Here is a 72089-nt window from a genome sequence, read left to right as displayed (position 1 = left end):
CTCGTCTCTCCTTAGGCCCTCTTGTATCTCTTTCCAAGCCACATGAATGAATCACTCACCATTGTACTTATACTTTTCCAAAGGGTGCAATACCATGGGTCATCATAATACCATGGTTCCCTGAGTGAAAAGCCCCATCACTTTGCTCCACACATGAGAATACTCCTAATACTACCCAAAACATTGACACTCCCTCTTAGCGAGGGATTTATTCTGACAATGCCACCTGGAAGTGGCTCTGCCTTTGAATTTGGAACACATTTCCACCCTTAATCTTCTACCATAGTTGCTCCATATGACACAAGCAATTCCCATTTTATGATAGGTACCCTTCTTCAAAGGCACCCTGCTCCTAGAAGCCTCATGTTCCCGAGTATCTTGCATGACCATAATGTACCGTGATTTCCTGAACTTGAAGCTTGAATTCCTTTGAGTTGTTGACTCCCTATGAGACTGTTAAATCCCTCTAAAGACTAAATCCCTCTTCATCCTACTCACTCCCTTTAAAGTCTGACTCCCTCTGACTCTCGATCATAGGACTTCTCAACCCTTAAGGTATCTTCTTGACCTTCACTCCAAGTTTCTCTTTAGATATCCAATGGATATCTAAACCTCAGACTATCTTGGTCCTGCCTTCTCGACCCCTTTCCTATCACAGGAACAATTCTATTCCTTACTTGCCCCATCCAAGCTCATATCTCTTCACAAGGCCTTCACACATGGATCATAATGAATCTATCATTCTCTTGTGTTGATATCCTCTCAAGATCCTAGCAAATTTGATGAATGAATCTCTAATACACTTCTCTATGTCCATGCACCAGATTGCAATTGTCTATAAATCCTTGTGGGAACAATTTTCTCCATGTCTTTTCCATATTTAGCCAACACTCTTGGCAATGGTATTCAAAACACTATTTCCAAGAGTTGTCACTCACTCTTAGAGATGTCACCTGTGCAAATCTCATATCCAACTACCTTTTTCAGAGACCATGCTTTGATACCATGTTAAATTTCATGGGCACTAGACTCGTGCACACATACACACACACTCACGATCTTGTAACAATCTAAAATTAACTAATTAACTGAAACACACTTATGTGCCTAACTAGAAGCAAATTTTGCATAGCAAAAATTATAAAACTAGCAATCATATCATGCATATCAACATATCATATACAAGCTTTTCCCAATCAACAATTCATTAAATTCTTCTTAGAAGCTACTTGGGCTCCCTTGCTGAGATGATTTCCCTCAAGGAAATTACATATGCAACAATTTCCGTGGACATGATCCAACAGATTAAGCCCTAGATCCATCCTCGATCTAGCTGACAATATCTTTTTTGTTGCTCTGTGTTTTTTTCATAAGACTCAATGCTCATGGGTATCTCACTCACAACCAACTTGCAATATTAATCATGCAGATCACTTAACATAGTTACTGATCAAATGAGAACTATTGCCTCAAAACAGGCACTCTAGCCCAAAAACCCCCAAAAACCCCCAAAAAACATGAAAAAACAAGCTGAAACGAAAAGTGTTGAGGTTGGAATAACAAATTTGATTTTGGGTACATTTTCAACATTTTTTAAAAATGGCAGTAAAAACCAAATTTATTTATTTATTTTTATTTTTAGGGTTAATTTTCAACATTTCTTAATAATGACGTTCAAAATAAAATATAATGACTTTGAAAATCTTTAAATTTCCAACAATTTTCAAGCATGAACTTGAGAAAAAAACACTTGTCACTGTTTTCAACGATAACATTAAAGAGAAAATATTCATGACTTAGAAAAACATTAAAATATTGACAAATTTTCAACCATGAAATTAAAACCAAAGATTATGACTACAAAAAAAATTAAGTTTTCAAAATATTTCAAACATGACATTATGGAAAAAAAAATGACTAAAAAAAAACTAAAATAAATAAAAAATAAAAAAATATCAAATATTAAAAAAAAAAATAATAATACAAGAAAACAAATTTTCAAATATTGCAAAAAATAAAAACAATAAAAATAAAACACAAAATTTAAAAAATAATAATAATAAGTAATAAAACATAAAATAAAAATTAAAAAACATAACAAAAAATATCAAATATATAAAATAAAGAAAAAAACCTATAAATGTAAAAGAGAAATCAAAATTTACTGGTAAAATTTAAAATTTTAAACAAAAACAAAAAATTTAAAAAATAGAAAATATTTCAAAAATTTAACATAATTAAAGAAAAAAATTAACAAAACCAAATAATTTTTTTTTTGGGAAGTTAAAAAGAAAAATAGAAACAAATGAATTAAAAAAATGAAAATGAATACAAAAACAATAACAAAATTAAAATATAAAAAATAAAATAAAATAAAACATTAAACAAAAATAAAAATAAACATAAAAAATTGAAAAAAAAAACGAAAAAAAAACTTGGGAATCAGCTTCTGCCACCCCAGGGCTCGATTCAAAAAGAAGAAAGAAAAAACCTTGTGGTGGCAGGCTTGATTTAAAAAAAAAAATTTGAAAAAAAACTTGAAAAAAATGCCCAGGGTGACAGGGGCTGATTTCGGGAATTGGCCCCTGCCGCACAGGGCTTGATTTAAAAAAAAATAAAATAAAAAAAATAAATAAATAAAAAACCGAAAAAGGCCCTTGTGTGGTAGGGGCCGATTCTCGAAATCGGCCCCTTCTACCCTAGGCCCGATTAAAAAAAATAACAAATCGTAAAAACCAAAAAAAGGCCCTGGGGTGGCAGGGGCCGATTTCTAGGAATCAACCCCTGCTACCACGGGGCCTTTTTTTTTGTTTTTTGAATATTTTTTATTTTAATGTTTAATTTTTTATTTTAATATTATTATTTTTTTTCTTTTTAATTTTAATTTTATTATTATTTTTTTCATTTTCATTTTAATTATTTATTATTTTATTTTATTTTTACATCTTCCAATTTTTTTGTTTTGTTAATTTTTATTTTTATTTTTTCTTAAATTGTGTTGTATTTTTTAAATATTTTCCATTTTTATTTTTATTTTTTTGGTTTAAATTTTACGACTAATTTTTTTTTAGTTTTTTTTTGCCATATTTTTTAGTTTATGTTTTATTACTTGTATTATTTTTTGTGTTTTTCTATTTTTTATTTTTGAATATTTGTTTTCTTTTGCATTATTTTTTGTGTTTTTTTTTTAAAATTATTTTTTTTGAATATTTGAGTTTTTGATATTTTTTATTGGTTTTTTTTACAAGTTAATTTTGTTTTTTTAATATATATATATATATATATATATATAAACATGAAAGTCACGAACATTAAAAAAAATATCTACACTTAACACATTAGAAAATTTAAACTGTCAAAAATAAGTCCTCTAAACAAAAAGAGTTGATATTGTATTAACACTTTTCAAAATCGTGATGTAAATCACTAAAAAAAATGTTCATACTAGATACATAAAAAAAATTTTAAAGTGTCAAAAATAAGCCCTCTAAAAAATTTACACTTTTCAAAATCAACATGAAAATCACTAACTAAAAAAAAATGTTCACACTAGATACATAAAAAAATTTAAAGTGTCAAAAATAAGCCCTCTTAAAAAAATTGTGTTCACGCTGCATCAACACTTTTCAAAATCAGCATGAAAATCACAAACATTTAAAAAAAAATGTTCATACTTGATACATAAGAAAATTTAAAGTGCCAAAAATATGCTAAAAAAAATGTTTATTTTGAGTCACCACTTTTCAAAATCAAGTGATTTTTTGCCACCTCAAAAAAACGGGTACTAGGTCATTTTCTCGTTTGATCTGTAACTATGTTGCTTGCATACTTGAGAGAATCTCTCTCTCAATATCTCATGCCCATGCACGTATATGTGCTATGCTCGATCCTCTTGGCTCTCTTGCCAAGCCACACGAATGAATCACACACCCTTGTACTTATATTTTTCCAAAGGTTTCAATACCATGGGCCTATAACATGGGTTATCAAAATACCATGGGTCATCAAAATACCATGAATCTATGGGTGCAAAGCCCCATCAGTTATCCCACTTGCTACACATGTGATAATACTCCTAATGGTACCCAAAATATCAACAAAATGAGATCAAAGATGAGTTGGAGGAGTTATTATGGGACTATCATGCCTATATATTAGAATAAGTTTGCAACAAAAAACTGAAACCAACAAAACAATGTAACAAATAATTTTAGATATGTCATATAAGTAATTGAATTTGATGTAGAAAAAATATAGTAACTATCTATGGAGTTATTTTTTAGTTTGGGTTACTGATGAGAGGTGTTGCAAAGAAAATAAGCTTGTGGCCATGTAACTGAAGACTACAAAATTTATAGTAAATTGTAGAGACAACAAATTGTTTTACTTAGACATACCACCTAATAAGTGTTAGAACACTCCTAATGATATAGAGACATTTCACTTTGTAAATCACGCAATGAGTGCCCGAGCACTCCTAATGAGCTAGGGGTGGGGAGAATAGAAGTTGAAATATTGGGTAAATTATAATTATAATAATAATTTACCCAATATTCCAACCCCACCCCCATCTTTATGATAATTTATCCAATATTCCCCTACACCCCCATTCTTATTATAATTTATTCAATATTCTCCCTCATTATAATTATAATGAGGGTGAGGGTGGAAGAAAGTATTAATAACAATTTATCCAATATTTGTTTCCATCACCACCTTCATTATAATTAATATTTCCATTGAGTTTAGGGGTTGGGAGAAAATATTAATTATAATTTATTCAGTATCATAATTAATATTTCCACTAGGGTTAGGGTGGGGGTAGGAGAAAATATTAATAATAATTCATCTAATATTTATCCCTTCTCCCACTTTCATTATAATTATAGGGGTGGGGGTCGAGGTGAGAGGAAATATTAATAGTAATTATTGAATAAATTATTATTAATATTTCCTTCCACCTCCACTTTCATTAGTATAATTATAATGAAGGTGGGCATGAGGGGGAATATTGAGTAAATTATTCTTATAATTATAATTTACCTACCCCAACATCATTATAATTATATTAAAGAGGGAAGGAGTGGGTAAATTATAATTATAATGAGGTTGGTGGGAATATTGGGTAAATAATTAATAATGAGAATGGGGGAATATATGAGGTAAACTTTGGAGGGCATAAGGATAGAAAATATTTGCCTTCCACCCTCATTAGGGTCAATACTAATTCACCTAATTTCCCCCACTCTAATTATAATTTACCTATTATTTCCCCTCACATTACCCTTATTTATAATGAAAATGGGGATATGGGTAAATTATTATTATAGTGAGGGTGAAAGTGTGGAGAAATATTGTGTAAATTATTATTATAATGAGGGTGATATTTTCCCCTACTCCATATAAGTTTTAACCTTGTACAATTAATTGTTGCAAAGAGATTATTAATAAAAACAAAAAGGATACAATGAAACACACACAAATTTACACTAAGGTTTTATCCCAGAAACCCAAAAACAAGAAAACCAACAAGCTTTTTTCCTCGATGAGCCTAGAGGCTCATTATACAACATGTCTGTGTTCAACTTGGAGTTACACATGTCTCTTCAAAGAAACTTATTTAAATTAAAAAAACATCAACAATCTCACTAAAGATAAGTGGTAAGAATATTTCAATCACTCTCAACCATAAATACAATATTTCACGTCGGATATAAAAAAATGAATATACTTGTTTAGTTTGTTTAATTAAAAGTATAATAAAACATTAATAATCTCACTCGCCCGTACTTTCGACATCCATATAAAGAAAATGAATATACTTGTTTAGTTTGTTTAATTAAAAGTATAATAAAACATTAATATTCTCACTCGCCCATACTTTCAATGTCCATATGAAACAACATAATTTTATATCAACTTTGTAGAGAAATAAAATAGTTAAAAGTTAAGAAAGTACTATATATATATTACATAACGCAATTGAAAAGAAAAATAGTCAAAACATTTTAAGCAGTCTCACGATTTTATTTCCAAGTAAATTTTTATCTATTTTATACATTAAAAAATGTAACATAAATAATGAAAAATTATTATATATATTCAGAGGATCTGCAAACATTTTATTCAAAATTTTCACTCTAAAAGAAGTTTTCACCAGAGATTTGATCCCTATAGACTAAGATTAGTGGCCAAGATGGATCTATAATGGTTATGTTTTCTGTACAGTATATTACAATACAATATACATCCTATGTAATATAAATTGTTAATCGAACTGTTGTTTTGTAACTGAAACTACAAAAACATGGGAAAAATCACCATGCACCACAAAACCACTTCTAGCAAAACCATTGGCTAAAAAATGCCAAAAAATGGACACAAAAAAATTCTTTAGAGGTGTTACCCTAAACCCTACATAGGGGTGTGCGCCCCCCTTCATGCCCCCCAACCAATGGAGGTTAAAAAACATCCCCTTGAACCCCAATTTGTTAGTGGTGAGCATAAGTCGTGTAAAGAATATAAATTATACCCAACACCCCCGCCCTCATTATAATGAATATGAGGTGGTCAGAAATATTTTGTTCCATCTCATTATAATAAGGGTGGAAGTAGGGGAAATATTGGGTAGATTATGGGGGTGTTGACGGTGCTGGACCCACCAACATGTCAGGGGATCTTGCAGGTAAGAAGTCCCAACTAGACCTCAGACCATTTGGAGTAGGAGTCCCAGGAGTGGGTAGTATGGTATTGCCTTAACTGTGGTTGCGCGCATAATTAAGTAATATGTCCTTGTTAGAAGCAAGGGTGTGACCTTGTAGTAAGTCAGGGAAGGTGCATGAAAGGCTCTAACACATGGAAAGGGAGAAGAGTGTGTACGTTAGAAGCCTGTGATAGCATGCAGCTTGAAAGGGAACACATGAGCTGAAAGACATCACGAGATGGAAAGAAGAATAGTCAACAATCCAAAGTGATGAGTTATACCAACAACACACTTTGATAAGATTCATACAAACACATACAAAATAGTCCATACATACATGCATAATTATAGCTACATACATTGTTAGAGTAACCAGAATAGTCGAACCGCAATAAAAATATATGAATGAAATGTGTTGGCTCTGTTATATTAAACGAGTGAAAGATCCAATCATACATTAAACCATGACAACCACTAGCCCCAATAGTGGAACGTTACAGTCGCTGCTGCTTGCTCCTCCAAAGAGATGTGCTCGCTCTGCACTATGGAGAAGCCAAGGCTCATTATAATACACTCCTAGCTTTTTCTAAGTTATACCTATCAGAAGCTTGGATCTCAAAAGCTTGTTCAATGAGTTATGAAGTTCTATATATAGCAAAGGGTGGGGTGAACCTTGACATCCCCCCTTTGTAACTCTTGAGCTACCCTCATGAATATTCAACTTACACATGACTATTTACATTCTACTATTGACACTTGGTCTTTCACTTTACAACATGTTTATAATACAATATGCACATGTACCCATGTGAGACAAAAATGCACTTGAGTATGCCATACAAGGCATCACTGGGACTCAGACAACTGTGGGAAGACTAACTCGTGGACATCCTCTTGGTGATCGATGGTGATGAACTGATGCCAAGCTTGGTAGTCTGTTATGGTGTCCTCGTACTCCGTGGTGACATCTGGATGAAAGTAACACATGTAGAGCCTTCTTCACTCTGTACATTCAGATGAAGGTGCCAAGGGGTGATGCATACCAATCTGCTATATTAATCAATGCCTCCATCGCTTCCTGTGACATGCAAGGTGGATCCTGCTCAAAGATAATCTTGTACACCGGGGTGGCGAAGTAGTCTGGTAGTTGTAGTATAACTCCACATAGGTTTCCATGCTCAACCCAAGCTAGGGAACTGTTGACTGACACATATTACATCAAGAATGTATGTGGAAATGAAGAGATTTTCTAGCTGACCCCTGGGTGGATGTCAGGCTTTTGTTACTTTCCCCTTCAACTAGAGAGCAAACATGTCGGACCAATTGAAAGGTCTTCCTTCATTTGCCATCTGATCCAACACAATCACCCAACTCTACGGGAAGGTTTCTATATTCTCTTGGCCATATAAGTGGCATGTGAAGATGACCAAGAACTGATAAGACTTCCGCTGATCCGGATTTAAACAGGAACGCAACAAATTATAGAGATAACCATATACACAAAGATGCAGCGGAAATAATACTTCATTTCATTAATGGAAAATACTGAAATATGCTTACAATCAGAAATGGAAATAAACAAGCTAGGGCGATGGTAGCTTATCTCTGAGAAGAGATGTGGTGGCTACATGCCTCTGAACTGTGTTACAATGAGGCTCGAAGGCCTATTTATTGTTGAGAAACAATGGAAAACCCTTAACATTCCAAAACCTAACCCTAGGAGATGAAACACCAAACTATGGGCCCCGTTTGGGGGTAAGTTGGTACATCAACTTCCCGGGGTCGTACCCATACTCGTTCAAAGAAGAGTTTAGCAGTGGCTTCTGCTGTGATATTCTTCTTGCAGGCCATCATAATGGCCATCTTCGAGAACCTGTCGACGACCACAAAAACACAGTCATTTCCATGCTTAGTGGAAGGAAGGCCTGACATGTAATCCATGGAGATGGATTCCCAAGGTCGACTAGGGGTAGGCAACGGGGTATAGAGGCCGTGCTTCTTAATGGTCGGTTTGGCAATGGCACAGGTAGTACATGATCGGATGTACTTCCCAACATCCTGTCGAAGATTCGGCCAATAGAAATAATTTTGCAGTACTGCCACTGTTTTCTCGACCCCGAAATGCCCAGCAGCCCGACTGTAGTGTGCTTCCCAAATCATCTTGGCACGCTCGTTTGAAGGAACACAAAGGTGCCCGAGGTGGCATAATAGGGCGTCCTGGAGGTGAAAATCTGCAACCTGCCTACCCTCCAAGAGTGTCTGGTATGTGTGGCCGAATTCTGGGTCACTTTTGTAGAGAAGTGGCCAATCAGCAGTCTCGTGCCCACAAGAGTTGAGCACGGTGGTTAGCGCCATGATCGGTGGCCGACTGAGGCAATCTGCAACATTATTGGTGCTACCCTTTTTATACTTGATATTCAAGTGAAATTGTTGCAGGTATGTAGACCACTTCTGATGGCGATCATTCTGCAATTTCCCTTGGGTCTGTATGAACTGCAGAGGTCGGTGGTCTGTGTGGATGACCGTTTCCTTCCCCAAAATGTAATGCTTCCATTGTCGGCAGGCCTGTACAATGGAATACATTTCTTTATCATAAGTGGGGTACTTCCGGACTGTGTCTGAAAGTGTTTCACTGTGATATGCCACTGGATGTCCATGTTGAGTAAGGACTGCCCCAATAGCATAGTCAGAGGCATCTGTCTCAACCTCAAATGGTTGTTGTAAATCTGGTAACACGAGCACTGGTGCTGTGCAGAGGCGATCCTTCAATTCCCTGAATGCCTTCTGTTGAGATTCAGACCAAAAGAATTTTGCTTTCGCCCCGCCCTTGGTGACTTGACTCAAGGGCCAAGAAATATGAGAAAACCCCAACACAAACCTGCGGTAGAAGTTGGCAAGACCTAGAAAGCTGCGGAGCTCTGTTAGAGTGGTTGGAGAGGGCCAATCCCGAATGACTTGGATCTTGGCCGGATCGACATGTACCCCCTTGTTCATCAATGATGTATCCCAGATACTGAACCTGGGTCATGCCAAAAGTGCATTTCTCCAAATTGGCACATAGCTTGTGTTGCCGCAGTGTTTGGAGAACCTGTCGGATGTGGTGGAGCTGCTCTTCCCAACTCTGGCTGAAGATCAGAATATCATCCAAGTATACTACTACAAAGGAGTTGGTGAATGGCCGCAAGATGTCATCCATTAGCCTCATAAAGGTTGCAGGAGCATTCGTCAATCCGAAAGGCATGACCAACCATTCGAAGAGGCCCTCCTTGGATTTGAAGGCAGTCTTCCACACATCGGAGGGTTCGATTGGTACCTGGTGATATCTTGACTTCAGATCGATCTTGCTGAAATATTTCGCCCCCTTTAGTTGGTCTAGGAGGTCATCAATCCGCGGGATCGGGTACCTATTACGGACAGTGATCTTGTTCAGCACCCGATAGTCAATACAGAGTCTCCACGTCCCATCCTTCTTCTGTACCAACACGATCGGGCTCCCACAGGGCGATGAACTCGGACGGATGTGACCTTTCTGCAGGAGCTCCTGAATCTGCCTCTTGATTTCATCGTTCTCCAGAACAGAGCGTCGATAAATTGGTCCATTGGGTAGCGGCGCACTTGGGGTCAGATCGATGGAGTGCTTGACTTGACAGTGCAGAGGAACCCCTGCCGGGGAGGTGAAGATGTCCTCGTACTCCTCCACAACCTTTTCCATCTGTAGTTGTCGTGCAGAGGGGCCCCGTTTGGAGGCCACGGCCACTGTCTTCTTCTTTCCTTGAGGGCGTATCATCAGGAAAACAAATTTCCTGGTTTTGGAAATGATCTTACTGCATTGTTTTGCAGTAATCAAAGAGATGGCGGCAGGTGGTGCTACCTCTGGTATCCTGAACAACTTATTTCCCAATGTAATAATAACAGCACGGGGCCTTGATTCATACACAACATGTCGCTTCCACAAGTATGGTTGTCCTAGTAATACATCACAAACTTCAAGGGGAGCAATGTCACACAATACCTCATCCGTGAAGGGCTTGATGTTGTATGGAAGGCGACACTGCTGGCTTACGCGAAGATCTCGTCCTTGGTGAAGCCACCCAATGGTGTATGGTTGTGGATGTGCTGTGGTCGGTAAGCCCAACTGCTTCACGACCTCTGCCGAAATGAGGTTCTTTTGACTCCCGCTATCAACAATGAACTGTATCGGGGAGCCCTTTACCCACATCTGGGAGTGGAAGAGACGCTCCTCCTCCTCTGGATCTTCGGGTTCATTTTTCTGGATCTTTGCGGTAGCAACAGTGGCGCTGGGATCCGCATCAATGATCTGCTTCCCTTTTTCATACCCCTTATCGGGTTCTGACTCAGAGTCGGAACATGCATCTGATTCTGAAACCTTTAGCTCAGCCACCAGTGACTGCTTGGCCCGACACTCACTTGTGTTGTGAGTGGAGCTCTTATGGAACTCGCACCATTTTCCAGTGTCCTTTCTCGGCTTCGCGGCGCTGTTCTTTGCTTGCGGCTTCGGCTGGTTGTCTTGGGTTGTCCCGCCTTGGCTTTGTCCTTTTTTCTGTGGTTTAGGGGCACCTTTCCCCTGCTTTGGATTCGCAGATCCAAAGTCTCGCTTCTTTTGTTTAAACTTCTGCTCGACCTTGATGGCATATCGGTATGCTGCGCCGAGCGAGGGGATGTTTAGGAATTGTATTTATTCCTGGATGTACTTGTGCAGGCAGCCACGGTATTTGAGTATCAAATGTTGCTCCGAATCCTTGATACCCAACTTTGTGCGAAGGGTATGGAAAAGATTGGTGAACTCCGGCACGTCTTGGTCCCTTCCCTGCCGCAGCGTGGTCCACTTTATGTATTCATCCTTATAGCTTCCGACAGGGTAGTACTGCTCCTTGATGGCGTCCCGGAACAAATCCCAGGTGGGTGCGGCTGAAAATAGTGTTAGGATATTGCGACACATAGGATATAGTTAAGTTCAACTTGGTCTAGTTTAGAGTTAGGTATAGAGTTAGGTAAAGTGTGTTTCTTTACCGTTGTACATATTGTAACTTACAATCCGACGGTCACGATATGTAGTGATCCGACGGTTCACTCTCACCTCGGTATTATCGACACTTGATCCGTGGCTTGACACCCGATTGGTCCATGAGTTCTATTTAAAGCGCATGGAGGGTCATTGTTCGGGTAATCCGTGCATGAGAGAAGCTTATGTAAATTTTCATTCTTTGATTAATAAATTGTCTGTACCCACGTTGGGACAGGCCGTGGACTGTTTCCCTCCTTGCACTCTGAGGGTTTTAACCACGTCAAAAATACTGGTGTATTGATTTGAGATCTGGTTGTGAGCGGTGTCCTTTTGGTATTCTTTCTGAGGAACTTACCCTGTAAATTCCTACATGGTATCAGAGCTATTTGAGGGCCGCGTCCGTTGGTGATCCAAATCTGAAGCCGGTAGAACTGCATGCGGCTGTCGTTTCCTAGATCTGCTATTTCTGACTACTTTCGGGCCGAGAGGACTGCTCTGTTGCGTTCGGAGCATCTGTTTCAGTGAGGAACCCCTTTCGTTTCACGCGAAAAGGTTTCCGGTAGCCCTAGCTGCGTCATTTTTCAGATCGGGAGGTATACAGTGTTTTTTTTTTGCAGTTTACTGTCATTTTCTCTCTGCTTATTTCGGTTTCGGTTTATTTAGCCTTTTTTTTCCCGGATCTATACCTTTCATTTCTGCGTATGCTCTTTGCCCTGCAACTCTGTGCGATCTGGGCAAATCAGAAACAGAAAGAAAGGATTTTTCTCATGCGTATGCTCTTTTCCCTGCACCTTAGTGTGATCTTGGAAAATCAGAAACATTGAGAAAAATATTTAGTTTTTCGGTTAAAAGCTAACTTTGAGATTTTTTTTAAAAAAAATTCTAGTTTTTTGGCTAAAGCTAACTTTGAGCCGTAAGGTTCGTTTTTCTTTGCATATTCGTGTTGGGTTTTGTGTTTTGTAGGGGAAAAGAGCCTTCCCAAGGCAAGCACGCAAATCGAGGCCCCCCCCCCCTCTCTCTCTCTCTCTCTCTCTCTCTCTCTCAAATATTTTGTATAGATCAATTGGTTCAAAGACTTTTTAAGAGAGTAGAGGTCTTGGGTTCAAGTCTCCATTTTGTGGGGGCGGATTTTTTCATTCCCGCACATTCGCGCACTTTGCCGGCAACGTCAACAATTTTTTTTCAAAAAGCCATAACTTCTTCATCCGGAAGCCTTTTTCAGAGCCGTTTTTTTTAAAACCGCCTATTTTTTCGAGATCTATCCATTGGACCACTTACTTTCAGCATCTTCAGCTTCAGTTTTTTTTTTCAAAAAATGGAAAGTCCATGCCAAGTCATTCTTGACAGCACTAACTACTTCCAATGGGTAGCCTACATGGGAGATTTACTTAGAAGTAAAGGTCTCTTCAGAATAGCCACAGACCAAGAGAAGAAACCCAAAGATGAAGACAAGGCCGAAAAATGGGAAAATAGACAAGATCAAGCACGTGGTTTGATAGGAATGTCTGTTTCTCCTGATCTTAGATTCCACATTGCAGAAATTGAAACTCCTCATGAAGCATTAGAAAAACTTGCTAAAGTTTTTGGGATTAAAAATGAAATTAGAGCCCATCAACTTGAGAATGAGTTGCTTACTTTGGATCCTAATAATTTTTCTTGCATTGAAGATTTCTTGTCCAAATTCAAGACCCTTAGATATCTCTTGGAAGGTGTTAAAGTTAAGAAAGAAGATGGTAACCTTATTTATTCCATCCTTACTAAGTTGGGACCAGCCTACTCTGTATTTGTTTCCACTTTCCATTCTACAAGGGAGGCTTTCATTTGTCAAGGCAAAGACTACAAACCCCCTTCCTTTGACTCCTTTTGTGATTCCTTAATAAGAGAACAAGAAAAACTCTTACACCTTGGTCTTCTTAATCTTGGAAACTCTTCCTCGAAAGCGTTAGCCGCCCAGCAGCAACCAAATTCAAAGAATCCTAAGAAGTCTTATCCTCAAAGGAATGGTCCTAAACCAACTCAGCCTCAAGATGAAAGATCATTTCAGCAAAATGACAAGACCAATAAAAACAAATGGAAGAGGACTGACAGACATTGTAACTTTTGTAATCGAGATGGCCACTTAGAATCTAAATGCTTTAAGAAGATGGAAGCCTTGGAAGCCGCAATGAAGAAACATAACATCCATCTGGAGCCTACTTCAACTTCAACTTCCGGAACGGCACTTTCTGCATGTCATCGTCAATCATCTCAGTCTGGTTATGCATTAAATGTATCTTCTTCTTCTTCTCATTCTCATGAGTGGCTCATTGATTCTGGAGCCTCTTGTCACATGGCCAAAAACCAAGCCATGTTTTCTTCTTTAAATGATTGTAACACCAAAAATATATATGTTGGTGATGATAGATCTCTTAATGTTGTAGGGACTGGAACTGTTCATCTAGACAATGGTCAGTTCAATGATGTATTATGTGTTCCAAACTTATCCTGCAACCTTCTATCTGTCTATCAGATAACTCATTCAGGTGAAGGTAAAATTGTTGAATTTTCACCTCATGATGTTGTAATCAAGGATCTAAAAGATCCTAAACAGATTCTAGCTACTGGTCTTGCTGATGATTCCAAAAGGTTGTATAAGTTTCACAACTTTGGGTCATCCCATCTTCCCTCAGTGTTTGTTGCTCATAATGATGAAGTGAGCAAACTTTGGCATGAGCGGTTTGGTCACTTAAACTATCGCTCCCTTCAGCATCTATGTAAAGAAAATATGGTGACAGGTCTTCCTATGGTATCTTGCAAAGATGGTGTTTGTTCCGGATGTGTACTCGGAAAACATCATCGGGACAGTTTTGACAAACGTGCCTCTTGGCACGCCTCAGCCCCTTTACAGCTTGTGCACAGTGATTTATGTGGTCCTCTTCCTGTTGCTTCATTCTCTGGCTGCAAGTACTTCTTAACTTTCATTGATGATTTCTCTAGACGCACTTGGGTATACTTCTTAAAACTCAAGAGCGAAGTATTTAGCACTTTTTTGGCCTTCAAAGCATTTGTTGAAAAACAATCTGGACATCAAATTCTTAAGCTAAGAACTGATAATGGTGGAGAATATGTTAAAAACGCATTCATCAACTTTTGCACCGAAAATGGAATTCAAATGCAACATACTGTTCCATACACTCCACAACAAAATGGTGTAGCTGAAAGGAAAAATCGCACCTTAAAGGAAATGGCTAATTGTATGCTGCAATCTAAAGGACTCAGTCTTAGTTTTTGGGCCGAAGCAATTAATTGTGCAAATTATATAATCAATCGCACTCCTACTAAGGTTCTAGAGAATATCACTCCAGAAGAAGCTTGGAGTTCCATTAAACCAGATGTAAGTCACTTTCGTGTGTTTGGAAGTGAAGCATGGGCCCATATTCCAGATGAAAAGCATAAAGCTTTAGAACCTAAGAGTGAGAAATGTACTTTTGTTGGATATTCTGAAGATGTAAAAGGTTATAGACTTATTCCATTTAAGTCCAAAAATGTTATCATTAGAAGAGATGTAAAATTTGATGAAAATAAATCGGCCTGCGAGCCTAGTCCGGCGGATGTGCCACCTCTTCCTATCTCTTCTATCTTTGAAAACATTTCTTCTTCTGATGATGAAAGCGAGGATGATAATCCTCCCCCACCTTCTCAGGATCCTCAACTTCCAAGATGGGTCCGTGCTACTCGGGATGCAGCAGGTGATCTTGCCGGTGATCCTACAGATCAGCGACGTACCCGTTCTCAGTTTGAAAGAGCCTCTTCTTTACTGGCTCAAGCTCCAGTAAATCATGATCCTGACACTTTTGCAGAAGCTTCAGGCCATCCACATTGGGAAGCAGCTATGAATGAATAATATCATTCATTGATGACAAATGATACATGGGATCTTGTTCCTCTACCAAAGGGACGCAAACTTGTTAGATGCAAATGGGTTTACAGAACCAAGTATGGACCAGATGGGAAAGTTGATAAACATAAGGCTCGTCTAGTTGCTAAGGGCTTTTCACAGGTTGAAGGCATTGACTACACTGAAACCTTCGCCCCTGTTGCCAAAATGAACTCTATCCGCCTTGTTCTTTCCCTTGCTGCCTCTTTAAAATGGGAAGTCCATCAGATGGATGTTAAATCTGCCTTCTTGCATGGGGACTTGCAGGAAGAAATCTATATGGAACAACCCATTGGCTTCATACAAACAGACTCCAGCCTTGTGTGTCGACTTAAGAAATCCCTTTATGGTCTCAAGCAAGCTCCTCGGGCTTGGTATGCCAAAATGGATAGCTTTCTTTTAGAATCTGGCTTTTCTAGGTGTCATTCTGACAATACTGTCTACACCAAGAAAGTGGGTGACTCTCTTATCATCCTTGTTCTTTATGTTGATGATCTTATCCTTACTGGCAGTGATCCCAACCTTATAAACCATGTGAAGTCTATCCTTAAAAAGAAATTTGAAATGACAGACTTAGGACACTTACACTATTTTCTCGGTCTTCAAGTCTTGCAATCCAAGGAAGGTATTTCCCTTTCCCAGTCCAAGTATGCTTGTGATATTCTTCGTCATTTTCACATGGAAGACTGTAAGCCAGCCCCTTCTCCCTTTCAGTCTGGAGTCAAACTTTCAGTCTCTTGTACTTCTCCTGAAGTTGATGCTACCTTATACCGTCAACTTGTAGGAAAACTCTTGTACTTAACCCATACTCGTCCTGATCTTTCCTTTGCTGTTGGCCTTGTTGCTCGTTTTATGCAAAACCCCCGTGAAAGTCATTGGAAAGCAACCAAAAGAATACTTCGTTATGTTCGAGGTACAGTACAGTTTGGGATTCATTACAGTGCCAAAGCAGCTCCTCTGTTAGTTGGTTTCACTGATTCTGATTGGGCTGGTGACCCTGATGATCGGAAGTCTACTGCCGGTTATGTCTTCACTCTTGGTTCAGGACCAATTACATGGGCTTGTAAGAAACAGGCTGCCATTTCTCTTTCGTCAGCAGAAGCAGAGTATCGTGGTGCCGTGGAAGCTAGTAAGGAAGCCTTGTGGCTTCGTCAGATCCTATCAGAGTTTGGCTTTGAGCAGCAGCATCCAACCACACTTTGGTGTGATAATCAAAGTGCCATTCAGCTATGCAAAGATCCAGTTCAGCATCAGCGCAGCAAACACATCGAACTACACATGCACTTCATCAGAAAGCTCATTCATGACCATGTTCTTGAAGTGCAATATTGTCCAACAGATGATCAGGTTGCAGACATCTTCACAAAGGCTCTCACAGAGGCGAAGTTCACTAAACTTCGATATATGCTTGGAGTTCAGGAAGTTGTCGCTAAGGGGGGATAGGCTCTAGTGCCTCCTTCCTTCTCCTATTGTGTCATATTTGTAAATCCTTCAATCCTATCCCAAGTTGTTCTTAAGGGGGGATGTTAGGATATTCCGACACATAGGATATAGTTAAGTTCAACTTGGTCTAGTTTAGAGTTAGGTATAGAGTTAGGTAAAGTGTGTTTCTTTACCGTTGTACATATTGTAACTTACAATCCGACGGTCACGATATGTAGTGATCCGACGGTTCACTCTCACCTCGGTATTATCGACACTTGATCCGTGGCTTGACACCCGATTGGTCCATGAGTTCTATTTAAAGCGCATGGAGGGTCATTGTTCGGGTAATCCGTGCATGAGAGAAGCTTATGTAAATTTTCATTCTTTGATTAATAAATTGTCTGTACCCACGTTGGGACAGGCCGTGGACTGTTTCCCTCCTTGCACTCTGAGGGTTTTAACCACGTCAAAAATACTGGTGTATTGATTTGAGATCTGGTTGTGAGCGGTGTCCTTTTGGTATTCTTTCTGAGGAACTTACCCTGTAAATTCCTACAAATAGTGAGCCAGTACTTTCATCCTTCTGCTCGCAGTAGGTTTCCCACCAGTCCTTGACGTGGGGGGCTGCTTTGAGAAGAGCAAAAACAACCTTTTCCCGACTCGAAAATTCATGAACAGAAAAATAACCCTCTAGTAGATTTAACCATTTATCTACGGCATCTGCGTCTATCTGACTCTCGAATATGGGGATTTCAAAATTAACTTGTACCTTAAAGGGTGTGGCGTTTCCAGAGTAGCTGCTGGAAGCCGATGCGTTGCTTCTGGGTAGCCGCTGAAGGATCTGGGCAAAGCTGTCCATCATCGCGTTCCGTTGTCGCTCGAGGGCTTCTTCGAGCAAGATTTTGATGGGATCTCCTGCCCCCTCGTCTTTCTTCTCGTCCGCCATGGGAGGCCGTCGGGATTTGCGAGGCTGGTCTTGCAAAGGTTCAACCAGTTCAAGCCCTAACTCCTTATATCCCGACCTTGTTGGGGACATGCAAAGAAAAACAGAGAAAAAGCAGACCGCTCTGATACCACTGATCCGGATTTAAACAGGAACACAACAAATTATAGAGATAACCATATACACAAAGATGCAGCGGAAATAATACTTCATTTCATTAATGGAAAATACTGAAATATGCTTACAATCAGAAATGGAAATAAACCATCTAGGGCGATGGTAGCTTATCTCTGAGAAGAGATGTGGTGGCTACATGCCTCTGAACTGTGTTACAATGAGGCTCGAAGGCCTATTTATTGTTGAGAAACAATGGAAAACCCTTAACATTCCAAAACCTAACCCTAGGAGATGAAACGCCAAACTATGGGCCCCGTTTGGGGGTAAGTTGGTACATCAACTTCCCGGGGTCGTAACTTTGGCATATGATCTCCGTTTGACGCGTACAATAGCTCATTAGAAAGATCTATCCGAGCACTATCATTGTTGGAATGGGCAACATCGATCCATTTCATGGACCCATTTTGCCCCTCGATTCCCCAAAAAACGTTGTTTAGGGCCTCAAAACAGCTCCGGAAGTTCAGGACCCGAAAAACTGCTAAAAATAGTAAGTTGTGCTACAATTAAGGAAACTGAAAATGCTGAGAAAGACAATGGTGGGGGTCCAGGTGGACTTGGCAGGTGGCCACCAATATCCACCTGGATCATCCGCAGTGTATTTGTCTTGTATACTTGGTTGGGTGTTGTCCTGAACTTAGACTAATCTCTTACCAAGCTATTCAAGTGTCTCTTGAGTTTGCGCTGCTGTTGGGATGGGTGAAGATTGCATCCATTTTGTTCACTGACTGTGGAAAGTGGTACATCTCTTGAAATTTCTCTTCACTGAAGGTAGAAAGTTTTGTTCCACTGACACTGCTCAACACCATTGTCTCTGGATCATTGTTCGAGACAATCCAGTGATCATGTCCGCGCATGGAAATGCGGGATACCTACATGCAACCTGGTACAAGCCAGACTTGTGTATGTTGACATAGACTTTGCGGTCCTCCAGATTCTCCTCGAAGGTGCCTAAAAAGATGTCATTGATGTTCTGCAATGTGATCTTGATCTCCTTGTCTATGAACAACTTAGTGTCTTCATAAATGGGCAATCTCATAGACGCTTGCTCGACGCATCTTCAGTTGCGCTCTCAGTGGTGTCCTTTGACCATGCTCTCTTGGAATCCATTATACTTGTACTACTGAGAGACTGATGAAAGCTTGTGATACCTGGAGACAAAGGAACACTCATGGAAAGAAAAATATTAGTTGAAAACCAAAAGCAACTTGAGGACTGACATGTAACACACCTGATTGAATGACTGGCAAATTTGCACAATTTTCTCTAGGAGATGTTGGGAGATTGACTACTAGAACTGCACAAAGCACAATACAAACTTCCAGTGAGATGACAGATTGCTGAAATTGCATAGAGCACAGTCCATATTGGCCCGTTGAGGACTGGAATTGCACAATGCACAGTTTCAGTCAGCATAACTACTACCCGGGAAATTACACTATGCAATCCCAGGGGCCAACTAAGACACTGCCTCTCAAAATTCTGCATAGCACACCCTGGGAGGCCAGTGTGAGGCAAGATCTATGTAATTCCTGGGACCAAGGAAAGGCCTTCCATCCCAGAAATGCGTAGTGCAAGTCGAGCAAGGCAATGTCCAGGTTGAGGCAACTCAGTCCCGCCGACGGGCGAATGAAAACAGTATGGATTGAATGCATGTATGAAGATGGGTGTCGACATGAGTGAATGAACATGCATGCAATCGGGAACTCTAGGATTCAATAATATGGGAAAACAACTAAGTGTGTGAAGTGAGTCACTGCAATGATGACCGTTCGTGGAGAAACAATGCCATGCATGTGACAACAAGGAAATGTAGTGAAAAACTCGAAACAAAGCTTCTACAAGCTAACATGCATTGAAACGACAAAAAGCGTTCAATATAACCAAGTAAACATCAATCACACAAACTGAAATGTAAAAAGCAACAGAAAAACAACAAAAGACATGAAAAACAAACTCATGAGGAAAAATTTGTGTTGAGTGTGTCGAAGGTTCCTAGATGTGTTGGGAATGCCAGAGCTCCAAGATCAAATTGGAGAATTAGCTCTGAAGCGTTGAATAAATCGTTTTGACAAGATTGAGGCTTATGACACGCATGCCACAATTTGATGAAAAAGAAACACTTGGCGGGAGGTTTCTAAAACGACTTTTGCATGTAACCCCCAGCTTCTAAAAATAGATCCCTAAAATCTAGGGATTTCTTTTTCTTTTTGCATTTTGCTTTTTCGGGAAAAAGTTGCCCATGCATGCAAGGAAAGATTGCACAATCATGGAGGGAACTGGTCAACCTGTGAGCACATGCAATAGACAACAAGCCTTGGGATGAATTCTGTGCAGTTTCTAGGACAAGTGGCTCTGGCTGCCCCTCAAGCTCTGCACAATTTATGGATTGAAGCCGAGGCTTCCATCCATGAGTGCACAAATTCTGAGAGCAAGCCCAATGATGAGATGCTCTCTGCAATTTTCTTGGGGAAGGCAACCTGCCTGCTCTGCACAATTCTGGAGAGCAGTGGTGGCTGCCAAGATGCACTACGCAATTCTGGAGAGGAAGGATGATTCCCCTCCAGTTCTGTGCAAGTCTCCAAGTCAGCACAAGAACCGATTGAAGACCAAGTCACAAGAGGTCAGATTGTGGGTGAAAGGCAAACAAGTTAGTGAACACAAGTTGATAAGCCAAAGAAACTCAACTGAAAGCACAAGTACCTGAGTAGTACAAGACATGCTGCTAAGGATGGTTGGTAGGGAGGCAAAAAAATGAAGCTAAGGAAAATTTTTGGAGGATGGTTGTAGTCGCTATAACATTGGTGACACACTGGTAGAATTCTAGCTCTCTGAATGGAACTTGTTTCGTGAAAGCAAGTCTAACTCCTTCGAAAGGATTGTTCGGTGCTTTGATCACCATGGTTTCCACACTAGCTTGAGTGAAAGATGTAGCACCTACCACTCTCTTGATCGGTGGGTACACATTCCAAGCCAAGTCAACTTAGTTGTTTTGATTGGGGATGAGGGGTATTTTGGTCCACAATATGACTGTCAGAGTTTAAGTTTCATCTCTGGTGTTGCTCCGCTGCCAGCAGGCCTAGACAGTACCTCGACGGAGTCAGCAGGAACACAAGCATTGATCCATTTCCAGGGAGAGTGGTCAATACCCTGGCGGGGTTACTTGCATCACCTCTCTATGCAAGAAGCCTTTGTCTTTTGTCGCCTTATTCATCTTTTCAATTTTTTCATATTTTCATATTTTTTTATTTTTCAAAGAATTGTGCATAACGACTTATTTATTTCAGAGGCAGAAGAGGGATCCCAAATTATTGAGGGTAGAAGAGGTTGTTCCTTCAGATAAGTACGTTATATATATATATCTCTGACATACTTGTTAAGGTTACCCCCCCCCCCACCTTACTTTACTTGACTGAGCTGACAAGGGTTAACCCAAAAACAACCGATTAGAGTAGGTGGTACTAGTTAGAGTGCAAGTGTTTTTTTTTCACTAATATTCACTTCGAACATAACATATTTTCCATTGGTGTATCATTGAATGAAGAAAACAAGTTTTGAATAAAGAGAGAGGACAATATATAACCAAGTTTTGATAGTTGTACAAGTCCTCTTGTACTTTACCCTGCTCGTCTTACGAGTCGTACACGGTTTCATGAGAAACTAACCTATAGACAAACAAAAAAACAATAAAGCAAAGGGAAGAATCAAATGCGAAATCAAAGCAAGTAATAAAAGCAGGCAAGAAAGAAAACAAACAAATAAAGTAAGAAGGCAAACATGCATGCAAGCAGACAAGACAAAAGAAAACACTACTCCTACTCCTAAGCTAACGATGCATGGACCTGATCAGGTGAAGTGATATTTCTAATGCAACCACCGACGCATTGGTTGGCCCATGTAGGTGAAGGCATGGTTTGCGAAAAGGACAGTCAAGCGAACCAACAAACATGAAAGATATAACAATGAATACCAACACACTCCGAGTTTAAACGCGTCCACAGAAAAGAAAAGAGTGAATGCACAAGGCAAGAATTCTACGGACTTAACATGGTGTTGTGACACACTACATGCAGATGATAAGCATGCACACTCTCTTAATTGTGATAGACAAGAAAACATGAGAAAGAGAGACAACTTACGTCTTGCAAGTGTGCTTGTTGTGTATGATTCCTCCAATGCATGAGTGATGGGATCATGTGATTCAGGTGGAGGAAGCGAAATCTGTGTATTGGATCGATGTTCAATGCATATAGATGAGTGATGAGGAGCCTTCGGTGGTTCAAAAATTTCCTTATTGGAATTGAAACTAACCTTAGGATAGTGAGGTCCTGACATAAACATCAGCTCTGGCTAAAGTACCTCTATATTCTACGGGGTTTTGACTTCATCGACAAATATATCATCATAAACGAGTGGATTTGAAAGATCAACATCGATTGGATCAACATCATGATCGAATATAGGAGTAAATAGATCACGACAACTATGATCAGATAAATCAATGAGTTCATCGACATCCTCATGATCTGATCAATCATATAGGGGGGTAGATGAGAAGCAAGGGTGTTCACCCTCTGCATTTTCGAAAATAGTAGATGAGATGTTGAGTGTATTCCCAGTGAAAGATTTGTCCTCTCTGTTGTCAAATGATGGATTGACATCAGGTATCTTCTACGAATGATCAGAAGTAGATGTATCCATGGATGGATTTACACAAGGAAAATTAGAGATGATAGAATCACCAAAGATGTCAGGAAAAAGTGGAGGAGGCGCAGACAGAATGAGGTCATCCTTCACCATAGGTTCTTTCTTCGATTCCCAATCATACTCATCGTAAATGAAAATGTAGGTTGGTTGTGCGACATCAACATCATCGATAGCTTTATCCTTATTCACAACAAGTGTAGAGTTCGAAACAAAATAACAAAAGATAGTGAAATTTAGAGGATCAACAGAACGCGGGATAGAGGTTGAGGTAACAAGTGCATATGACAACCCATGGGCTTCCCAACCAAATCTGCGCAGAAATTGAGAGTAGTGAGGGTGGGAGGATGTGACAGTTGAACAAACTTATGTGCACGCTCTCCCACATCACTTTACGAGGGTGGAATTTTTTGTATGAGAGGAAGGTGGAAAATCACTTGTGACAATGACTATGTCCGCTTATGATTGCGCACCTCCATCACCGAAGTATGCTAAGCAGGGTTTGAGATTTTTCTTCACTTTTGGACAGAGGGATTTTATACATACATATTCATATATACCCCAAAGATATTGGAACATCATCGTACTTTTCGGAGCTTCAAAAGAGAGACGACAAAAGCAATCCCAAAATTATGGTAGAGATTCATGCGGGGCCTTCCATTGTTGTAACATTTTTTTATCAAGTGATTCAGGATCAAAATGGTGAAAAATAGATTCTATTAGATCACTGAAATGCTTGAGTGAGTGCATAGAGTTATGAGGCAATATTCTACACCATAACAATGGGTAGTTACGAAGTGTGTGTGTGAGTAGCGTACATACATCTGTTTCATTAAAACCTTCCACATTATCCATGAGTGCATGGAAGTCATCTAAGTGCTTAGGCCAAGCCACTTTGCCTTCACCATCATATGTGATTTCTGACAAGTCATCCCAAAACTCCCTTTCAACTTCAAAGATATGTTTGTTGGACAAACATTTTGGAGGGTGAACTGTAACAAACTCCATGATATATTTGCGAATATTCAAAACAAATTGTGAGGACTCAACTTGTCATTTGGCCCTCCTTCTAGTGCCAAAAATGTTGACGGTGCTAGACCCACCAACATGTCAGGGGATCTCCCCAGTAAGAAGTCCCAAATAGACCTTAGAATGTTTGGAGTAGGAGTCCCAACAGTGGGTAGTATGATATCACCTTGACTGTGGTTGCGCGCAGAGTAAGTAATATGTCCTTGTTGGAAGCAAGGGTGTGACCTTACAGCAAGTCAGGGAAGGTGCATGAAAGGATCTAACACACTGAAGGGGAGAAGAGTGCACCTCTTAGAAGCCTGTGATAGCACGCAGCTTGCAAGGGAACACACGAGCTGAAAGACATCATGCAATGTGAAGTAGAATAGTCGACAATGCAAAGTGATGAGTTATACCAACAAAACGATTTGATAAGATTCATACAAACACATATGGAATAGTCCATACATACATGCGTAAATTATAGCTACATACATCGTTAGAGTAATCAGAATAGTCAAACTACAATAAAAATATATGCCTGAAACGTGTTGGATTTCTTATATTAAAAGAGTGAAATATCCAATCATACATACAACCATGAAAACCACTAGCCCCAATAGTGGAACGTTACAGTCACTGTCACCTGCTCCTCCAAAGAGATGTACTTGCTTTACATTGTGGAGAACCCAAGGCTCATTACAATACACTCCAAGCTTTTTCTAAGTTATACCTGTCAGAAGATCGGCTCCCAAAAGCCTGTTCAATGAGTTATGAGGTTCTATATAGAGAAACGGGTGGGGTGACCCTTGACATTCCCCCTTTGTGACTCTTGAGCTGCCCTCATGACTCTTCAACTTACACATGAATGTTTACATTCTACTATTGACGCTTGGTCTTTCACTTTACATGTTTACAATACAATCTGCACATGTACCCATGTGAGACAAAAACGGGCTTGAGTGAGCCATGCAAGGCATCACTAAGACTTAGACAACTGTGGGAAGACTAACTCATCGACATCATCTTGGTGATTGATGGTGGTGAACTTATGCCAACCTTGGTAGTCTATTATGGTGTCCAAGTACTCCTTGGTGACATCCTTATGAAAGTGAACTCTTGCCTCCATTGCATCTGGGTACACTGATTTGGCACCTATGTCCAACTATCATATAGCATGCACATCATGGTATTGAGTGCAGTCGGACCAACGACGTACTCGTGCATAGTGTCGAAGCTCATCGCAAAATTTGTGCTGGTGGTTATGTGCATCAACTGCTCGAAGTACATGTCCAGCTCTAGTCAGACTTGGTTCTTTGCTTTTGCCTCAGTGAGTGTGCCAATGGATGGGATCGCATGTGTGCACACAATGACATCCATGCTCCTGAACACTCGTGCATGTGAAGCTTGTAAGCTGGTGATGAGCTGTGGGAGTTCCTCATAGTTCTGGATCTAACTCTGGATGCTTGCCTTCAACTCCACTACCTTTGGTTTCATCATCTTGGGAAAGTACAATGGGGCTCCCTTCTACCTCATTGTCCATATCTACATGTGATCGACAATGATGTGTATGTCTGTCAAGATGCATTCTCTCCTAACACAACACTTCTTCCAACCATTAAGATGGACAATCGACTTATGCATAGTGACGAACCTGAAGTACAGCTTCTGCATGACTGTCTCGAGAGACGATACTTCATCAACTATTTCTTTCTTCAAATCTGCTCTGGTAGATGTTGTAGCTTGATTTTCTCCCTGCTTGGCTGCTTGCAACTCCTTATCCATGTGCTCATTCTCAACTATCAAGAATCTCACACTTTATCTGGTGGCTTCGGCATATGCCTTTGTAGCATCGGCCAATGCAGCTGGATGTCTGCACACATCAGACACAATCACTTGTTCTTGAAAATGAGCAGGAGATGCATGGAAATCCAAAGTGGGCACTCTGTGCGACTGCATAACTCTGTGTTGTGACTTGTCAAAGGATATGTTGTGCACATCTACTTCTAGATTGTCCTCAAGGATTTCAGTATCTCTTGATCACTTGGGAATTTCTCTGCTCCTGGATCTGGTGAAGTTGGTGGAGTGACCTCTTGGTCCTTGGGCATGAGGTTTGTATCATGATCCTTCTTTGGCTGAACCACATCCGTGTCCATCTGCTCCAACATCTGTTCAATCTCCTTAGCAAAGTCCTGCTCATGTGATTACTCACATTGTTTGCTATCTGCCAACTGTTCCTGATCAATCAATGTTGGATTGAGGGGGACTGATCCATGTTCGAAGTTAGTTAGCCAAACAAATCCCTACACTATTGGCCCTTTTGGCATTAGCTTGCGGAGCGCGTACTGAAGTCTCACCTGAAGCAGTATGGGGGGATACTGGAACCAAGTTTTCGCACCTTGGAGATGTTTGAGGGGTCGATTTAGTCCAACTGTGAATACCTTCACGCAGGTCACTTCGTGCACTATCTTGACTTGTGATACCTTCACGATCTGTTAGGATCACCTTTTACATAGCCCTAACTAGGCGCTGACATGCTTTCGCGCTGCTAGGGCAACGATCTGTGCTATTTCCCCAATTTAAATTGCGTATCTTACTTATCTTCTTACAATTGTTAGTTAACTTCGCATAAACAGATACCTTATCTCACATTTACTTAATCAACATAATCATATAAGTTCGTGCACCATATAAACAATGAAAATGCAATTCATACCCAATATACTAAAAGCACAGAAACAGTAAATGAATACACAGGAATGGTATAAAACTTCTCTTTATTAATGCTTCAATGGTTACAGACTCGACTCGCCCCTCGCACTCAGCTGCAGGGGTTCGCGCACTCAGCTGTGGACTACTGGGCCTTTACGCACTCAGCTGCAGAGCCTTCTCCTACTCTACGAACCAAAGGCTTGACTCTACAATTATATCTTCCACTATCCTTCTATTCCATCATCATTCTCTTTCTTTCCTCTTCCTATTTCCTTTTACAACTTAGAGCCTCGCTCTATTTATACAATCCCATTATCCGTGGACCATGGGTAGATCTCTAAAGCTGACATTACATTACAAAATTAAGGGCAGATAACCCTATGACTCGCGTACAAACTTCGCGCTTCACGCCCACAAAATTCAGAGTCTTTACATCAGATTTACATCTCTTGACCAAAATCTGGGCTTTAAGCCCCAAAACTTCCCTTGGGGGATCTTGCGCCCAACAGGCCCCCAACACAAACATCGTGACTCACCCTCGAGTCACTCTATCGGTGCGGAGATATTTGCGCGGAGACCTCCCAACTCTGCCTGGACTGTTGCAAGATTGGCAGCGCACTGAGCAACTACCCGTTGCAATTCCTAGACGCGCTGTTTAGAGACTGCTGTAGCTGAGCTGCTGCCTTGCACTTGTTTATAGTCCCGCGCCTCCTTTCAGCTACCTGGAGCGCTAGGACTATGCTTCGGTCGGCTAGTCAGATAGCCGGGCCACCCGTTTATGGCTTCAACCGACTGCCATTCACTTTTCCTGGGAAAGGTTCTCCATTTAACTTTACCAACTGCATTGCGCCTTTGTCTGTGACCTCCTTAATAACACATGGTTCCAGCCAATGCATTCTAAATTTTCCCGGGAATTTATTAAACTTACTATCATACGGTAACACCAAATCGTTCACCTTGAAGGTGCGCAACTTAATCTGTCGATCATGCCAGGCCTTTTTGCGCTGCTTTTGTACTTGTTGGTGAAAGCCAGCCAAAAATCGTTCTTCCTCGAGTTCCTCTGTTGGGCAGCGGATCCCCCCATAGTATGTTTTTGGGGCTTGAAGCCCGGATTTGGTCAAGTGTAATGTATAGACCCCGTGAAATGTGGGTGCGGAGCGCGAGAGTCTAGGGTTGTCTGCCCTAAGATAATGTATCGTAATGTAGATTGTGTCGGCCTACCCATGGTCCGCGGACCATGGGATTATATAATAGAGCGAGGCTCTAAGTGTAAAGTCAGTTTGGGTCTTAAGTCATATATTCTTTTAGATGATGAACTAGCTCTGAGTCTATAAGTCTGAGTCTTGGGTTATAATAGTAGGAAGAGGCTCTGCAGCTGTGTGTGCAAAGTCCTGGTAGAGTCCATAGCTGTGTGCGCGGACCCCTGTAGCTGAGTGCGCAGGGTGGAGTTGGGATTGTATTTGAACAGAGGATTAATAAAAGATAATTTGATTCTGAAATACTGTGTGTTCATGCTTTTGTTATGTTTATGAATCTCTGTACAACTTTATTATTGCACGCACTTCCTATGAATGTTGAATGATTAATGAGAATATTGGGTACATGCAATTAAGTTAAGATCTATAATAATATCACAGTAAGGATAAAGGATCTAGACAACACCTCTTTGCGCTCTTTATAGAGCTGTGTGGAAGCAGTCACACAAGCTGCAAAGGACAAACGACTACGCGGAGTAGCGCAGGCGCGCGGGTTTGGTTCGCGAACTTCCTAGACTTCATCAAGACATCCCTAGGGTGCGGAAACCTGGTTCCAACACCCTCCCATTCTACCTCGGGTGAAACCTCAGTCCGCGCACCGCGGAATGTTGCTGAAAGGGCTAGTAGTTTCAGGATTTGTTTGGCTAAATCACTTCTGAACTTGGGTCAGGCCCCAACAAGCCAACAAATGGTTCTGTTGCTAGGATCGGAATTTGACTACGGTATGTCTGGTGTCGTGCCATTGGAACCCTACAAAGGAGGAAATTGAAGAGTGGTTGGACAAGAAGCTTCACATGTTTGTGACATAGGAAAACATAACTCTGCAGATATCCGAGAAGATGTGGCTGGATCGCTACGTATATCCAGAAATCCACAAGATCTTCTTTGCGTCCTTCCCTTCTAAACTATATGAATGGATCTCGAGGTTAGCAGACAGCCAGGGAAGGTATAAGCTCGATCAACCGATAGTGTGGACTCCAAAATTAGTGCGCAGAATAGAAACATCAGAAGATAAGATCGCATGAGCTATGGACCATTGGCTCGATCAGATAATATGGGGATTTATCACTGAGTTTGTGATAGACATGACCATGAGCTACAGTGAAGCAGAGTGACGTTTTCTCACGGGACCGCGAGGTAGGTACATTAAATCCATGAATACCTGGATTAAGATGTTGTTATGTGAAAAACAGGTGATGCGAACACATTAATGTTTGGAATGACACGGAGTAGAAGGATCTACAAAGGTCACAGGGAATTAGGAAACAATCCCTTGATTTCACCTTCGCAAGAGTGTTAGAATATTATATATTACGGAGCAATGGAATACATAAAATATTCCAGAAATATAAACATCGAAAATGCATAAAACAAGAGAGACACAGATATACGTGGTTCACTTGATTTGGGCTACATCCACGGAGAAACAACCAGTCCTTCTTTTTATATTATCTAGCAAACTGAAGAGATACAACCTACAATAGATCTGCCATAACTCCCTCTTCTCTCTCAATCTCCTCTCTTTTCCTCACTCAGAATACAGATATACATATACGCAATAAAATTCCATCATATAGAGTGAGGGGTTGCCTTCTAGGGTAAAAAACCTAAATTAAACATAACTTCTACCATCAGATCATCTCCCTAATGAATGGCCCAAATTGACTAGAAATTACTAGACTTTTACAAGGCAATTTTACATTTGTTTTTAGCTTCGGGGGCACTGCCCCCGAACCCTCGCCAGGGTATCGCTGGCCCCCAGAACCCCCATGCAGGGGGATGGGTCCCCTCGAACCCCCGCGGGGGGAACAAGTCCCCCCCCGTGTGGAGGGGTGTACAATCTTGCTGGGGTATACATTTGACTAAAACCTTTGAATACAAAATATAATCAGGCTCCACACCCAATCTCCCACTTGGAAACTGATTATAGCAATTCCACCGCTGCTTCTTTTGCTAGACAATAATGCCACTTTGGACCTGGTTGTTTCTCATCTTCTTCATCATACTTGAAGACCAATTGAAACTCAGCAGATTCTCAGTTTATCCCTAGTTACAACTTTTGTTAACATATCTGCAAGATTCTGGCTAGTGTGTATCTTTTCCAGCTTCAACTGTCCATCTTCCAATGCTGACCGTATGAAATGGTAGTTGAGCTGTATATGCTTAGTCTTGGAATGAAATGCAGATTTCTTTGCAAGATGTATGGCACTTTGGCTATCACTGTATAACCTGCCCAACTAACCTTTGTAACCAAATCATTTATTTACTAGCCTCTATAGCAGCAACATACTCTGCTTCTTCTGTTGAGAGTGCAACAACACTTTGCATTTTTGAGACCCAACTGACAGTTGTTCCACCTACAATAAACACATACCGTATTGTGCTCCTCCTGTTATCTCTATCACTCGCCATATCTGCATCAACATATCCCTGTAGAGAAATGTTTGAACTGCCAAAGCATAATGCTTGATTTGTGGTACCTCTCAAATACATGAGAATCCACTTCACTGCCACCCAATGTTCTTTTCCTGGATTGTTCATGTACCTGCTTAAAACTCCCACTGCATGTGCAATATCAGGCCTTGTGCAGACCATTGCATACATTTAAGCTTCCAACTGCTGACGCATATGGAACTTTATACATATAATCCATGTCTTCTTGGGTCTTTGGGCACATCTCCTTACTAAGTTTGAAATGGCTAGAAAAAGGTGTACTAACTGGCTTTGCATTGTGCATATTAAATCTTTTCAACACCTTTTGTATGTACTCATTCTGAGACAATGTTAATTTGTGAATTTTTCTGTCTCTAGTTATTCTCATACCAAGTATTTGTTTTGTAGTTCCCAAATCCTTCATTGCAAATGAATTTGCCAATTTTCTTTTGAGCACATTTATTTCCCGCATGTTAGACCCTGCAACAAGCATGTCATCTACATACAATAACAATATAATATAGCTGCCATCATTTTGATTTTTTAGATAAACACAATGATCAAAGTGACATCTAGTATAACCTTGTTTAGACATAAACTTGTCAAATTTTATATACTACTACCTTGGAGCCTGTTTTAAGCCATACAAGCTCTTCTTCAACCTGCACACTAGTTTCTCCTTCCCTTTTACCTCATATCCTTATGGCTGCTGCATATATATCTCTTCCTCCAAATCCCCATGGAGAAAGGCTGTCTTTACATCTAACTGCTCAAGATGCAAAGCTTTAGCTGCTATTAGACTTAGAATAGTTCTGATTGAATTCATTTTTACAACAGGAGAAAATATCTCATCAAAGTCTATACCCTTTTTCTGTGCAAACCTTTTCACCACAAGTCTAGCTTTATACCTTTTTCTACCTCCATCTTCTTCCTTCAACTTGTAAACCCATTTATTCTGCAATGTTGTTTTACCTGCAGGCAACCTGACTAAGTCCCAAGTCTGGTTATGTGATAAGGAGTCCATCTCTTCTTTCATGGCTTGTTCCCACTTCTTCATGGTTTCTATATGCACTACTTCTTCATAACATTCCGGTTCACCAGAATCAGTCAACAATACATAACATAATGAAGGAGAGTATCGTTCAGGGGGTATACTTATCCTGGTAGATCTTCTAACACCACTTTCAGGTGTTTGAAGTGCTTGTTGCTGCTGTGGTTGTTGTTCTGGCTGTTGATAATTATGATTTTCAGGCACCATCACTTTTCTTGTGATATCGTCAAGCACTGTGTATTCTCTGTTTTCTTTTTCTTGTTTCTTTTCCTCTAGCTGATCCTTATACAAAACCTTTTCATTGAATATAACATCTCTGCTCCTAATGATTTATGTTTTTCATAATAAAAGCGATAACCAAAATAATTAACACCATATCCAATAAAGGTACATTTCTTTGATTTTGCCTCAAGGTTTGTTCTATTTTCTTTATTAATGTGGACAAAGGCTTCACAACCAAATGTATTTAAAAAGGAGTAGTTTACCTTTTTACTTGTCCATGCCTCCTCTGGAATACCACCATCCAAGGAACTTGAAGGCCCTCTGTTTATTAGATAAACATCAGTATCTACAACATCTGCCCAAAGTTGTAAAGGCAATCCTGCATGAAATCTCATGCACCTTGCACGCTCCATGATTGTCCCGTTCATCCTTTTTAACACACCATTTTCTTGTGGTGTTCCTGGAACTGTCTTCTCTCTACAAATTCCATTCTCTGAACAGTACTTATCAAACTCTTTGCTGCAATATTTGCCTCCATTGTCTAATCTAAGACACTTCAACCTTTTTCCTGTCTCATTTTCAACCAAGGATTTCCATTTCTTGAAAGTATCAAATACATTAGATTTATTTCGAATACAATAAATCCAGGTTTTTCTGGTTGCATCATCAATAAAAGTAACATAATAACGAGAGCCACCAAGAGATGATACTTGAGTAGGTCCCCATACATCTGTATGCACAAGCTCTAATTTTTCGCTCTTCTTTTCCTTCCCAACTCTAAGGAATCTGACTCTCTTCTATTTTCCATAAACACAATTCTCACAGAATTTTAAATCAACATGCTTCAAACCTGGCAAAAAATTTATTGAGTGAAGAATCTGCATCCCCTTCTCACTCATGTGCCCGAGCCTATGATGCCACAATGCCGTATCTTCTCCTGTAGAGGTTAAAGCATTAACATAATTAGAAATACAATTGCATAAATACAATGTACCAACCTTTCCTCCTTTCACTATTCCCAGGGATCCTTTAGTGACCTTCCATGTTTTATCTGTGAAAGTAGTTATGCAACCTTCACCTCCCAACTGTCCTGTTGAAATCATATTTTTCTTTAGATTTGGAACATGCCTTACCTCCTTCAATAGCCACTGATTTCCATTTGCTGTTTTATGAAAACTATACCCATTGCAATGATTTTATAGGGTTTGTCATCACCAAATAAAACATGTCCAAAATCTCCTTGAACATAATCATAAAAATGTTTCCTATCAGGTGTGGTATGGAATGAGGCCCCTGAATCTACCACCCAGGCATCAATAATATTTTCTAATGAAAGAATCAAAGCATCTTGCAACACATCACCTGTTACATTCGTTTCATGATTAGTTTCTTGCTGCGTGTCTCCTTCTTTTCCATTCCGAGACTTGCAGTCTTTCTTCACGTGTCCTTTCTTCTCGCATTTCCAGCACACTATCCCCGATCTGGACTTAGATATGGATTTTCTTGAATTATTGCTATATCCTGGGCTCTTTCCTCTTTCCATTTTTCTTCCCCTAGTCTCTACAGTCAAAGCATTTCTTGATGTCTCACTGGAGCTTTTCCGTTGCATTTCCTCGCTAAGGATTGCACTGACAACATCATCAAAATTTAAAGTACTAGATCCAGAGACAGAGTTACTAATGGCCATAACTAAACCATTCCAACTTTATGGAAATAAGCACAGAAATAACAAAGCCCTAACTTCATCATCAAAAGTTACCCCTACAGAACTTAACTAACTTGTAACTGTATTAAAATCATTTAAATGGTCTACAAGAGATCCACCTTCTGACATATTCATATTAAATAAACGCTTCATAAGAAATACCTTATTTGAGGCCGAGGGTTTTTCATATAGTTTAGCCAATGTCGAAATTAAACCCTCTATTGTCGTTTCCTTTGAAATATTAAACACTAATAACACTGCTAGGCACAACCGTATTGTTCCAAGTGCCTTTCTGTCGAGAATATTCAATTTTGTGTCTTTCATACTCGTCGGCTTCTTTGTCTTTCCGCTCAATGGTAGGTACAGATCTCTCTGATACAGATAATCTTCCATCTGCATCTTCCACAGCTGGTAGTTTTGGCTGTTGAATTTTTCGACCCTAAACCTACCATCTTCTGCCATTTCTCCCACTCAAACCAGGAACCCTTCTCTCCTGTGAGTTTATTAGCCAAATAGACCTTCGGCTCTGATACCAGTTGTTAGAAAATTATATATTACAGAGCAATGAAACACATAAAATATTGCAGAAATATAAACACAGAAAACACATAAAACAAGAGAGACATAGATATACGTGGTTCACCCAGTTTCGGCTACATCCACGGAGAAATAGCCAGTCCTTCTTTTTATATTATCCAGTAAATTGAAGAGATACAACCTATAGCAGTTCCTCTGTAACTCCCTCTTTGCTCTCATTCTCCTCTCTCTTCCTCACTCAGAATATAGATATACATAGACGTAATACAATTCCCTCATACATAGTGAGGGGTTTCATTCTAAGGCAAAAACCCTAAATTAAACATAACTTCTACCGTCAGATCATCTGCTTAATGAACGGCCCAGATTGACTAGAAATTACTAGACTTTTACAAGGCAATTTTACATTTGTTTTTAGCTTCATGGGTGCTACCCCCAAACCCCCGCCGGGGAACCACTGGCCCCCAGACCCCCAAGCTGGGGGTATGGGCCCCCCCGAATCCCCGTGGGTGGGGGGGGGGACAAGTCCCCCCCGCGTGGAGGGGTGTACAATCTTGCTGGGGTATACATCCGGTTGAAACCTTTGAATACAAAAGATAATCAGGCTCCACACCTAACAAAGAGAGCGAGGAAGAGCTCACTCGGGTCTCTCTGAGAAGTGCGGTTAGTTTGATAAGGCAACGCATTCCGCAGTTACCACGTCCACTTACACCACCACCCGCTTCACCCGCTTCACCTCCTTCACCTCCATCTTCACCCACCCCACTTCCACCAAACCCGCAGTTCAGCATGGCGAACACGATCAAGCTACCCGTATTGTGAGGAGTAGGGAATGAGGATCTGGATTAGTTCTGGTTCGTGGTAAGAGAAGTTGGGAAGCACAAGGGGTCACAAATGACAACATTAAGAAGGGCACATTGGTGAGTGTGCTACAGGATCACGCGCTGACATGGTATATCAAGCACTCTAATGATCACCCAAATGCAGGAATAACGAAGATCTAGAATGCGCTGAACAGACAATTTAGCTGGCCGAAATCAGAGACACAGTCAATCATCAGATTTAAATAAATCGCGTTGCTTCCAGGCGAGACCCCCCTGGGATCTAGATCAGTGCTGAAGAGTACAATCTGTGAGGCTAATATGACACTAATGGATGTGCAACACCGCGCATGGTTTGTGGCATCTTTGACACCACACTTGAGGATGACGTTGTCACAACAAAAGCTTTCAACCCAGGCCAAAGCGTTGGAAATGGCGATGAGCTTGCATGAAACACTGATACAGGATCTGGGGCTAGGAGTTCAAAAAATCCACACGTAGCTATAGAATCTCTGCCTGGAAATGCAGAGCTTGAAGCAGGATAGGGCACTGCGACTGGAGGCACACGAGGAAGTGTGGTGCATAAAATGCAAAGGCCAGGTCCATGACAAAGACCACTGTCTAGTATTCGCTAACTACTTGTCAAGGACTAATGCCAATGAGACTAGAGGCACAGGCAGGGCCAAGTGCGGCACCCGTGCTATAGTGCACAATCTATCAAATAGGGGAAAACACACTACGAATAACTGTCATTTGTTGCAGAAGTATACACAGAATCCCCAACAACTGTTTTGTAATTTTTGTAGATCGGTGGGCCACGATGAGCGTACTTGTCATAGCTATGAGTTAGTGATGGATTGAACCCTAGCCTATAGAATGCAAACAGAAACGTGAGGCCTCAACCCATCCACAGGGATGGCGTGTGCTAGATTTCAGGGGCGAGGTCGAGGATGAGGAGGAATGGGGCCAGGAAGGGGCCGCAGACAGTTAATTTGTTACAATTGTAGAGGACCAGGGCACTACACTCGTGATTTTACCAACCCAACAAGAGTATCATGTTCATACTGTGCTCAGTTTGATCATGAAATGGTAGATTGTCTTATGTTGATCGCATAGATGTGCGAGAAAGGGGTACCCCAGCCTCCTCTTACTCAGAATATCCAAATGATGAGGCTTGAACCCCGCGAAGAAGACCCCAACATGAACATGATGCTTAAAAGTGGCGCAACCACAGGGGAAGATAAGGGGAAGCAGCCTGAGGAAGATACATGGGTTCGAAAGGTTCTTACAAAGAAACCTGAGTTTGACTTGGAACACGCAAAGGAGACGTTTATGGAAGCTAAGAAGAGCTTCACAGAGGCCTCTACTTTAGGTAGTAAGGATCAACCAGAGCCAGGAATGGATCCTTCTATGCTTACTACCTTTTTAGAGACATGCATGAAGCTGTTGCGCGACAATAAGGTAGTTAAAGGACTACAAGAGCTGATCACTTGGTGCGCAGGGTCGGGAGAACCGCGCGTAGTCTGAAAACTAGGAAAGCATACATTACGCACCAGTGGGGAAATGAGATTGACAATGCATATTGGGGAATACGAAATGGAGCAGGTAATCCTGGACTTAGGGTCGGACGTGAATGTGTTACCTAAGCAAACCTGGGAATGTATGGGCAGGCCTGCATTACAGTGGTCCCCTATTCAATTACGAATGGCGAACCAACAAAAGATTTTGCCCATGGGGAGGTTGCAAGGGGTAACAGTTGATATCGAAGGTGCGAGCACACAAATGGACTTTGAAGTAATAGATATTGTTGATGACAACAATCCTTATCCCGCGTTGCTAGGAATAGACTGGGCCATTGATATGAATGGAGTCATCAACCTGAAGAAGTGGAAGATGATATTCGAGAAAAAGTCCCTACGCGTAGTAGTTCTGCTAGACCCAGCCGAGGGAGTGCGTTACACTAAACCAGTGCGTGACGATGAGCTAGATTGTATTTACCAGATAATGGCATAAGACCAAGATCGGGTGAACCCGACTGCAAATGGGAGAATCTCTTGGGAGTGTGACAGTTCCTGTACTTCAGATTCAGATGAAGAAGTAGAACGCTAGCAGAGCCGGTTGCACTAAGTGACAATGCTGAATTGCAACATGATGACTAGATCATTGTGGTGCATGACGACATAAGCAAGGGAACTGCCAACATATGATGGGGTAACAACCATGGATGAATTCTTAGACAAATTTGAAAGTGCAGTACCATAACAGTAGCGGTACGGTGCACTAGAATGGGCGTTGTGTGCAACACCCGCATGATGGTGGGGTACGCATCAAAAGAGCATTGGAAACTGGCGTGAATGTAGAAGACGAATGCGCTTATAGCTTGGAAGTCCCCAGTGTCGAATGAGAGCTGGGCAGCCAGGACGAAGCTGCTTGCGTGGCTACCTGTGTCGATGGGTGTAGACGTGTGCTATGCAAGCACATCCCAGAATAAGGATCGAAAATCAGAACCAGACGCGGCAACAGGAAAAGCGACAACAATTCCACGTTAGAGCATTCAAAAAGCTATGCGGAATCATGAAAACAGTTTACCAGGTGAGACGAACTGATTGGGACCTGTGCGTACCAGCTGTTCATGGGCCTATAGGGCCATAAGCAAAAACCGGAACGTGGAAATGACCCCTACATTGACAAGAAGAGATGAAACCACAAGGGCAACAAAGAATCTCCATACAACAGCTCCCATAGTTAGGACAGTACGTGAGGACCCAGGTAAAGGAATTATGCATTTACAGGAAGTCATTCGGTGAGGGAACTTGAAACTTCGTGAACTCGAAGAAGCTCGGGTACAACTGAAGCAAAAAAGCATGTTAATAGACGCGGAAATTAGAAAACTGGAAACTGAAATCGCACAAACATGTCACGTTGACGGAAGGACATGACAAGATACGAGTAGCCATACCGCTGCATTAGAAGATTGTCGCTGAGAATTTCTGGCTCTGCTACCATGGCTGCGACCGAACCTTATCAGACAAAGTAACTAGGGGAGCGCATCGTTTAAGGAAGAACGTGAGGTGCTGACTAGCGCGAGGGTAGCTTAGGAAGGCCCACAGACCGGGTTGAAATGTGAGTTCATGCCTCGCACCGTGGGTGCGACCACTTGACTATCTGTAGGAAGCACAGTCTCAGCACTACAAGTAGTTGAAAGAGAGCGTGGGACTAGAAAAGAGTCTGTATGAGAGCCGTGCAACAAGGAGGTTGCGTGCAGGATCGGTATGTCACAGGGGTCGTAGTCGCGCATAGGGAGCTACGCTGCTGTGCAGGTAGGTAGGGAAGTGACCGTTGGTATCACTGTTCATGAAAAGAGGTCCAATTTAAGGAAAAAAGGAGCAGGCGACAGGCAATTAAGATACGAATTAAGAGCTATATTTGGGACGATCTGCCGCCAAAAAGGAATTAATGACTCAGAAGTGGGGGGAAGGGTCAAATTCAAATTCAAAAGATGTTATAAAACCACCAGGGCTAGCCACAGGGCAACACTTGGTTGTTTGAGAATTGAGCAAGTACAGAGCACTGAGCACTGCGTACGCTTACCACCCTCAACTAAAGACATGATGATGGCTGCGAGAACAAGAGTGTGATTTGCGGAAGTTACCCCGGAGCCTCGTATGGTCCAGGAGGAGCCTGGAGAGGCGCAACTGCACCAGAAGTTCCAAAGTCACCATGCACACCGTGACCACAGAAAGACAAGAAAACAATGGGGCCAGTCTGTGTATCACCATGAAACCCATGGTTTAGTAAATTGTCAATGGTAGAGAAGGGCAAAGCCATCACCCTTGAAACAAAGGAGGAGGAGGAAGACTTGCAAGCTCTGATTGCCCAAATTGAGGCGCAGGACGATGAGGTGGAGAATGTCTCCCAAGTGCCTTCTGCGATAAAGTTACCCCCCTACATCCCCCCGTGGAAGGGGAAAGCCAAGATACTAAAGGACCTGGAGGCCACGAAGAGTGTGCTCCAAACCCCGCTCCTTCTTGATGAAATAAGGTTTGAAGGTCCGTAGTTGGGACAGGTACCTAATATGAAGTTCAAAGACTAGGACCTCGCAGACAACGAGAAGTTCCCATAGTTGGCCACGGAGAAGTTACTGAAGCAGAAATGGTTACGCGGTGTGGAGAGGGCTGGGTTACTCCATTTGCGATGGATACCCCACTACCACCATGCACCCATCACCATTTTCGTCATTCGATAGCTGTTGTGCCTGTGCATGATGGGTATCTCTGGCTGGAGGAGCCGATTCCCATCATGGCCAATCTAATACACCGGATTTCTTGACTGCCCATCAAAGGAGATGACCCTGTAGCCATAGCAGGAAATAGCAGTGACTTGGCCCTTGTAGAAGCTATGAAGGCCAAATATAAGCTAGAGAAGAGAAAGCGAGGGTACGTAATAACGAGCATCAAGGACCAAGGGTCACCTAGCTGCTGGCTGGCAAGCTAATGAGGAAATGCCGCACAGATGAAGTGCCAGCGTCTGTAACTGCGTTAGTGGAGTAATGCGCAGAGGGGGTCCACTTCAACTGGGTGTAGTTTCTCTGCAACGAGTTTTTGAAAAATTGTAGGGAGGCCTAGGAGCAGGGTAAGACCTTCCACTATGCATGGTTACAGCGGGAGTATGACAGTGTCTGGGGTATCATGCAGACGGTTTCCCTTACTCAACGACTCGCCCGACTACAACAGGCAAGGGCACTGAAGGACCAATTAGATGTCGCACTCCAAGACGAAGCCATGGTCAAGGAACACATCCAACCATGGATCAATGAAGCATTCACCATTACAACTACCATTGAATGGAAGCTGCCACAGATGCAGGAACTTTCTACGTTTAGACAGGAAGGTGACCTTGTTTATGAAAGTTCAGAGATTCGGATGCAGTAGATACAACAGACAGCCGAACAGTGTGCTGTAGATACCCAAGCTGCGCGTGACCTCTTGGATGAACTTCACGCAAAGATTGTTGTGGCAGCAGAGTGACTTGGGACGAGTCAAGATGATTGCGTTGGGGGCCTGTTGGGCAGCGGATCCCCCCAGAGTATGTTTTTGGGGCTTGAAGCTCGGATTTTGGTCAAGTGTAATGTAAAGACCCCGCAAAATGTAGGCGCGGAGCACGAGAGTCTAGGGTTTTCCGCCCTAAGATAATGTAATTTAATTTAGAGTGTGTCAGCCTACCCATGGTCTGTGGACCATGGGATTGTATAAATAGAGTGAGGATCTAAGTGTAAAGTTAGTCTGGGTCTTAAGTCATATATTATTTTGGATGATGAACTAGCCCTGAGTCTATAAGTCCGAGTCTTGGGTTATAGTAGTAGGAAGAGGCTTTGTAGCTGTGTGCATAGAGGCTTGGTAGAGTCTGTAGCCTGTAGCTGAGTGCACAGGGCGAAGTTGGGATTGTATCTGAACATAGGATTAATAAAAGATAAGTTGATTCTGAAATACTGTGTGTTCATGCTTCTGTTATGTTTATGCATCTCTGTACAATTTTATGATTGCGCACACTTGCTATGAATGTTGAATGATTAATGAGAATATTGGGTACACACAATTAAGTTAAGATCTATAATAATAGCACAGTAAGGATAAAGGGTCTAGACAACACCTCTTCCTGCTCTTTATAGAGCTGCGTGGAAGTAGTTGCACAAGATGCAAAGGACAGACGGCTACGCGGAGTAACACAGGCACGTGGGTTCGGTTCGCAAACTTCCTAGACTTCATCAAGACATCCATAGGGTGCGAAAACCTGGTTCTAGCACCCTCCCATACTACCTTGGGTGAGACCTCAAGTCGCGCAACGCGGACTGTTGCCGAAAGGGCCAGTAGTTTGGGGATTTGTTCGGCTAAATCACTTCTGAACCTGGGTGAGGCCCCAACAAGACAACATTCTCCAACTGTGCGAGCCTCTCCTCCAGGGCTCCACGGTCTGTCATACCTGTGAGCACTGCTATGCACAAACTAGGCACGATGTATTGCATTGGCATTATGGCTTTCACTCCATAGACTAGCCGGAAAGGTGTCTGTCCCGTCAGTTTCTTGTATGTCATCTTAGAAGCCCATAATACTACGGGTACTCACAGGTCCCAATTAGTTCGCTAGGCATTGGATACCTTGGTTAGCGCAGTCTCTAGTACTTTGTTAAACACTTGTACTGTCCTATTAGCTTGTGGGTGATACGGTGTGCTTTTCTGATGATACACCTGAAACTCTTCTGTCAGCACGTTGATTGTCTAGTTCAGGAAATGTGTACCACGATCGCTCATCAAGATCTTCAGACATCCAAATCATGTCATTACATGTTCAAACAAAAACTTTGCGGCCATCGCAACCGTGCAATATTTTACCGGCTCCTCTTATGCCCAACGAGTTAGGTACTCTGTCGCAGTGATAATATATCTCGCGCCCATTTTTCCTTGAGGTTTGATAGGTCCTACGAAGTCGATCACCCACTTTTCAAAGGGCTGCAATGTCATTTGCGGATTCAAAGGCATCTGGTCCCTCCGTGATATTTTACCTATTATTTGACATACATCATAGGCCTTGCAATGCACTTTTGAATCCTGATGAATGGTTGGCCACCACAACCCTGCGCAAAGAATATTTTGCGCGGTCACTCTCCCTGCGTAATGACCTCCTGTGGGGCTCTTGAGCGTCCACGAGGATGCTACTGCATTCAAACTCTGGTACATATCTTTGCAGTATCTCATCATTCCCCATCTTGTATAGTTTCTTTGCAATGATAGAAAAATCTGTCGTGCGCACCACTAGTTCCTTCTTCTGCTGGATAGAGTAACCTTCCAACGCAGTTCCAGTTGTTGGAAAGTGAATTATATCTTCAAAATTTCCATCTGCTACGCGCAAAATGAAAAGCTGGGCGTCAGGTAGTCTTTCCTCCAAGCTAGTAGGTTACTCCCCTATCTCAATGTGCGACAGGTGATAAGGTCCTGCATTTAGTCACTCAGGCTTCAAAACAACTTCAAAATCATATTCTTGGAACAATAAAAGCCACCTGCATATGCGCCCCCCCAACACAGGCTCATTGACCAAGTAGTTTAGCGTGGAATGATCTGTGTACATCTTGAAGTGTCCTCCTAGCAAGTAGTGTCAATATTTCTAGAGTTCATACACCATAGCCAGTCCCTTATGTTCAGTGGTGGAATAGTTCTTTTATGCTTTAGACAATCTTCGACTCGTGAATGAGATAGGGTGATCCAAACCCTCTCCACCATCATGTGTTAGTATCGCTCCCAACGCTATACATGATGCGTCAACATGGACATGAAACTCTTTGTCCCAGTTTGGGAAGATAAGAATCGGTGTAGTGACCATATTTTCCTTAAATATATCCAAGCTTTTCTTGTAGCCATCGTTCCAGTAGAATGTAACATCCTTCTTCAACAGTTTCTCCATCAGCGCGGCGATTTGGGCATAACTTTTGATAAAATTTATGTAGTACCCTATATGTCCCAGTGTAACACGTAGTTGTTTCACACTTCGCGATGCTTCCAAATTCAAATCACCACAATCTTTGCGGGATCTACCATTAGTCCCTGTTTGCAAACCACATGTCCCAATAGGTTCCCAAAAGGAACAAGAAACACACACTTCTTGAGGTTAAGCATGATTTGGTATCTTCGACAGGTATCCAACATCAAGCGTAAGCTCGCTACATGGCGCTTAACTAGCCCAAATATAGTCCAATCATCAAAATAAACCTCCAAGAACTTATGAATATATTCCTTGAATGCTGCAACAACCACGCGTGAAAATATGGCCAGCGCGTTCTTCAAACCAAATAGCATGACAATGTATTGAAAGCAACCCCACTCAGTCGTGAAGGTGTTGGGTGTGGAGCTTGATTATCTTCTATATTCAAAGGTCTCAGCGGGATGTATATCCCAGGAAGACTGTACACCCCTCCACGCGGGGGGATGCGGGGGGGTCGATCCCCCCCAGCTGGGGCGTCCAGGGGCCAGCAGACCCTGGCGGGGGTTCGGGGGAAGTGCCCCCGAAGCTAAAAATAGATGTAAAATTGCCTTGTAAAAGTCTAGTAATTTCTAGTCAATCTGGGCCATTCATTAAGCGGATGATCTGACGGTAGAAGTTATGTTTAGTTTAGGGGTTTTTACCCTAGAAGGCAATCCCTCACTATATATGAGGGAATTGTATTGTGTCTATGTAGATCTGTATTCTGAGTGAGGAAGAGAGAGGAGATTGAGAGCGAAGAGGGCATTACAGCAGATCTGCTGTAGGTTGTATCTCTTCAGTTTGCTGGATAATATAATAAAATAAGGACTGGCTATTTCTCCGTGGATGTAGCCCAAACTGGGTGAACCACGTATATCTGTGTCTCTCTTGTTTTATGCATTTTCTGTGTTTATGTTTCTGCAATATTTTATGTGTTCCATAGCTGCGTAATATATAATTTTCTAATAGAAGGTTGTCTTTATCCTATCCTCCAACGCGATTTTGATCTGGTGGTACCATGAGAACCCACTAGTGAAAGAATATGCTTCTTGCCCACCGACATTTTCCAACACCTCATCTGTGAACGGAGTTGGGAATGGATCATGCACACAAGCGTCATTCAATTTTATGATATCCATGCATATTCTTATCTCGTTCTTCTGCTTCTTTTCCTGCACCACCATTGGAATTACCTAGTCGGATTCTTCCACCGGCTCAATGATTCTTGCTGCGAGCATTTTGTCTAGTTCTACACAGACCTTCTCCTTGTATTTCAGATTTAAGTGGTAAGGCCTATGATTAACTAGCTTCGCGTCGGGTTTTAACATGATCCTCATCATTCCTAAATCTCTGATGATTCCCTTTAACTCCGTAAACTTGGTTGGGAATAAGTCCTGGTGCTCGCGAAGTAACTCAACGACCTTATCCACCGTCGCGTCGTCCCAATAGTTGCCGAGATTTGCAAACTTAGGTTCGGCCTTGGTACCAATGTTCACCTGCTTTGTTTTTACTGGTGCGGTTATGTCAGGGTTCTCAATTTGTGGTCCTTGAACCTCACGATGGCCTTCTGTCTCTAGAATGATAAGATTCCTCAGATCCTCATCCTCCTCTTCAGCAGTTACATTATAACATTCTAGCGTGCAGCTCAGTTGAGTAGCCCATTCAGGCTGACTTAGAGCTAAAGGCTCCTGCGGTATGGTAAAGATGGCTGCTTTTATCTCTTATAACGCTTTATCAATACAATGATCCCACCCATCCTCAAACTTGAAGGTCAGCATGAACCATTCGCACAGGATATCCCATTCACTTGTCCCATGGCGGATCTCCGTCTCTATATACCAATATATGGGTATAACATCTAGGGTATGACAGAATAGGTGCACCCACTCAGGTTGTGGCTTTTCTCCATAGACCTTTGTCCACTTGGCCAGGTGTGTGCGCAGATCATCCTGTCCATCATACTTGTCTGTTAGTCGCATCTTGGGCTTCCCAAAATGCGTGCGCATTCTCCTGCATTCGCACCAGTCCTAAAAGCTCCCTTTGTGCGTACCCCACCACCTCGTGGGCGTACCATGCTGTACCCAATTCAAGGCCTGGAAATGTTGATTTTCCGGAACCTCCCTTTCAAACTTATCTAGGAAAGTATCTACCTCACTTAACCCATCATAAGTAGGAAGATCCCTCACTTCTATCGATACGCAGTGCAGCGATCTTGTCATCATATTACAGTTCAGCGTGGTCACCTCATGTAACTGATTCGACCATCGCTCTATCTCCTCATCATAATCCGACGTACAGGAGCTTTCGCGCTCCCATGAGATCCATCCATCCATGGTGGGGTTTACCTAATCTTGCTCTCACGTGATTATTTTGTAGATGCAATCCAAATCATCGTCACTTTCATAGTTGCGCACCAGGGTTGTATAGTGCGATCCTTCAGTAGGGTCCAAGGGTTTAACTACAGGCAGAGACTTTTTCTCAAAAATCATCTTGCGCTTCTTTAGATTAGTCAACCTGTTCATGTCAGTGGCCCAATCAATTCCTAAGAGCGCGGGGTAGGGATTGCTGTCATCAACAATCTCTATCACTTCAAAGTGAGCCAGTGCGCTCGCTCCCTCAATATCCACAATGAGTCCCTGCAATCGCCCCATGGGTATTATCTTCTGTTGGTTTCGCCATTCGTAGTTGAATAGGAGACCATTGCAGCATAGGTCTCCCCATGCGCTCCCATGTCTGCTTCGGCAGAATGTTCACATCCAATCCTAAATCCATAATTACTTGGTCCATTTCATGTTCTCCAATTCGCGCGGTTAACCTCATTTCTCTCCTTGTCCTCATCTTTTGCTTCCAATCTTCTAGACTATGTGCAGTTCTCCTGGCGTGGTCAGCACATCTGTTAATGAGTTCTTGCAATCCCTTTACAGCTTTACTGTCGCGCAGTAACTTCATGCATGTTTCTAGGAAAGTCATGATAATAGATGGGCCCATCTCCGGCTCCGGTTTATCCTTGCTTCCTGAAGTGGAGGCATCAACGAAGCTCTTCTTAGCTTCCATGAAGGTTTCCCGAGTACGCTCCAAATCAAACTGTGCTTCTTTCACCAGAGCTTTGCGAACCCAAGTACTACCTTCAAGTTGTTTTCCTTTGTCATCTCCCATCACGATTCCACTTCGGAGCATAATGTTCACATTCGGATCTTCCTCACGCGGCTCAGACCTCATCATCTGCAGGTTCTGAGTCGGGGGAGGTGGTAGTGCTCCCTTGTCACGTATCCTAGCTATCAGCATAGGACAATCTTCCGTCTCACGATAAAAAAAAATACAATACAAACATGATGGATGCGTTGGGTTCATACAATTGTGAGCATAATGTCCTAGCCCTCTGCAATTGTAGCATATCAGCTGTCCACGACCTCTTCCAGATTCTCCTCCACCTTGGCCTCGTCTGCGCCCTTAAAATCTTGTTCGTGCCACTCTTGCATTCTGGTCTAGGGGCCATGATTTGGCCTAAACTCTGTAGGTGGGAGTTCTATCCATCATCAACTCATAACTCCTACAAGTGCGCTCATCATGTCCTACCGACCTACAAAAATTATAGAACAATTGCTGCGAATTCTGCGTGTACTTGTGTAACGAATGGCAGTTGTCCATAGCATGCTTTCGACCTATTTGACAAATCGCGCACCACAAAGTAGGCGTCGCACTTGGTCCTGCTTGTGCTTTCAGCCTTAACGACATCGATCCTCCTCCCATGAGGTAATTTTCGAACATCGGGCAATGGTCCTTATCATGACCCTGACCCTTACATCTTACGCACCACACTTCTTCGCGCACCTCTGGTCGAGCTGTTCTATCCTATTTCAGACTCTGCATCTCAAGGCATAAGGCTTTCAACAGTGCGTGGATCTGCTGAACTCCCAAGTTAGGATCCTGCGTCAGGGTCTCATGCAGCCTCATCACGATCTCTAGGGCCTCTGCCTGAGTTGTTAACTTCTGCTGCGACAGTGCGCTCCTCAGATGTGGTGTTAGTGACACTACAAACCATTCACGATGTTTTCCATCCATCAGATTCCTATTAGCTTTACGAATCATGCACTTCAACCTCTGATCGAACCCCTAAGGAGTCTTGCTTGGTAGCATCGTGATTTCTTTGAATCTAATGATTGACTGTGCTTCAGAATTCGTCTTGATAAATTATTTGTTTAGCGTTGCTTGGATATCCGCAATTCCCGCATTTGGATTATCATTGGAGTGCTTAATATATCAAGTCAGTGCGCGGTCCTGCATGGCGCTAACTAGTGTCACTTTCTTTATATTGTCATCTGTAACTCCCTGTGCTTCCCATACAGCTTTTATGACGAACCAAAATTAGTCCGGATCCTCATTTCCCACTCCATTGAACATAGGAAACTTTATTGTGCTTGCCATATTGACTCGCGGCGGTGGTGAAGGTGGTATGGGTGAAGATGGAGGTGATGGTGGTGAAGTTGGTGGCGGTGTGGGTGGGGGTGGTATGCACGGAATCCTCTACCTTATCAAATGGATCGCACTTCGCGGAGAGGCCTTTGAAATCTCTTCCTCGTCCCCTCGTGGAAGTGAAATCAAACGGCTATTCTCTGGTCCCTTACTTCCTTCGTTTTTGTAGTCTTTTCCACTTCACGTAGCTCTGAACATCAAGGTAATTGCATAACCCTCTTTTCACACATTAACATTTTGATTCAAGTATTCAAAGACTTTACACACTTACCTCACAGTCCTTTGAGGAAGCATGGCTCCGCCTCGCTATAGCTGACTGAAGTGTCTACCGCGAACTCAGTAATGAATCCACCTATAATCCGATCGAGCCAGTGATCAATAGCACGCGCGATCTGATCCTCTGATACTTCCAATTTGTGCACCAATTTTGGGTTCACACAATAGGATCGTCGAGTTTCCACCTTCCTTGGCTATCTGATAGCTTCACAGTCCACTCGTACAGCTCAGTAGGAAAAGATGCAAAGAAGATTTCATGGATATCTATGTACAGGTAGCAGTCTCACCACTCTTCTTTTTTCAATCGCGTATTCCTGTTCTCCTACGCTTGAACTTGTGAATTCTCCTATCCGACCAACCTTCAATTTCCTTCTTAGTTGGATTCCAACGATACGACATCAAACATCTCTATGCAGATTCCGGTCCCAGAAACGAAACCATTTGTTGGCTTGAAGGGGCCTGACCCAGGTTCGGAGTTAATTAGCCAAACAAATCCATACACTACTAGCCGTTTCGACATCAGCGCGAGGAGCGCAGACTGAAGTCTCACTCGAAGCAGTATGGGGGGATGCTAGAACCAAGTTTCCGCACCCTGGAGATGTCTGAGGCATTGATTTAGTCGAACTGTGAATACCTTTGCGCAGGACACTTCGCGCACTATCTTGACTTGCGATACCTTTGCAATCTGTTAGGATCACCTTTCACGCAACCCTAACTAGGGGTTGAGATGCTTTCACGCTGCTAGGGCAGTGATTTGCACTATTTCCCTAATTTACATCGTGTATCTTACTTATCTTCTTACAATTGTTAGTTAACTTTGCGTAAACAGATACCTTGTCTCACATTTACTTAATTAACACAATCATATAAGTTCGCGCACCATATAAATAGTGAAAATACAATTCATACCCAATATACTCAAAACATAAAAATAGTAAATGAATACACAAGAATGGTATAAAACTTCTCTTTATTAATGCTTCAATGGTTACAGACTCGATTCGCCCTGCGCACTCAGCTGCAGGGGTCTGTGCACTCAGCTGCGAACTACTAGGCCTCTGTGCACTCAGCTGCAGAGCCTTCTCCTACTCTATGACCCAAATACTTGACCCTACACTTAGATCTTCCGCTATCCTTCTATTTTGTTATCACTCAGAAGTTTTCCCTAGAAGTTATCAAAAGAAGGAATCATTTGAGGTAACCACAAACCAATCTTTTAGGCTTAGGTTCTAGCCAAGCTAAGTCCAGAGAGGGCTCTCTTTTTATGATTTAGGTTTGTTTTTATCAAATTTTAGGCTAGTTCTTAGTGTTCATGGGTGTCATGCGGAAAGAGTCAATTTTGTGGACAAAACCGACCTCCCTAGAAGCTAAGGCTTTCTAGTGACAAACAAGACAATCAAGCACTATCTTTCCCTAAATATGCATTAAAATACAAGCAACCAGGTGTTTAAAGCATACCTTTAGTCCAACGTTGTTTGTAGCAGTCTAGCCTCTCCGATCCAGATGAGCTCCTCCTTCTCTTTGAAACCTGCGTTCACTAACAAGCAAACGATTACATAGCACCTGAATAACTCATAAAATAAAACATATTCATCATAAAGACCAAGGAGTATATGAAACAAATTATATATAACAACTTGTTGAGAAAAATGAACTTAATTGTATTAATTGGAAACAAAAGAAACCATTACAACCAGTGCCTTGGTGTTGTGCAGGTCCCTCCCAGGGTCCAGCAAGAGTTCTCCTTTACTTTGATCAGCTCACCCACTTCAAAATGAAGCTAAAAAAGGATGGGAATCTCTCCTCTCAAGCTCTATAAGGGAGTCCTAATTTCAGCAGCATCTACCCTTAGGAATGTTCAGCTTTCAACCTCCCCTCCCTCTGGCCCAATGCCTGTATTTATAATGCTTTGGAGGAAGTTAATCAGGTCCACCATCAATGGGATAAGCCCCTCTTTCAATGGGATAGCTCCCCTCTTGATGGGATAAGTTCCTCTTTCATAGGGATACATGAACCATCTGGAGGCGCTCAATACACATCAAACCATCTTCTAGAATGCTCTAGAATCGACCACAAGTAACTTTTTTGAAGTAAAACTCGCGCCTTTTTACCTTTACAGGAGTACGCACCCACCCCTTTACAGACAGAGCGTACAAGTACGCAGGTATTGTGAACTTGGGGTGCGTACACGCAGGTAAGGTTAAGAGAAACTACGTAACCAGAGTTAATTGACTTTTTAAGGACTTTCTCTCTTTCTTGGAGTTTGACATGAGGAGCAGAGGTATAAGACTTGCCAAGGAGGATAGTATGACAGTTGATGGAGCCATACTAACTGCAAATAGTCATGGTGACAAATTTTAGTGTAACAGATTGCCCCCTAAAGTGCGAAGCCTGTAGTAGATTAGGGTTTCATATCATCTAGGAAGGGTGAAGTACTTTATCATTTCAAGGATTATCTTGTGGAGAGCCCAGTCGGAACCTGCAAATATTCAACACAAAATACATATATAAGATCATATCATCACTGAGGTAGGCATTCCCATACTCAGATTGAAAACTTTAACTAACAAACTAACTACTGCTCTGATATAGGAATGATTTCGCAGTACATCATAATCATAGAATCATGTAGACACAATATGGACGCAACCATCTATTTATGATTAGTCTACTATATAATGAATACAAAACTCCTCGCAGCCTGGATGGTGGAAACTAGATCCAGGGTCTTCATTTCTACTTCCCGAAATAGTACGATTCTATCCATGCGAATAAATGAGTTGATGTCGAACATGGTAGAAACCACTTGATTACCAGTCGATGATGTAAACTGTTAACAAGTGTGAGAGAGACCACCAGTGATGTCAATGGTTCTCAAAGTACCCAGTAAAATCCATGAGATGTGAATGGATGCGTTGATGTCGAACATGTCACGGAATCCTTCGATCGAAAGTCAATGATGTAAACCGTCATCAAAGGCGAGAAACCTGCCATTGATGCATGCAGATTTCAAGGTACCGACGATTTCTAGGTCATCTTTCTAGATAATGTGCTAATGTCGATAAAAAGCGACCTGTTGCAGGCAAGCCCACAACACGGAATCATAAATCAAGTTGAAGAAATGTAGCTGTAAGGACTGACTCAGGGATGGTCGAGATGGATGACAGGTATTTTGCAGATGAATGGTTTATTTGCAGTGACCTCTTGAACACATAACGACATGACAGATGGCTTAGTGACAATTGACCCAAAGTTAATACCCGGAACCGGCTGAAGATTTTCAATGTGGTTTGATTAACTGTTAGGCAAAGGATTTCCCAACCCAGGTGAATGAAAAGTGTCGTGTTCAAGAGTGGTGATAAGGTTTCTTCTGAGACAAAGGATGACAAATAGGCTCATTTTCCTCTCTTTTCCCCCACCATTTCTGGCAAGTACCTCTTTATTTTTTACAAGCTTGAGGAGGATAACATATGCTTGATTATAAGCTCATCCTTCGGATGAGTCCAACTTAGTTTAGATTCGAACCCTAAGAAGGAGTGGTCCGTTCCTGTTTGTAATCGAACAGGTCCTTTACTGTGAAATTTTAACGAGTCCAGTATAGGAGAAACTCGGCGTTTTTCAATTTTAGAGAGTCTGAAAAAACTTAAGAAGACTCCAGGGTTGACCTTTTTTCGTAAATTTGTGTCTCCCAAGCCCGAAAAAGTATAAAATAATACTTGAGAGAATCGCTTGATATTTACGACCAAGGAGTACTTTCATGATTAGTGTCTTTGACCTGAAAAGTAAAAAGCGATCAAGGACACGTCGTTTTATTTCCAATATCGAATTCGAAACGACAAAAATCCGGCAATCTTTTCATGTTTTTACGGTCAGAAAAGGGCTATAAGAGGACTGTCTTTTAATTCCGTTTTAACAAGTGTAAAAGAAACGCTCGACAATCTTTTCATGTTTTAGGAGTCAGAAAAGGGTTTAAAGATGACTCTGATGTTTTTGTTTGTGAAAAATGACAATTTTCCCTGAAAATCCTTTATCCTGCACAAAAACCAACACATTACTCATACTTGTTTAAAGATAGATAAAAATACTTTGAAAAATACCTTTTCATGGTGAAAAATAAACAAATTTACCATTTATTTACCCAAAAAAACTATAAAAAGGGCTTTTACCAATTCATTTTTACCATTTTACTGTTGAGGAGAGAAAAAGGGCTTTTGGCAAGAAACTTCCCGTGGACATTGCGGAGAATCCGACCGTCGAAATCGAACACCGTCTCTTTCAGGTATTCTACAACATCCTCCTCTTCATTTTCATCCATTTAGAATTTGTTTTTAGGCCCTAGTTTCATTTTTTGGAGGCTTTGGGGTTTCAAGATCCGCCTTTCGGGGTACGTAGGTGCTCCATTGTTGACCCGCGTACCCCGACATTTTCTCAGTTGGGAAAATGGCGGGCGTACGCACCTTGCCTTAAAGGAACCCGCGTACCCACACTCTGTTCCTAAAGGCGGGGTGCGTACTCCGCGCAAAGGGTTTACAAACTCCAAATTCTCCAAATTGGACCAATAATTTTTTATTTCATGGATTCTAATGGATGTTTTCTGGTGTGTAGATTGCCCACCATGCTTGATTGGCGTGAGAGAGAGAATGAAGATGTTGATTTGGCCGCCATTAATCATCAACCGTCCATTGATGCTTTGAAGGCATGCGGCCTTTACAAATACTGGGCCATACCTGGCATGAGGGCCCAGGTGCGCTTTCTAGAGTGGCTGGTAGAGAGATGGAACATTTAGGACCAGTGTTTTTACATTGGAGGGCACCAACTTGAGATAGAGCCCTCCGATATCTACTTCCTCACTGGTTTTCCCAAGAGAGGCGAACACTTGACTCTGTTCGGGACTAGGCCGGGTGGCCAGTCCATCGCTAGTCTCCGACAAGAGTGGTGTAACACTCAGTCTCAGGAGAAGGGGATAGAGATCAAAACTATATCCCGACCTGAACTTATGGTGATTGCTTTTACAGTTACCAGACTTTGCGGGGCTGCCGCTTTACACATTGCCATTGGATCCCAGATGCGGATGGCGATTGATTGCTATCGAGGCACCATTTTCAACTGGTGTGATGCTGTGTTGGCCAATTTAAAGGGCCAACTGACTAGAACCAAAAATGGACAGCTAAAGACTTTTGGTTATGGGCCTTTAGTTGTGAGTTTTGCCTTAGAGAGGGTTCCGATGCTGATCCCACAGTAGCTCACTGTTGAGGTTGGGCCTCCCCGAGAGCCTAAATTGATGCGATGGGTTGCGGTTATGGCCCGTCATCCTGATGAGGGCACGGAGGTTGTCCGATTTACTCCGGAGTATTTTCACTGGTTAGATGACCAGGTCTTTTCTATACAGGATTTTCCTTATGCCGGAGTTGATTTTCGTGGAGATCCGAACATGGTTCTTCCACCGGGAGAACAATGGGATGACACAGGTAATTCATTTTTCACAAGTTTTTAAATTATCTATTTTTTTTTGTTTTTTATATCGTCTCAAAACTGACAGTAATAATTTTCAAAATGCAGATGTAGGCCCACGTCGTCCAGCCAATCTCCGGCCTTTCGAGAGGAGACTACCAGTTGCAGCGGCACCGGCCCCACGGGACGAGGCCACAGAGACCCTAGCTGAGTTGGAACAAGACCTAGAGCGTCTAACGGTAGATATACCAGAGACTACTATAGACGATATTCCTATCAGGCTTCAGCGCTATGTAGTCGCAGTCCCAGGACCTTTTAGGAGGTTCTTGTGTAGGGTGGCTCGTGCAGTGGTGTCATATAGAGAGCATCACCAGTGATTGGATGGTCGTTTTTGTAGACACATGTGACATTTTGGTTTTTTGTACTTATCATTTTTGCCGATCATAAGGTGTTTTTCAACCTATGATCGAAGACGATGTATTTTTTGACACACTCCTATCTAAATATATCATTATTATCGGCTTATCTTGTTAAACATGTGTGATGAAATGTTTTTAAATTTACATGTATGATTATTGCAAATGTATGTTTAACATTCGAGAAGCAATTGCATCTGCTAATGTATTTAAAGACCTTGGAATATGTTGATATTCAATGTAATCAAATTCACGTTCTGTCATGCAGAAAGAGTCGATAATGCGGACAAAACCGACCTCCCTAGAAGCTAAGGCTTTGTAGTGACAAACAAGACAAATAAACACTACCTTTCTCTAAACATGCATTGAGAATACAAGTAATCAGGTGATTTTAACATAACTTTAGTCCAACGCTTTGTAGTAGTCCAGCCTCGCCGATCCGGATGAGCTCCTCCTTCTCTTCGAAACCTGCATTCACTAACAAGCCAAAAGATTAAATAGCACCTGATAAACTTATAGAATAACACATATCCATCATACAAACCAAGGAGTATATGAAACAAATCATGAATAACAATCTGTTGAGAAAAATGAGTTCATTTGTATTAAGTGGAAACAAAAGAAACCATTACAACCTGAGCCTTGGTGTTGTGTAGGTCCCTCCTAGGGTCCAGCAAGAGTTTTCCTTTACTTTGATCAGCTCACCCACTCTCAAATAAGGCTAGGAAAGGATGGGAATCTCTCCTCTCAAGCTTTACAAGGGAGTCCTAATTCCAGCAGCATCTACCCTTAGGAATTTTCAGCTTTCAACCTCCCCTCCCTCTGGCCCAATGCCTGTATTTATAGTGCTCTAGAGGAAGTTATTCAGGTCCACCATCAATGGGATAAGCCCCTCTTTGGATGGGATAGCTCCCCTCTTGATGGGATAAGTTCCTCTTTCATAGGGATACATGAACCATCTGGAGACGCTTCATACACATCAAACAAGCTTCTAGAATGCTCTAGAAATGAACACAAGTAACTTTTTTGGAGTGAAACTTGTGCCTTTTGACCTTTATAGGAGTACGCACCCATTTCTTTACAGACAGAGCGTACAAGTACGCAGGTATTGTGAACTTGGGGTGCGTACACATAGGTAAGGCTAAGAGAAACTGCGTACCCAGAGATATATAGATTTTTAAAGACTTTCTCTCTTTCTTGGAGTTTGACATGAAGAGCAGAGGTATGAAACTTGCCAAGGAGGATAGTATGACAGTTGATGGAGCCATACTAACTGCAAATAGTCATGGTGACAAATTTTAGTGTAACAGATTGCCCCCTAAAGTGCGAAGCCTGTAGTAGATTTAGGGTTTCATATCATCTAGGAAGGGTGAAGTACTTTATCATTTCAAGGATTATCTTGTGGAGAGCCCAGTCGGAACCTGCAAGTATTCAATACAAAATACATATATAAGATCATATCATCGCTGAGGTAGGCATTCCCATACTCAAATTGAAAACTTTAACCAACAAACTAACTATTGTTCTGATACAGGAATGATTTTGCAGTACATCATAATCATAGACTTTGTAGACACAGTATGGGCGCAGCCATCTGTTTATGATTCGTCTACTGTATAATGAATACAAAACTCCTCGCAGCCTAGATGGTGGAAACTAGATCCAGGGTCTTCATTTCTACTTCCCGAACAGGTACGATTCTATCCATGCGAATAAATGAGTTGATGTCGAACATGGTAGAAACCACTTGATTACCAGTCAATGATGTAAACTGTTAACAAGCGTGAGAGAGACCACCAGTGATGTCAATGGTTCTCAAAGTACCTAGTACAATCCATGAGATGTGAATGAATGAGTTGATGTCGAACATTTCACGGAATCCTTCGATCGAAAGTCAATGATGTAAACCGTCGTCAAAGGCGAGAAACCTGCCATTGATGCATGCAGATTTCAAGGTACTGACGATTTCTGGGTCATCTTTCTAGATAATGTGATGATGTCGATAGAAAGCGACACGTTGCAGGGCAAGCCCACAACACGAAATCATAGATCAAGTTGAAGAAATGTAGCTGTAAGGACTGACTCAGGGATGGTCGAGATGGATGACAGGTATTTTGCAGATGAATGGTTTATATGCAGAGACCTCTTGAACACAAAACGACACAACAGATGGCTTGGTGACATTTGACCCAAAGTTAATACCCGGCTGAAGACTTTCAATGTGATTTGAGGCAAAGGATTTCCCAACCCAGGTGAATGCAAAGTGTCGTGTTCAAGAGTGGTAATAAGGCTTTTTCTGAGACAAAGGATAACAAATGGGCTCATTTTTCTCTCTTTTCCCCCACCATTTCTGGCAAGTACCTCTTTATTTTTTACAAGCTTGAGGAGGATAACATATGCTTGATTATAAGCTCATCCTTCGGATGAGTCCAACTTAGTTTAGATTCGAACCCTAAGAAGGAGTGGTCCGTTCCTGTCTGTAATCGAACAGGTCCTTTACTGTGAAATTTTAACGAGTCCAGTATAGGAGAAACTCGGCGTTTTTCATTTTTAGAGAGTCTGAAAAACTTAAGAAGGCTCCAGGTTGAACTTTTTCGTAAAGTTGTGTCTCCCAAGCCCGAAAAAGTATAAAATAATACTTGAGAGAACCGCTTGATCTTGCGACCAAGGAGTACTTTCATGATTAGTGTCTTTGACCTGAAAAGTAAAAAGCGATCAAGGACACGTCGTTTTATTTCCAATATCGAATTTGAAACGACAAAAATCCGGCAATCTTTTCCTGTTTTTACTGTCAGAAAAGGGCTATAAGGGGACCATCTTTTAATTCCGTTTTAACGAGTGTAAAAGAAACGCTCGGAAATCTTTTCATGTTTTAGGAGTCAGAAAAGGGCTTAAAAGATGACTCTGATGTTTTTGTAGGCGAAAAATGACAATTTTCCCTGAAAATCCTTCTTATCCTGTACAAAAACCAACACATTACTCATACCTGTTTAATATAGATAAAAATACTTTGAAAAATACCTTTTCATGGTGGAAAATAAACAAATTTAACATTCATTTACTCAAAAAACCTATAAAAAGGGGTTTTACCATTTCATTTTTACCATTTCACTGTTGAGGAGAGAAAAATGGCTTTTGGCAAGAAACGTCCCGTGGTCGTTGTGGAGAATCCGACCGTCGAAATCGAACGCCGTCTCATCAGGTATTCTACAACATCCTCCCTTGCATTTCCATCCGTTTAGAATTTGTTTTTAGGATTTAGATTTATTTTTTGGAGGCCTTGGGGGTTTCAAGGTCTGCTTTTCGGGGTACGCAGGTGCCCCATGGGTGACCTGCGTACCCCGACATTTTCTCCATTGGGAAAATGCCGGGCGTACGCAGCTTGCATTAAGAGAAGGTGCGTACATACACCCTGTCTCTAAAGGGCTGGCTGCGTACACCACGGAGTGGATTTTTAAACTCCAAATTCTCCAAAATGAACCAAAAACTTTCAATTTTATGGACTTTAACAGATGTTTTATGGTGTGTAGATTGCCCACCATGCTTGATTGGCGCAAGAGGGAACACGAAGATGTTGATTTGGCCGCCATTAGTCACCAACCTTCCATTGATGCTTTGAAGGTATGCGGTCTTTACAAATACTGGGCCATACCTAGCATGAGGGCCCAGGTGCGCTTTCTAGAGTGGCTGGTCGAAAGGTGGAACGTTCAGGATCAGTGTTTCTACATCGGAGGGCACCAGCTCGAGATAGAGCCCTCTGATATTTATTTTCTCACTGGTTTGCCCAAGAGGGGCGAACAATTGACTCTGTCCGGGACTAGGCCGGGTGGCTAGTCCATTGCTAGCCTCCGGCTAGAGTGGTGTAACAACCAAAACCAGGATAAGGGGATAGAAATCAAAAATATATCCCTACCTGAACTTATGGTAATTGCCTTTACAGTTACCAGACTTTGCGGCGCTGCCGCTTTGCACATTGCCACCGGGTCCCAAATGCGGATGGCGATTGACTGCTATCGGGGCACCATTTTCAACTGGTGCGATGCTGTGTTGGCCAATTTAAAGGGCCAACTGACTAGGGCAAAAACGGGCAACTGAAGACTTTTGGTTATGGGCCCTTAGTTGTGAGTTTTTCCCTAGAGAGGGTTCCGATGTTGATCCCGCAGCAGCTCACTGTTGAGGCTGGGCTTCCCCGAGAGCCTAAGTTGATGCGATGGGTTGCGGTGATGGCCCGTCATCCTGACGAGGGCACGGAGGTTGTCCGATTTAGACCAGAGTATTTTCACTGGTTAGAGAACCAGGTCTTCTCGATTCAGGATTTTCCGTATGCCGGAGTTTATTTTCATGGAGATCCGGACATGATTCTTCCAGCGGGAGAACAGTGGGACGACCCAGGTACTTCATTTTCCACAAGTTTTTTAAATTATTTACTTTTTTTTTGTTTTTATATCGTCTCAAAACTGACAGTGACAATTTTCAAAATGCAGATGTAGGCCCACAGCGTCCGGCCAATCTCCGACCTTTCGAGAGGAGAGTACCAGTTGCACCAGCACCAGCCCCACAGGATGTGGCCGTAGAGACCCTAGCTGAGTTGGAACAGGACCTAGAGCATCTTACGGCAGACATACCAGAGACGACTATAGATGATATTCCTATAAGACTTCAGCGCTATGTGGTCGCAGTCCCAGGACCTTTTAGGAGGTTCTTGTGTAGGGTAGCACGTGCAGTGGTGTCGTATAGAGAGCACCACCAGTGATTGGCTAGTCACTTTTTGTAGACACATGTGACATTTTGGTTTTTGTACTTATCATTTTTGCCGATCATAAGGTGTTTTTCAACCTATGATCGAGGACGATGTATTTTTTGACACACTCCTATCTATATATATCATTATTACCGGCTTATCTTGTTAAACATGTGTGATGAAATGTTTTTAAATTTACATGTATGATTATCGCAAATGTCTGTCTAACATTCGAGAAGCAATTGCATCTGCTAATGTATTTAATGACCTTGGAATATGCTGATATTCAATGTAATCAAATTCACGTTCCAAGAGGCGCACTCTCAAAAATAACCTTAATAACACTGGATTTATAATGGCATACACTCTATTAAGCTGTAATACAACGAGTTCAGAATCTAACCTCACTATCAAACTCCGAATCCCAAACGAAATAGATTCAGACAATAACGCAATCACTGCACTGTATTCTGCAATGTTGTTTGTTGTTTAACCGAGGCTCACCCCATGCATAGAAACTAACTCGTCAGAGGGCGAATAGATAACCCAAGCTGCGGAAGAGATATTTCGTGTACTATGACAAGCACCATTAGTGAATCCAATGTACGTTTGGAGAGGCGTCGACATCTGCAATATCAAGAGTAAAACCAAGATAAGCTAGAATAACGACGAAAAAAACACTCTCTAAGCTAAGCACACTGTCTATACTAACAAACACACCAGCTAGAAAGAAAAACTAACCTAACTAAATCTCCATACCCATCATTTAAGCATAATACCTCTTTAGGTAAAGTCCATTTCTGGGCTTACCCAAAGAGTCCCCATCAAAATCTACTAGCTCATAGGCCCCTTTTGCTAGCTTTCGCTTGACAATGTAGGGCCCATGCCACATAGGGACAAATTTTCCAGCACCTAATTTATCGTTAGCTTGATCATATAATAGCACTAGGTCTCCTTCCGAAAAATTTCGAGGGGTCACGTTGCGATCATACTGAGCTTTCATCCGTTTTGCGTGAGTCTCGATTGCCAATGCAGCGTCACGTCGAGTCTCATCTAATTGAGCTAGGTATAATAAACGCTTCTCCTCTTCAGAAGTAGCTGGAAGTAATTCGACAGCCATTTGAAGTGACGGGATTTCGCATTCAATGGGCAACACTGCTTCCAAACCATAAACTAGTTGGAAAGGAGTGAACCCTGTTGATGTTTTCACTGAGGTTCGGTACGACCAAAGCGCGGAAAATAACATGTTGTGCCAATTCGACCGATGAATACCAATGATTCGTCGGATCATGATAACTAAAAATTTGTTGATAGACTCAACCAGGCCATTGGCTTGTGGATAATAAGGAGTTGAGCTATCGTGACGCAAACCAAGCTGGCCTGTAAGTTCTGTAATCATAATGTTTCGAAAATGGCGCCCATGGTCAGTGATTATCGCTTGTGGGACACCAAACCTAGCAATAATGTGATTGAATACGAAAATCACAGCTGTCTTGCTGTCTGCCTCGAATGTAGGCATCGCCTCGGCCCACTTAGTAAAATAATCAACCGCAAGGATGATATACGCATGCCCCCCGGCCGAGTGAGGGTTACATGTAATAAAATCGATACCCCATTTGGCAAAAGGACCAACGACAATTATAGGGTGGAGAGGAGCAGGTGGTGCGTGCATCTTGCGATCAAACACTTGACAGTTGTGGCATTTCCGGACCGCAATAATACAGTCTTTAAACAAAGAGGGCCAGAAATAGCCAGCGCGCAATATCTTTTGGGCTGTGGCATACCCAGACATATGACCGCCACACGCTCCAGAGTGATAGTCATTCAAAACCCTTTCAGCTTCCTCATGAGTTAAGCAACGACGAAAAACCAAGTCCGCCCCACGGTGATAAAGGGTATCTCCAATAATTTTGTACTGTTGGGACTGGAATCGAATTTTTCGACGTTCCGACTTTGAAATGTCGGGCCGAAAGGATTGGGTTTGGAGATAGACAATTATATCTCCATACCACGGATCTAAAGTGCTGATGAGAAACAAAGATTCGTCCGCAATGGGTTCCTCTGCCACAGTTTCTATGTCAACACGCGGGAAATCACACATCAACTCGGCAAAAACTAAAGATTTCTTAGACTTAGACTTTTCAAACTCCAAGTCTAACTCTTGCAGGATAACGATCCATTTAGAGTACTTGCCCCCTAGCAATTGTTTAGTCAAAATATAGATCATAGGGTTGCAATCCGAAATGACTGTAGTTTTACGGAGAAGAATGTAGTGACAAAAACGCTGGACAGCTTGAACGGCTGCCAAGGCCAATTTCTCCACATGTGAATATTTGAGCTCAGTGGGATTTAACGTCCGACTAAGATAATAGATCACATGTTCCGTTCCGAATTCATCTTCCTGTACTAATACCATTCCAATGGTGGAATGAGCGGCGGCGAGGTACAAAAAGTAATCCTGGTTGTAGTTGGGAGGATGCAGCAACGGTGCATGGGTCAACGCGTGCTTTAGCGCATCAAAAGATTTCTGAGCTATCTCATCCCAAGAGAATTGAGCATTTTGTTTCAACAACCGGGTAAAACCCTTGGTAATCTCGGCGTAGTTAGGAATGAATCGGCGTAAAAAGTTTGCTTTCCCCTGCAAACTTTGGAGTTGGCGCAGACTCGAAGGAGGAGGCAATTTGATGATAGCTTCGACCTTCGAGGGATCGACGCGAATGCCGGCTTTTGAAACTACAAATCCCAGCAATCGTCCTACTTCTATGCAGAAGACACATTTGTGTGGGTTCAACCGTATACGATAATGCCTACACCTCATAAAAATTGCTCGTAAATGGACAAGGTGATCAGCTCGATGTAAGGAGTGAGCGGGCAAATCATCGAGATACGGTTGCACAATGTGCTTGATGTCCTGAAATGCGTAAGACATCGCCCTTTGAAAAGTGGCTCCGGCATTCTTAAGCCCAAAAGGTAATTTGCAATAAGCAAATGTCCCCCATGGACAAATGAAAGCCGTTTTTGGTTGATCGGCAGGTAGAATATTGATTTGGTTGTAACCGGAAAAACCGTCCATAAAGGAAAATATTTCACTGCCGGCACAATCATCAATTATTTGATCGATATAGGGCGTTGGATAGTTGTCTTTGGGACAAGCACGATTGATATCCCTATAGTCGATACATATTCTTATTGTTCCCTGTTTTTTGTTAACTGGAACAATATTCGATACCCAATCCGTTAACGGGATCGGATAAATGAAACCTGCTTTCAACAGTTTCTCAACTTTTGCTTTAATTGCAGCCGCTTTTCGTGGGTGAATCTGACGCAAACGTTGCCGGATGGGTTTAGCGTCCGGGTAAGTCTTGATCTCATGGACAACAATGGCGGGATCAATTCCTGGCATTTCCTCGTAAGACTAGGCAAACACGTCGCGGAATTCTTGAAATAGGGCCTTGTATGTTTGAATTTCGTCATCTGAACACAAGGCACCTATATGAATGTGCTCAACAATTCCGGACTTGACTGAAATGTCAATGGGAATAGTGCGAGAAATGTTTCCCAAATTCAGCTCTGAATCAGGATGTTTCATTGGACTCTGAGCGTCTTTGATATATTCAGCTGTAAAGATTGATGAGAAATTGTTTTCAAAACGATCATCCTCAGGTAAAAACGAAGATCTATGATGGAGATCTTGCCATGGTAAATCGTCTACGCACAGGACTTCACAAAGTTGTTCGTCAGGTGACACAACTTCGGGAAACGTTATTAATTCTGAGGTTGACGTGAAAAGGGATTCCTCACAGACCACATTCATTTGGTCGATTTTGGTTGAACTTGGGTCGGAAAAGACTGCACGGCTTCATAGGCAATTTCATATGGACTCAAAGGCATTGCATCACCAAATGAGTCTATTTCAGATTCAGAAGGAACGATCCAGGGATCGTCATAAACAATGGTGTCTGAAGTAATCATATGAATAGATGCAAACGAAGACACGACGTTGATTGGAGGAAAAGGAAAAGTTCCCAGTAAACCGGCATCTTTAACTAATCCTACGCCAACATCCTTGTAAGGGATAGTCATTTTACCGACATGCTGGATACTCTCTAAAGAGGCTGGGTCAGATGAAAAGTAAGCCAGCTGGTCTATGGTTACGATCTTGCCATTGTGTGGAAACTTTATTACTCTGAAGACCGATGAAACAACCGCTGTCATAGCGTAAGACCAACTTCGACCCAAGAGAAGGTTGTAGTCTAGAGGGGCATCAACCACCTCCACATTTAGACTAACGGTTTTTCCTTCAACCCCTATAGGCAAATCCTGTAGAATGCCAAACGGATGGAACCCACAGCCATCAAAGGCCTTAAGAATTGTCGGGGATTGATTTAGTGAAGGAGAACCAAGTGATCTCCAACACTGTATCGAAATAATACATGTGGAAGCTCCCTCATCAATTACAGTCCGATGAATAGGCCTGTTTTTTACTATCACTGGGATCTGGAAAGCCATCTGATGAGGCAAACGCGTGTACTATTTTCTAGATCAAAGATTATTAGGTTCGGGTCCTGAACATCAACAACTCCTATAGCCGACAAAAGTAATTTTCGTTGTGATGGGCATGATTGCAGCACTTCTAAAGCCGACATTGCTGAGGGTGAAACAACTAAATCCTCAACAATGTTGTAATTTTGGGCCGCTCTCGCATGTGGATTGAAAGCAGACCTTCGAAGTACACCCTCGGCAGGCGGTTTGATTACTAAGTCAGGGTTAGGTTTCTCGATCTGTAGTGGATCGGAACCGGGAGCTGAGGTTGATGGATTTGAATGAGAAGATTCTGCTTCTTTCGATCCATCAACATGACTCTTACTACCATAATCTTGCGATCGAGTCGCAATCCTTACATGAGACATCATCAATATGGGTTCTTCAGTGGCACCCGAGGAAGAACCTATCATCTTACTCTCGTGCTTTGGAAATGGATCTTTCAAAATAGCAGGAGTTGAGGAACCTTTGACGATTTTCACAACCTCGACCCGATGAGGGAGATCTCTTGTAAAATGATCCTCTTCACAAATAAGACAAGGATATCGAGGTTTGCGCTTTTCTTCATTGGTTTCCGACTTTTCTGTTTTCTCCTTTGGAGTCTTGTCTGCTTTACCTTTCTTCTTACCTTTCTTCTTCCCACCGTTTTTTGATTTAGCCGTAGATGACTCTACAGCGTGGATATCAGCGGAAATTTCAGGAGAAGACTCTCCTGTCGGGGAATCTGGTAAGGTTATAATGGGCGAAGAATTCTTTGAAGACTTCTTCTTGCTTTTAGTATTTACCGTACCAATCATGCCATCAGCAACATGAGATCCCGAAGGAGCAGCAACGATTTGATTTGACTTTGGAAGACCTGGGATCTTTTCGTGTAACGTACCTGACTGAGTGTAAACTAAGTCAAGGTACTGCGCTTGAGCAATTACTTGCTCCTCAGTAACTACTCCGGCCTTAGCTACGTCTTCAGTAATCTTCGGTAATAATGATTTAACAAAGCTTTGGTCCGGGATAAAAACTTTCACTAATCGCCGTCGACGTCTCCATTCATGTATATAATCGGAAATATAAGTGGACGTCGACTGTTTTAATGAAGTTAGTAGCTCCGTGCCATTATCATATCTGACCGGCAACTGAAAATGAGTTAGGAACGAGGTAGCTAACTGACTAAAATTGTAAAAAGAGGCCCGTGGTAACTCAATGTACCACTTGGCCGCGAGACTAATGAGCGTACGCTGGAAGAGACGTAAGCGGATCAAATCATCCGAGATAGAATTCGAAGCACACCAGAGGTGGTAAGTCATCACATGATTTGACGGATCCTCTCCAGACTTACCTTCGAACTTGGGTATATCACTGGGCAACTTATTCGGCATTGGCGGCCATAACGGAAGATAATTTATTGGATCGTTCGTTAGGTGCGACAAGTCTGGTAAATCCAAAGTTGCGATAAACGGTAATTGCCGATTAGGATCCCGAAAACTCTGGGTCACAAGACCAGTCCCAGGAGGAGGATATCCAGGATAACTTGGAATAGGTATCACATTCGGGATATTGTATCCTCCCGGAAAACCAGGATTAACCGGACCATACTGGGGTTGCTGAGGTTGTTGATAAGTGTACCCAGGATACGGTTGATACTGGTAAACTGGCTGTTGGACAGCAGGCCCGTATTGGTACTGTCCCTGGTACGGTTGATAAGCAAATTGTGGTTGACTAGTGACAACCGTACTTAAACCAGGTTTTCCTATAGGCATCTGAACCGTAGTTTGAATCGTGGATCCAGACAATGGTAAATATGTCTGAGGAGTAGTTGCAGAGACAGTAGAAACCGAAGCTGTCGATACTTCAGAAGTAAGTGTGGTGGAAGGAACAGATGTTGCGGTAGTTGCAGCACTTGTTTGAGATGGAGTACTAGGTGCAATTGGCGACTGAGTAACTACCGAAGGTACAGAAGTTTGAACATTAGACTGGACTGGTTGTTGGGGTGAACCAGCAACTAAGGGTTGTCCAGCTTGAGATGACAATTGTACGCTTGGCTGCAATACCTGTTGAACTTGCGATGGATCCCACACTATGTTCATTCCGGGGTATTGACCCATAACAAGTTGAGGATATTGAGATCCATAATCGGATTGAGGGTAGGATTGATAATTGAAAGGTACATTTCCCGTACCTTGAACATAAGATTGACCTTGAGGTGGTTGATAACCTTGACTCGAGTACTGACCTTGAGGTAGATACCCTTGAGGTAAGTACTGATACTGGGGTTGACCTTGAGCTATGAATTGATACTGAGGTTGACCTTGGGGTACATATTGAGGCTGGGGTTGACCTTGAGGAATGTATTGTACTATGGGTACATACTGTCCTTGAGGTTGCCCCCCAGACGCAATTTGTGTACCTTGAGGTTGCCCCCCAGGCGTTAATTGAGGCTGCCCCCCAGGCGGTAATTGGCCACCTTGAGGTTGAAAACCGGGAACTGAACCTGACATCATGTAAATGTCTCCTACACCCTACGGTTTATTACCATTGTTTCCAGCTAATAACCCATGTTCAATGGGTTGAGGAGATGCTCCCGCAAAAGTACCAGAAAGTGACTGATACCCAGAGGGAACAGAAGGACCATCGTACAAGAAAGATTCAGGAGATTGAGTGAACACGGACGACTGACCAGACATATTTACAGGAGTATAAATACCTCCAGGTGGAAAAGGAGTACGAGGTGGAGAAAAACCTAAACCTGAGTTGTCCAAATAATTGGTTAACGAAAGGTACCAAGTAGTACTTCTAGGAGGACTGTAAAAGATGGATTCACGCTCCCTTAGATCAATAGTAGGTTGACCTTCAAGGATAGAGACGCCAAATTCTTCCTCTGGAGCAAGTTCTTCAATAGCTATCAATCCAGCAGGAAGATTTTCGGTGATGACTCTTTCTACCCTAGGTGAATCAGGTGCACTAGAAGTTGGAGTAATAGGTTCAGATATTTCAGGTTCTTCGCCTATATCACTTGTAGATGAAAAACTACCAACAAGCTCGAAAACTGCAACAGCTTCGGGATTATAACCTGTTTCTAGACCTTGGTAATCTGGATGGACTACCAACGACGACTCTCCTTCTTCAGGTGAACCTACTTTACTACCACTAGGAGTTACAAGGACTTTCAAACCCTCGTAATGACCCAGAACCTCTTCAGGAGGTTCGCCCCGAAGTCTATGGGACTTCCTCAACAAATCAGCCACGGTAACAATCTCAGGAGACTTGCCCCTAAGTCTACGGGACTGTCTCGGTAATTCAGCCACAGTTAAAAACTTTTAACTACTGCACACGCAAACAAAGTAAAATCTCAAAGCAAACCACCTAAAGTCTCTAAAGAACCAAACAAATTCGAATCACACGCCTAAAGAATCTAGGGCGTCAAACCATACACAAACAGTAGCCTTCCGGACCGAAAACACTAGTTGGAGATGAAACCCAACATCGCCGAATTCAGTAGAGAAGTGGTGGGTGGAACAGTTACCCCGGCAACCTGCTTAATGAATAGACCGGCACAAGTTCCTCCACTTTAACCGTCTCGAGTGAAGTGAACCCCCCGGAAAATCCAAGTGAGTCTAGCCGACGTCTGCTCCAGGTATAGTGGGATCTTCCCTCCACCGTCACCTCGGTAGAATCCTAAAGATAATGGTCACTAAGGTTACCAACAGCAACAAATATACCTGGGGGAACAGTCTACGACCCGATAGCACGCAAGGGCAGAGTAACAAGCTCAATCCCCTTGCCGGCTCCTTGACAATAATCCAAGGTTTACCGACAAGTGACCCCAGGCTCCTCGACAATAATCCGAGGTTTACCGTTTGTAATACGTGCGTATCTGGTGTCTTTCCCAATGAAGGAGGATTGATCCCCTCACTGGTTCAGACACGGTCTCGTGCTTCTCCTTTAAGAGGAGCTTTCCTAGAGTACAAATGAAACAGTTGGATTTATCCTACCACAAGATGAGCTACTTGTTTGGTTTTACTGTCTTGGAGAGTTAATTACTCTCCTACTCCAAGACACTAGCCTGATCTATATTGGTGTTTCAGAGCCCTAGTAAATAAAAAGTTACTAAGTTGATTTTACTTTAAGTTTTAATTTTTATGGCTTTTATTTAAGACAAAAGGTAGTGGAGATGAAACTGATGGTGTGTAGACTCGACCGAAATCCACTAAAAAGATGCACTTAAGATGATTTATACTAATTTTCTTTTTCAATGAATTCCCTAGCTAAGAGAGTTGGAGAATGCAAAATTGATATAAAGACAACTTTCTTGGCAATGAAAATCAAAGAAACAAACTCTTTATTTTTTCAAAACATACAACACATGACCACTAATTACTTCACGAGAATTCTTTTTCCTTTCAAAGACTCAAATGCTACCAAAGCAAACTTTCCTTCAAAAGATATTTTTTGTATTTTTTTCCTAATTAATAAAGCATGTAAAACTTACTTTAACAGAAATCAAGGTTAAAAAAGCTATGGCAATCAAATCAACTCAATTTCACTCAAAAGCAAATCTAAGAGAAATGCACCTAAAAACTAAATCTAACGAGGCAAAAGCCTACTAAAGATGATTCTCGGATGTTTTACTCAGTCAAAATGTAACTAAGGACTAGTTAATGTAGAACCAAAAACCAGTCAAAAACAAAAATCAAAATCTTTTGTTCTTTTTCTCAAGAATAAAATTGAAAGTTCAATCAACAAACTTTTTCGAGATTTGGCAAAGAGAGGACACAAAGGTAGGTTTCTCACAAGGGTGGATTCTATGAAAGGCCCGACTCCTAAGAGGACTGAACAAAACCAGGGAGATCCAAAGTTTGACAACCTCTAAAGCCAAAGTCACTACAGGACCAGTGCAAAAATCAAACCCTAAGGCAAAATCTCTATGAATTTCACTAAAACTCTCGACACTGATGAAACAAGCTTAGGTGAAGATTTATGGCAGAAAACCAGTGGATCTGGGTAGAAAAAACAAATTAAAAATAAAATCTAAAAGGCAAAAAAGGAGAAAATTGAAATTTTCTCAATTTTGACAGGGTACGCAGGCGACGCTCTGTGCACAAAGCTGCAGTGCGTACAAGTACGCACTGTGCTCAACGTAGAGGCTGCGTACTTCTAGCAAAACTAAGAAAAACTAAAATCTAATTTAACCCTAAGCTAGCCCACCCAAAAACACAGTCAAAGAGCCAAAAACCAGAAAACAAACGACTTTTCTCAGACCAAAGTTTCACACAAAGGAAAAATCATTCACATCAATGGATTCCCCAGTGGAGTCGCCATTTTGTCATGCGGAAAGAGTCGATAGTGTGGACAAAACCGACCTCCCTAGAAGCTAAGGATTTCTAGTGACAAACAAGACAAATAAACACTACCTTTCTCTAAACATGCATTGAGAATACAAGTAATCAGGTGATTTTAACATACCTTTAGTCCAACGCTTTGTAGTAGTCCAACCTCCCCGATCCGGATGAGCTCCTCCTTCTCTTCGAAACCTGCATTCACTAACAAGCCAAAAGATTAAATAGCACCTGATAAACTTATAGAATAACACATATCCATCATACAGACCAAGGAGGGTTTGGAACTGAACTTATCCTCAGGAGGATAGATGGGGCGATTTAGGTGAGATCGAATACAGATCCAACTTTCTATTCATTTGTGGATCTGGGCGGTCCGGGAGTGTCGGTGGTTATCCAAATCATGAATAACAATCTGTTGAGAAAAATGAGTTCATTTGTATTAAGTGGAAACAAAAGAAACCATTACAACCTGAGCCTTGGTGTTGTGCAGGTCCTTCCTAGGGTCCAGCAAGAGTTTTCCTTTACTTTGATCAGCTCACCCACTCTCAAATAAGGCTAGGAAAGGATGGGAATCTCTCCTCTCAAGCTTTACAAGGGAGTCCTAATTCTAGCAGCATCTACCCTTAGGAATGTTCAGCTTTCAACCTCCCCTCCCTCTGGCCCAATGCCTGTATTTATAGTGCTCTAGAGGAAGTTATTCAGGTCCACCATCAATGGGATAAGCCCCTCTTTGGATGGGATAGCTCCCCTCTTGATGGGATAAGTTCCTCTTTCATAGGGATACATGAACCATCTGGAGGCGCTTCATACACGTCAAACAAGCTTCTAGAATGCTCTAGAAGTGACCACAAGTAACTTTTTTGGAGTGAAACTTGCGCCTTTTGACCTTTACAGGAGTACGCACCCATTGCTTTACAGACAGAGCCTACAAGTACGCAGGTATTGTGAACTTGGGGTGCGTACACACAGGTAAGGCTAAGAGAAACTGCGTACCCAGAGATATATAGATTTTTAAAGACTTTCTCTCTTTCTTGGAGTTTGACATGAAGAGCAGAGGTATGAGACTTGCTAAGGAGGATAGTATGACAGTTGATGGAGCCATACTAACTGCAAATAGTCATGGTGACAAATTTTAGTGTAACACGTTCCAAGAGACACACTCTCAAAAATAACCTTAATAACACTGGATTTCTAATGGCATACACTCTATTAAGCTGTAATACAACGAGTTCAGAATCTAACCTCACTATCAAACTCCGAATCCCAAATGAAATAGATTCAGACAATAACTCAATCACTGCACTCTATTCAGTAATGTTGTTTGTTGTTTGACCGAGGCTCACCCCATGCATAGAAACTAACTCGTCGGAGGGTGAATAGATAACCCAAGCTGCGGAAGAGATATTCCGTGTACTACGACAAGCACCATCAGCAAATCCAATGTATGTTTGGAGAGGCATCGACATCTGCAAACATCAAGGGTAAAACCAAGATAAGTAGAATAACGACGAAAAACACACTTTCTAAGCTAAGCACAATGTCTAAACTAACAAACACACCAGCTAGAAAGAAAAACCTAACCTAACTAAAATCTCCATACCCATCATTTAAGCATAATACCTCTTTAGGTAAAGTCCATTTCTGGGTTTACCCAAAGAGTCCCCGTCAAAGTCTACCAGCTCATAGGCCCCTTTTGCTAGCTTTCGCTTGACAATATAGGGCCCATGCCACACAGGAACGAATTTTCCAGCACCTAATTTATCATTAGCTTAATCATATAATAGCACTAGGTCTCCTTCCGAAAAATTTCGAGGGGTCACATTTCGATCATACTGAGCTTTCATACGTTTTGCATGAGTCTCGATCGCCAATGCAGCATCACGTCGAGTCTCATCTAATTGAGCTAAGTATAATAAACGCTTCTCCTCTTCGGAAGTAGCTGGAATTAACTCGATGGCCATTTGAAGTGACGGGATTTCACATTCAATGGGTAACACAGCTTCCAAACCATAAACTAGTTGGAAAGGAGTGAACCCTGTTGATGTTTTCACTGAGGTTCGGTATGCCCAAAGCGCTGAAAATAACATGTTGTGTCAATTCGACCGATGAATACCAATGATTCGTTGGATCATGATAACTAAAACTTTGTTGATGGACTCAACCAGACCATTCACTTGTGAATAATAAGGAGTTGAGTTATTGTGATGCAAACCAAGTTGGCCTGTAAGTTCTGTCATCATAACGTTTCGAAAATGGCGCCCATGGTCAGTGATTATCGCTTGTGGGACACCAAACCTAGCAATAATGTGATTGAATACGAAAATTGCAGCTGTCTTGCCGTCTGCCTCAAATGTAGGCATCGCCTCGGCCCACTTAGTAAAATAATCTACCGCATGGATGATATATGCATGCCCCCCGACCGAGTGAGGGTTACATGTAATAAAATCGATACCCCATTCGGCAAAAGGACCAACGACAATTATAGGGTGGAGAGGAGTAGGTGGAGCGTGCATCTTGCGATCAAACACTTGACAGTTGTGGCATTTCCGGACTGTAGTAATACAGTCTTTAAACAAGGACGACCAAAAGTAGCCAGTGCGCAATATCTTTTGGGCTGTGGCATACCCAGACATATGACTGCCACACGCTCCAGAGTGACAGTCATTCAGAACCCTTTCAGCTTCCTCGTGAGTTAAACAACGTCGAAAAACCAAGTCCGCCCCACGGCGATAAAGAGTATCTCCAATAATTTTGTACTGTTGGGACTGGAATCGAATCTTCCGACGTTCCGACTTTGAAACTTCGGGCCGAAAGGATTGGGTTTGGAGATAGACGATGATATCTCCATACCAGGGATCTAAAGTGCTGATGAGAAACAAAGATTCGTCCGCAATGGGCTCCTCTGCCACAGTTTCTGTGTCAGCACGCGGGAAGTCACACATTAACTCTGCAAAAACTAAAGATTTCTTAGACTTAGATTTTTCAAATTCCAAGTCGAACTCCTGCAGGATAACAATCCATTTGGAGTACTTGCCCCCTAGCAATTGTTTAGTGAAAATGTAGGTCATAGGGTTGCAATCCGAAATGACTGTAGTTTTACGGAGTAAAATGTAGTGACGAAAACGTTGGACAGCTTGAACGGCTGCCAATGCCAATTTCTCCACATGTGAATATTTGAGTTCAGTTGGATTTAACATCCGACTAAGGTAATATATCACATTTTTCGTTCCGAATTCATCTTCCTGAACTAAGAGCATCCCAATGGTGGAATGGGAGGCGGTGAGGTACAAAAAGTAATCCTGGTTGTAGTTGGGAGGATGCAGCAACGGCGCATGGGTCAACGCGTGCTTGAGTGCATCAAAAGATTTCTGAGCTATCTCATCCCAAGAGAATTGAGCATTCTGTTTCAACAATCGGGTAAAACCCTTTGTAACCTCGGCATAGTTCGGAATGAATCATCGTAAAAAGTTTGCTTTCCCCCACAAACTTTGGAGTTGGTGAAGACTCGAAGGAGGAGGCAATTTGATGATAGCTTCTACCTTCGAGGGATCGACGCGAATGCCGACTTTCGAAACTACAAATCCCAGTAATCGACCCACTTCTATACAGAAGACACATTTGTGTGGGTTCAACCGAATACGATAATGCCTACACCTCATGAAGATTGCTCGTAAATGGACAAGGTGATCAGCTCGATGTAATGAATGAGCAGGCAAATCATCGAGATACGGTTGCACAATGTGTTTGATGTCATGAAACGCATAAGACATCGCCCTTTGAAAAGTGGCTCCGGCATTCTTAATCCCAAAAGGCAATTTGCAATAAGCAAATGTTCCCCATGGACAAATGAAAGCCGGTTTTGGTTGATCGGCAGGTAGAATATTGATTTGATTGTAACCGGAAAAACTTTCCATAAAGGAAAATATTTCACTGCCAGCACAATCATCAATTATTTGATCGATATAGGGTGTTGGGTAGTTGTCCTTTGGACAAGCTCGATTAATATCCCTATAGTCGATGCATATTCTTATTGTTCCCTGCTTTTTGTTAACCGGAACAATATTCGATACCCAATCCGTTAACGGGATCGGATAAATGAAACCTGCTTTCAACAGCTTCTCGACTTCTGCTTTAATTGCAACCGCTTTTCGTGGGTGAATCTGACACAAACGTTGCCGGACGGGTTTAGCGTCCGGGTAAGTCTTGGTCTCATGGAAAACAATCGCGGGATCAATTCCTAGCATTTCCTCATAAGACCAGGCAAACACGTCGCAGAATTCTTGAAATAGGGCCTTGTATGTCTGAATTTCGTCATCTAAACACGAGGCACCTATATGAATGTGCTCAACAATTCCGGGCTTGACTGAAATGTCAATGGGAATAGTTCGAGAGATGTTTCCCAAATTCAGCTCTGAATCAGGATGTTTCATTGGATTCTGAGCTTCTTTGACATATTCAGCTGTAAAGATTGATGAGAAATCATTTTCAAAACGATCATCCTCAGGTAAAAATGAAGATCTGTGATGGAGATCTTCCCATGGTAAATCGTCTACACACAGGAATTCACGAAGTTGCTCGTCAGATGACACAACGTCGGGAAACACTATTAACTCTGAGGTTGACGTGAAAGGTGATTCCTCACGGACCACATTCATTTGGTCGATTTTGGTTGAACGCGAGTTGGTAAAAGACTGCACGGCTTCATAGGCA

Source organism: Pinus tabuliformis, chromosome Q (assembly GCF_031772625.1).
Source record: "Pinus tabuliformis cultivar Carrire ecotype Pingquan chromosome Q, CPIR1, whole genome shotgun sequence".
In the NCBI taxonomy this organism is placed as follows: domain Eukaryota; kingdom Viridiplantae; phylum Streptophyta; class Pinopsida; order Pinales; family Pinaceae; genus Pinus; species Pinus tabuliformis.
The sequence above is the reverse complement of the archived record's forward strand: the minus strand, read 5'-3'. Positions refer to the sequence as shown.